Source organism: Hypomesus transpacificus, chromosome 26, assembly GCF_021917145.1.
Source record: "Hypomesus transpacificus isolate Combined female chromosome 26, fHypTra1, whole genome shotgun sequence".
Lineage (NCBI taxonomy): Eukaryota > Metazoa > Chordata > Actinopteri > Osmeriformes > Osmeridae > Hypomesus > Hypomesus transpacificus.
In genome coordinates this window covers 6,964,478-7,032,713 of record NC_061085.1, presented here as the reverse complement: position 1 = coordinate 7,032,713, position 68,236 = coordinate 6,964,478, and the positions used below count along the sequence as shown (strand labels likewise).

Below are 68,236 nucleotides of genomic sequence, written 5' to 3'. Positions count from 1 at the left end.
TCATAAGACTGGGAATCCGCCCCACAGTTAAGACATGAAAAGGGTCCAGGAAAGCAAATGCAGACCGCAGATGATTAAGTCTGTGATAGGATTTGAGATTCTTCTTTAATGATACAAGGTCTCGTAAACACTTAGTTGGTGCTAACCATTCTGCTGGTATTGGGCACGGTGGAACATCATTAGAGTGTTACTGACGAAGCTGAACAGATAAGGGCTTGAAGGAAAAAGCAATTTGTCATCCCCTTTGACCTAGACCCCAAATCAATTTTTTCCAATTTAGCTATTGATAAACGTGGACAGTCTTAATATCAGGATGTGTTCCGTTCCTATTGGGATTACATTAAAAATGCAGGACATGGTGTCTTTAAAAATCCCTGACTGGATGCTGTCCAAATATAATATTGTATCCCTGCAGTAATCACAGGTTTTGCTTCTGGGGATACAGAAAGCGTGAAAACGAACCCAGGATCAATCTCAGCACTTAATAGTTTGTTGGTGGGATGTTGGTGCAGCGAAAGTTCAAGGAGACTTCCGGAATGTCTTTTACCTGACGCAATGCAGCTGGCCAACTTTCCTCTGTGGTATGTCTACAGCGATACTTACATGATCTGTTTCCATAGAAACTGTATGGGCTAAACGATATTGAACGGCAAAGTTCTGAGGCTAAATGGACTGTGATTGAACCATGTCATCGTTTTTATGTGTTACACTTTGATATATAACACTCATGATTAAAATGCAGATAATAAAGTCACTGCCTGATATGCTAGGCAGGTTGTATGGTTATATGTTGCACCTAATGAAACTACAATTAATTCAATAAAATTCCATCTATCTTGCAGTTTCCAGTGTATCATTGATGTCAACCAATAGTCATGTCTTATTGTGCAAAAAGTGGGTGATGTGTTAGTGTGTGGCCGAATATTTTAGTTGATGAAAGCATCTGCTGTGTTTAATACATCCTGCCTGTCTTTGACAAGTGGGGACATCCTCATAGGTGGAGAACCACTTTCGAGCGCCCTCTTTAAAATCAATACTGTACATTCTGATGTAAATTGCCGCACAGGTTTTAAGTTTTCGGTTGAATGAATGAGAGTTCAGCCTGTTTGAGTTATGAGGTAAGTAGGCCCTTTCTAATGGTAGCTCATAATTTCACAGATCAATGAGCATTACCTACAGCTGTAAAAAGGTTGAATTTGTAATGGGGCCAAACTCAATATTCCCCTCCCATTGTTCAGCAAGGACACAGCCTTTTAAATCCTTGGCTTCTTATACGAGTTACCGCTTTTGTTATAGAGAGCTTTTCTGTGTACATTGAACCAGATATGATCCAGCAAGCCATGTGGAGGGAGCGGTGTTTTTGTAACGTTATTACATCTCATGACGTAGGATCATATACTTGTCGTTGGGGCCTAACTCTGGATGCTAACCATGCTGGTGATTGATGAAGCACCAATGCCACAATTCAACAAGGGGAGATAGATGTGAGTTACAAGGCGCTACACCCGCAATCTGTAAACTCAGCATAACATTTTAACCAGTAGCAGAACTGGCTGGATCTATCCCAGAATGATAAATGGTCCGCACGGACACTCACAGATTTTCCCCGTATACAGCTAAAGAGTAAGAAATTCAAAGGCAGGTAATGGAACCCACCCAAGCAACATAATTATGCTTTGACTTCAGTTGGGAGAAATCGTCGTTTCAAACCTTGCTTCGGGTCATTCCTGATCCAACCCGTAGCTTTTTAGACAGTGGCGCAAAAGGGCCCTGATACATAAATACAATTTACAGTGGGCAATTGCATCTTCAAACATTTCCCCAAAAGATATGAAAAAGACTGGGTATTATGAACTGCACTGGCAAGATAAACCAGGATCCAAAGCCGGGAGCAGAAGAATTTGAATGCAGCCTCTTTCTTCCAAGAAATGTTTACTGGTCCAGCAGAGGAAGCATGCATGATGCGTGTGAAATTCAATTAACACATAGCCTCAAAATATCCCTAACAAATACCAGTTAATTATTAGCATAAATAGATGTTGTATATTAATTGATGCAGCTCAGTGGCTTGTAACACATGAACACATTTCAGATTCTAGCCCACAGGTGAGTAGCTCACAGAAAATACACGGTGAAATATGGAGGGACAGAATACAAGGAGAAAATGTCTATTGATTAAAGAGACAGCCATAAAAATCCAGATTTGTATGTATACTATATCTAATGCTGGGCCTGGGAACAGGAGAATCCATCACTATTGGCATATAGCGTTGATGAACCGAGAAAGTGCGGCAGCTATATGGAGGCATTATAAGCAGACTGTCTGGGCCTTTTTAAAGCCACATCACTCAGAGAGTCCCAGAAATTGGTTCGCACACGTCAGCGCTCAACAATGCTTTCCTCCGCTGGACGTTATGCCCCAAAACACCACCAGGTTCACACCTAAAAAAGCACACAGACAGACGGGCATTCACACATCTAGACACACACATACAGTACACTGACATACACACACACACACACGGTATATGTTCAGTATGCACGTACATACAGTAAACTCAATCCTAATCCTTAATAAAAGATCGGTAATTGATCAAAGGTATGTTTTTATTATGTTAGAGCAAGCATTGAGTCTTGTGAGTTGGACCACTAACTCATAATTGCTTAACTAACCTCCTGGCAGACATGCCAGAGACACAGACTCTCCCCTGTCGCCTGGCAATTTAATCCTCAAACCGTGTCAAGCCAGACCGATTAATCCTGTCAGTTTCAAAGGCAAGGGGCACAATTGACCTAAAATTGAGTAAAACCATAATGTATTGAGAAACGAAATGGAAAAAAAGAGAATCTGTTGGTGTCAGTGGCTACAGGCCAGTGGAGACCCAGTTTGATGGATTGTTCGACCCAGACAGCAGATTTTGGCTTTGAAACTACGCTTCCTCACACCCTCTAATGTTTATTTTCAACTTCGTTTTTCATCGTCACAGTAAAACAAAATGACGTTGCAAATTTTTCTTCGCATTCCAGGTAACAATTTCTCTCTGAACAGCTTTGTTCTCCTTAATGGCCAATGTAATCCAACTAAACTCTTCGAGCTTTCAATCTCCACTGTGGTGTGAAGAGTGCATCCATTAACTCAGTACCTCGGTGCTTGAAGCCCCTGACCTATAAAGAGGGAGGCTGAAAAAAATAGGAAGCTGAGCCTTCAGATCTATGTACAGAACACACAAGCAATGGACATGAAGCAGGACATTCAGCAACATTTAGATCGGAACAGTGCTTCGGCTGTATGTGGTGACTCATTATGGTAAGGACTCAAGTGGCTGAGCGGTTAGGGAATTGGGCTAGTAATCAGAAGGTTGCTGGTTCGATTCCTGGCTATACCAAATGATGTTGTGTCCTTGAGCAAGGCATTTAACCCTACTTGCCTCGGGGAATGTCCCTGTACTTACTGTAAGTCGCTCTGGATAAGAGCATCTACTAAATGACTAAATGTAGATTAGTCATTTAGGGAGATATCTTAAACAAATAACTGCACAGGCAAGTCAAAATGTTCATACTTCATAATGAACTCCTTAAGAGGTTTGTTCTTCCGTATAAAGATCTGGAATCCTTTCTCTGGAGGTTTCAAGACACATTTGTCACTGAACATTAGCAGAGAATAGGAGAACTGTACTGAATGTCAGTACTTTGGGGTGCAATCAGGGTTTGGTATTTAAAAGATAAAGGTCAGACAAAAAAACGATTTGGTTCAGCTTTGTCACTGTCTACTCCAGAAAACGGTTGCTTTAAGGGTTAGTGCTGTTTCTGCACGGGAACAGCTCCTGTAGAGAGGGTCTTTCAAATGGTTGGAGAGGTACAGGGAAAGGACACTTTCTTCCCTTCGAGGTGTCTTAAAAGTTTGACAAAACGAACAGAAAAGACACAAAACGGCCTGTCTACTAAGGACTAAAAGTCTGACGGGTGTATTTAAGAGCATCCAATCTGTGTTTAAGTGCACTAAGGTGGAAGTAATGCTTTCAAAGGAAGACAGCGATGTTTATTTTCCCCTCTGACAGACTGTCTGACCAAACCTCCGCCTACGAGTGAACGGCCTGTTGGACAGTCCATCATTAAATGCCCGACAGCTTAATTAGAGGAATCGGAATGAGATCTCTGGAATGCAGCTTGACATTTTTAAGACTCCTTTTTTCCCCCCCCACCGTGATTATGCAAAGAACCTAAGTTATTAGTGGGTCATTAGACAGGATTAAAATATAGCTACGTTTAAAGAGGCCATTCTGCTCACGTAGACACTGAATATTTTTATATATTCCACTTGGGTTTAAGGTGGGGTGTGGTCAAAGTCACCGACATTCATTCCGCTGTCACAGGCATTTGAAGGCACCCAGCTGTACGCGGAACATCGTTCAGCCGCCTTCCCTCCCCGTTTGCATCCGTAAAGGTTGTGTCTCAGGGACATTTGTTCTCCACAGCAAGTCTCATCGGTGCCCACATGCATCACTTCTGCAGCACCACAGTGTGCAATGGCTTTAGTTGTCAAGCCCGAGACTTTCTTCGGGAAACAAGGAAGCGTCGGGAACTCCCAGTCGGCGCTGACGAATGCCTCCGTTTGGCGAGGTATCAGAAGACCTGGGGGCGCTCAGACTTATCACTCTGCCGACTGAAACTATTACTTGAAAAGCTACTGGGTTTGTCTGCAGGCCTTCTCGCTCTCTCCCCCTTTGCCGATTTAAATTTCACATCAACACGGGTCTGGAATTCTTAAATGCAGCACGGCATAAACCAATAAAAAGATCCCTTTGTGGGAAATCTTTTCACTATATGCCAGATAGGCCTCCCATTCCGGTCAAGAGACCCAAGAATACGTCAGGCCCATATGCAACCTAAATCCTTATTTAGATGCAAAATAGTTTAGGGTAATCTTTGGAAATCATACATTAGGTCATTAAAAACAAATTAAGTGAAATCGCCATGCCTGCAGAGTCCCTTTGTGTTAACTTCACAGTTGTAATTGTAGCACTTAAAGACAGTGTGTCTGTGTGTGGTGTCCATGTTCAGGACATCCTCGTTTGAATGAAAAGGGTACAAAAGGAGAGCTTATGGACTCGAATCCAGTCAGTGGCACAGGCTTGTGTGAGGAGGATGTGGATCATCTGAATCAGGGCCGGCCCAAGGCATAAACGAACTAAGCGACTGCGTAGGGTCCGCGTGGCCACCACAGGGCCCCCAAGAGCACATGAAATTACAGTTTAATGTAAAAGAAAAAAAAATAATATATATATTAACAACGCCAAGGGGCCCCCAAATCAATTCTAATTAAGGCCCCGTAAAGGCTTGGGCCGGCCCTGATCTGAATCAAAGTTGGGACTGAGGAGACTGGATCAGCACTTGCAGTTAAGTCGGCCAGGGTTATGCCTGCCTTTTGTTTTTGCAGCAAATCCTTCTAGTCCATAGAGAACACCAAAAAAGCACTTGTTCAACCCTTCAATGTGTCTTCGGCGGCGCTTCGAGCACGTTTTCCCAATTCTCTCGGCCTGCTTGAACCCATATTTAATCTCCATGTCAGCTGCGTCGCTGAAGTGGGTTTTGGATATCCATTAAGCTTTTAATGCTCAGGAAACAATCCTTTCTGTGGCTGCAGCGTTGCATTACCCCTGACCCCCCCCCTGTGTGTTTGATAGCTCTCCTGTTGTGATTCACACGGATAAAAAGCTGTGGACACAACAGGCTCTCAGGAGGGCACTAAAAGGGTCCAAAGGACGCTTTTGAGGTCACAAAGTAAAACGGCGTCCATATTTGTTATGCCAGTCATCGGGATACAGTAGAAGGGAACATTCAGTTTTCTTGGCTTCTTCTCAGAGCTCTTTGTGCTTTTTGTCCCTCTTTTGTAAGGCGGTGATGAAGCAGATTGACGATTCGATTCAGGCTGTCGCCCTCAGCTGTCGGTTCCTTCATGGAGCCTTCAGAGAGGAACTGAAACTTTGGATAATTTCCTTTTCCGTATTTACAAATGGGAACCGCACTTGGGAAGGACAACTTGAATAAGTGTCTGAGGCCTGGGTGAAAATAGCCTCTGTGTTCACTCAATGTAACATGGAGGTGACAGTTTGTCTTCTCCGCCAAACCAAATGTTGAGGAGATGTCGTGCCTCCCATTGATGCACGATTCCTCATTCCTCATTTATTTCAATCTTCATTCTAGTTTCCTGTACATACACATATGTTTAAATGATAACTAATTATGGAGCACACAAGACTGAAAAACAATCAGGGCCTCACAAAGGGCTTGTTGTTGTGGGGGTGTAACTGGGAAGTCAACAGTTGTATCTGCTGTCTACGGAGAAGATATCTGTCACCGACTAAACTGCACTTGACTTTCTGCATTTCCTGTGGCACTCATAGCAGCTGTGGCTCTAGTTGATTGTCAGCCAGGAGGACTATTTTGAGAGACAGAAATTGTGATATTGAGAGAGAGAGAGAGAGAGAGAGAGAGAGAGAGAGAGAGAGAGAGAGAGAGAGAGAGAGCAGATTGGCTTTTTGTCAACCCCAACATCCACATTGATCCACAAGTGTTGGCTTCATTGAAAATCACTCTGGAAAAAAGGAGGAAATGTAAAATGATGTGATTGGTGTTCAAATGATGCAACACTGCGTACTGTATAGCTCTTTACTTCCTTCAGTGTGGTTATGGTGGTTATCAGCTAGGGTTACAGTTGCATCTGAGTCAGCATTTGAAAAATCATATTTAATCCGTTCTACAGAATCTATCAATTAGGCTAAGCATCTGAACAACCATCTTAATATGGCTGGCCGTGTGTGCTGGGAATGGTCACACTGTTGGGTTTGGCTATGGCCCGGGAATCAAACCGGCAACCTTCTGATTAATAGCCCGATTCCCCAACCGCTCAGCCATCTGACGCCCCAGTTGGCTTGCCATCTCATGGGACCCGTCTTTGGCAAACTTGTATTTGTAAAGTCACTCTGGGTCTTGTATCCTTTCATTTGGGTATTTGTATTCGCCAGAAATGTGATGTGGCCCTCCCCCTTGTTCACAGGATCATATCCTGTTAGCTGTTCCAAATTGCAGAACCGAATTCGGAAAATACGCTTTCTTGTCCTCTGCTTCGTTAGCTCTGAACTTCTTCCAAAAAGGAATGTAGGCTAACTGAAGGATCTTGTCCAGATTGGTGTTGTCGTTTATTTCCATCATTAATTAAGGAATTTTAGGCTGATTTCCTGATCTACCAATGTTTTTAGAGTTGTCATTTCATGGTTTTGGTTGTTCTTTGACTAGATATTGTGTTTTTTATGTTGTATTGTCATTATGCGATGACCTGGTGCTGCCCATTTTAACAGGACTTTCTTTATTTTTATTTTTATCTGAATGAGCCTTTTGTGGTTGACTAAAGGTTGAATAAAAAATCCATTCATGGGATATTCTGTACATGTCCATCAAAGAGACACTTGTGAGATATGGGCACACGTCAAAAAATATCTGTCACTGTGATTGCTTATCTACTGGGGCACAGTTCTATCCACTGCTTTTACAATGATTAAAAAGACATGGACTCAATTCCGATCAAATGATACAGTGCCACTGAACATACACATTTTTTCTTCCTCCATTGACTATCCAAACGATGTTGTAGATAAGAAAACATTCCAACCGATGCTGTCTAGACCTTGAAACTAGAGAGGACAAACTTTCAACAATAAGAGAAAAACCACTCTCCTCTTCATTTTGATTCATGACTCTTGCCCTTGAGGAAAACCCCACCTGAACCTAAAAAGTCCTTTAAACCCATCCCAACACCACAGATCAGTCTGGAGTCAGACAGATGGGCAACTAAAAAGCCTTTTCACACAGAGTTCTGTTCAGTATATATATTTGTGTTTGTGTTTTCACAAACACGTAACGCTGATGATTCCTAAAGTTATTAACCATCCAGTGCCTGGACGAGGAGGTGAGTGATAACCCCCGGTGTGCAGCACAGCATGTCCCCTGTGGGACTCTGGGAGATTGGGGATCGGACCATGACTGTCACTGCTGGTTTGCCTCTAACCGATTGGTGAAAACACAGGGCATAGACTGCTTCCTGTCATAGCCATGAAGCTTGCATTGGGTAAACAAAGAGAAATCGAGTCAGGACAATGGCTGGGGGAGAGGGGGAAAGGGAGGCTGGGAGAGAGGGGGTGGAAGGGGGAAGCAGAAGGGGTGGAGGGGGGAGGCAGAGGGGGGAGGCAGAGGGGAAAGGCGATGCTCTCAGACAGGAAAGCATATCTCTCCTAAGTGTTTCTTACAGCTGGTGTTATAATGTGAGATTTGCGTGAAATACACTCTGATACGTTCCTCTGTGGATCGAAGATCATGCTGGGCTTATTTAATAATTTCACAGAGCTGATGACACAGGTAAATTGATTAAAGATATTTGAAGTCTGAGAGAGCACTCAAGACACAGTTTGCGGTACTAAAACTTGGTATTATTCTGCATTTATGAAGGAGAGAGAGTTGAAAAAACCTGTCTAAATCTTCCTGCTGATGGAAAGTAATAAATTGTAATATTTCCTGGCAGTCAGTAGTGTAATACAACGCTATACAACACAATACCACAAGGACAGTGGCAGGAAGTTAGTGCATTATGGGTAGCTGGGTGCATCATGGGTAGCTGGGTGCATCATGGGTAACTGGGTGCAGGTGCATTATGGGTAGCTGGGTGCATCATGGGTAGCTGGGTGCAGGTGCATTATGGGTAGCTGGGTGCATCATGGGTAGCTGGGTGCATCATGGGTAGCTGGGTGCATCATGGGTAGCTGGGTGCAGGTCCATCATGAGTAGCTGGGTGCAGGTGCATCATGGGTAGCTGGGTGCAGGTGCATCATGGGTAGCTGGGTGCAGGTGCATCATGGGTAGCTGGGTGCAGGTCCATCATGAGTAGCTGGGTGCAGGTGCATCATGGGTAGCTGGGTGCAGGTCCATCATGAGTAGCTGGGTGCAGGTGCCTCATGGGTAGCTGGGTGCACCATGGGTAGCTGGGTGCATCATGGGTAGCTGGGTGCAGGTGCATTATGGGTAGCTGAGGGTAATGATTTTTAGAGGATCCCCTCCATTCAAATTCCATCCACGAAAGTGAAATAACAAGGCGAAGATTCAGCTCTGTCCTGCGTTAATGAGATGTCGCATACTCCATGTACATCATGCATATTGTGGTCACATTCTCTCTGCTCTGCATCCATTAATGTGGCCCCGTACTTAGGACCCACACAACATATCCATCTTATTAGTTTACATGCAGTCCAGTGTAAAACTGAAGGAAACTGTTATTAAATCATTTCCTCAGGACACAGTAATTTAACATGGCCCACTGAGCTTAAAGAAAGGCTAATATGTTTATATTTCTTTCTTTTTTTCTTTTTTTCTTCTGGTTGCACACCGCAGTGCGCTACATTACAATGCAGTGAGCTGCGAGGCTTCTATAATTGGTACAGCAACCTATGGACCTTCACTAATTTTCCTAGACTGCAGGGATTGGGCGGGGTCCCTCTACCACACTGCTGCGGTGCGAGAGGGTTTGGTTGCGTGTGGCACTGTGGCTGCTGTCAAGGGCAGGGTAGGGGGACCATGTTGTACTTCCCTGCCCTCCCCTCCGTCTCCCCCTTCCCCCGCAGCTGTGCTCCGCCAGCTCCGGAGACACCCTGGGGAGGGCAAAGGATTCTGGGAGTGCCAGAAAATGAAATATGATTTAAATGTTCCCTCTCAAACAGGCAATATCGTGTTCAAGGCATGTGCATTTCCATGCCCTTAAGATACAGGGGGTTCATTAAACCCAAGCAGTGATGTATTTCGGAGAATTTCAATGTTTATTGTTTGTATATTCTCTCCTGACGTGGGCATTAATATCGCACAGCCCAAGCGTTGTTCTCGCCAGTGAACTTAGCATGTGGAGGAGGTACCATGGACTCGTTTGTCTTTTTTTTCCAGGTCAACAGGAAATAGCCGGTAATGCTTTCAGTGATAGATGAAGATTTCGGTCCGGTTGGTCCAGACGAGACGAGAATCAATGTCTCGAACGTTTACAGGATTGATGTGAGGCTTCGTTTGGGAGGGGGAGGTGGGGGGGAGGGGGGGGGGGAGGGAGGGGGGGGGGGGGAGGGGGGGGCCGTGGCTAAGAGAGCAGTGTCGGAGGGGGTCTGTGAAAAAGATTAGGATTATGAATCTCATCTCGTGTGTTGTGTGAGTCAGATGTGACCAATCAGAGGGGATTAAGGGTCTTACACACTCCAACATCGCAGCCGGTCCCAGAGAAGGGGAATGATTAAACAATCCCTCTGCTTGATGTTCAAATGTATTCTCCCCCTTCATTCCGAAAACCATCGCTTCAGGTGGGAAGGGAAACGATAAAAGCCGTGCCTCTTTCTCATGAGGACCGTGCAGCAGGGATGTCGACTTCAAATCGGATGGAAATCGGGTGCCGCGATAGCTCACCGGATTAGTACACGAGTTCCACGTAGGCTGAGGCCTTACCGCAGCATCCTGGGTTCGAATCTGGCCCGGGCCCCTTGCTGCATCTCTCGCCTGCCTTTCCTGTCACGCTTCACCTCAATAAAGAAAAACACCAAACAATACATCTTAAATATGTTGTTTCATTGTAACTTGTTTAACTACATGCTCTTATGTTTCTTCCCATTGGCACTTATACATTTTTCACAACGTATGCTTCATGTTTTGGCTACCCACAATGTATTTGGGGCTATCTCATTGTTTGTGATCAGTGACCTATGCACTTTTGTAAAGCTCTCTCTTGGAAGTCGCTTCGGATAAAAGCGTCTGCTAAATGAATAAAGGTGAGTGTAAATATGATGGAAAGCTGTCAATTGTGTTGTCAATTGTGTTGTCAGTCTTCCTTTTAATTTCTCCCCAAATGAACGTGGTGTGTTTGATGTCCACAGAAGGCATATCTGTAGCGCTATCGGGCCCCTCTCGTATCAGTGAGTGATCTTCCCGCCATAACCAGATTACATGGGGGTGGCCCCAGAGGTTTCTCCTGTAATTACTTTGCTGATTGGAAAAATAAGAATCCTTATAAGGTCTGTCAATCAAGCATGTTGTGTTTTCAGACAGATTACAGGGGAAATGTCAACCATTCTTCATGCATTCACACTCTGCGAATTCCTCTGAATACCTAAAGGCTGGGTGATTTCCTAATTTCACAAACAAACAATGGAAAGTGTATAGAGCTGAAACAAATGTGCAAGATTTCAGCTTGAGTGATTCCAGTCAGCCCTCATGTTAATGTGTCATTGAACCTATGCGCGCGTGCGTGTGTGTGTGTGCATCCGTGTGTGTGTGCCTTCAAGGTCTGTGTGCAGCCTATTTTCAGTGGTGGCAGTACAGTGGATATTTCGTTCGGATGATGCAATCCCTCAAGCTTTGTGCCCTTCTCCGCACCAGCCTGGTCGAAATGGGACGCTGCCTGACCCTGTGGAAGGGTGACAAAAAAGAGGTCACCCCACAGAAGAAAAATTCCTGATTGACCTCGCACCCGTGGGACACACACACACCCACGCGTGTGCAGGGAGTGTCGGAACACACACACACGCACGGCAGGGCGTCCATCTTTGCTTTTGGCCCTTGCTGCTGTCCTTCCTCGGAGGACATCCAGGAGCGGTGGGATGCTACGTCAGCGGCCGCCTGGGGACCAAGGACAGGCGCTCACCTCACGCCCGGCCTGGGACGCGGCCAGGAGAGGGGTGCGCTTGGTTTGGGCTCCTGGCAGAGGAAACTCGCGTGAGCACGGGGAGACGGCGACGCCGTGAGAGGCGGCCCACCTGAGGGCCGCGACGGGGAGTCGAACTCGCTGATCTTCTTGGTGTGTGGCGACGGCGACGCATTGTCGTTCACCTCGTGTGACTTGTTCTGCCTCTCTCTCTGTCTCTCTCTGTCTTCTTTTGTTGAGTGAATGATGCTCTCTGATATCCACGGTTGCTCATCTTCTTTTTATGCTCTTTCGTCAGGGCCACATGGCTTTTGGTATGCGAAATCTAGCATCGCCCCCTTCAACCCCCCCTCCGGTGTTTTTAATTATACATACGTGTAGATATGCAATATGTATATAGATCATCGCAGAAGGGCTTTTTCTCCCAGAGAAGTTGTACTTGTGGTAGAAGGAGAGCGTGACAACATCGTTAGAAGGGTCCGGAGTACTGGGACCCACTGAGGGAGGCAGTCTGTTTCGCCAGACGCCCGCTTCAAAGACATCACGTTCCCGCGAAAACAAATCGAGTCGGATTGCTTGATGGACGATGATGAAATGAAGCTGCAATGATGTGTGTTTTCAAAATACAGTACTGTGACATCCCATAGAACCAGAATGTCCCCTCGCTGCCTGGCTCACTGTGGGCTGAGAGACCCAGGAAGCCTGGGGAGGCCTTGAGAAGACTGGGTCTGGATCTGGTCCATCTGAATATTGCTCCTTAACCTTAATGACAGCAGAGAGGAAGACCCAACTGTACATACAGTGACAGAGGGGTTTGGCCACGTTGGAAATCTCCTTACTGGAATATCTAGACTGATAGAACAGGGTTGTATTTTACATGTGAATGCAGGCCGTGGTGGTGACGTATATTGAGTTGCTCTCAACATCTGACACGAGTGCAGTCCTTCAAAACTCAGAGGGGAGAAAATTGGAGTTGTGTGGTGTTGCTGTCGAGCTGGCCTACGGGCGGTTTCACTTGTCAGTGGTGGAGCCTGAGAAATAAATGGTCTTCTTTTTTTTCTTTTGAACAAAAAGAAATGTTAAAAACATGGACCTTCTGTGGAGATGTAGCCAATACGAGTCTAGTATTTGTCTTCACTTGTGGTCTCTGTACCTATCCAGGGCCACAGGAGGCTATAGCAACATTTTCTGAGAATTATTGACAAGCACATCCAAGCCATTCATGAACTTTTTAAGAGCCCTGTCAAACCGGTCCCCGATGTTTTGTTCCTCTTACTTTTACCAACAACAAAATAAGTCCACAGTGGATTTCGGATTTGCTTTATGCTGCATATTATTCACGTTGTAGATAAGGTGGAATGTAATTGAATGAATCTCCTTGATGCAGAGGATCTGCCTCGTTCCTCTCCTTCAAACATTCATCAACCAAGAGACTACCTTCAACTTGTCATGGTGAGGAGGACGAATGGGCATTATCCATACATTCGCCAGCTAATATTTACACATGGTGCCATTAGATAAACACTATGCTAATTGCGCTATTCTGCACCTCATAACAGCTCAGCGCGCCCATTAACGCAAGGTAATTAGTTGTAATTTGCATCATTAAATGGAAAACAATGGCATAATCATTTATGAATACTCAATCAGAGGATAATTACGCAGACCCGATCTCCATCTTCAGGGTGGAGAGGAGACGCACAGATTAAAAGAGAGCCTTTGTTATCTGACCGCGGGCCTCGCTGCGCATCGCTCAAACAAACAGTCTAATGGAGTCGTTGGAAGTGACTGTGTTCGTTAATGCCCGCATCGCTTTTTTCTTGTGTGCGCGCATTTGTCAACAGCTCCTCCTTTGTGTCGCCCGCGTGAATACATCTGCGACAATGACGCCGGCGCCGTCTGTTTGTGTGGACTGAGAGAAGTCGATTACGGAGAACAAAGACGTGGAAGGAGGTACGAGGAATGTGTTGGAATGGGATACGGGAGCGCTGCATGTTGGCATTGTCGAGCAGCTAGCCTAGAGACGGCGTTCAATACTGATGGATACAGTCCCATAACACACAGACACAGAGATAACAAAACTTCAAACCAGACAAAAGGAGTCCAGACAGAACTAATACAGGGGCCTGGCTATGCCCATTCCAAAACAGAACGCGACGAAATGGAATGAAAGGTCTAATATAGTCACAGTGTGCGTTTAGACAAAGATAGGAAGAGAAGACCTGGTAAAAGCCTTCTACCTTTGACCCCGATGGTGGGTGTAGTCTGACAGTCCAGTATTAAGGCCGAGGAGCACAGCTTCTGTGGACTCTCACTTCCCAGCTGAGCTTTTAACATGAGCAGTCCAGAGCGGCAGTCGACTGTCCTCTGTGCCAGAGGCCCACAGGGAGGGAGGGAGGGAGACAGAGAGAGGGGGGAGAGGGGAAGGCAGAGAGGGAGACGGAGAGAGGAGGAGATGGGGGGGGGGGGAGAGGCCGAGAGGAGGAGAGAGAGGGAGATCGGGAGGGGAAAGGAGAGAGGGTGGGAAAGGGAGAGGCAGAGAGAAGGAGAGGGAGAAGGAGAGAGAGAAGGAGAGGGGGGTGGGGAGGAAGGGAGTTAGGGAGGGAGAAGGAGAGAGAGGCAGAGAGACGGCGGGGGAAAGAGAGGGAGATGGCGAGAGGGAGAGAGAGGGTGGGCCGCGTTCTGCAGAAGGAGACAGCTCCACAGCTCCCCCCAGTGGAAGGCAGAGTGGGATCCTGCTCAGAGGACACTGGGGAGAAGCGCATGTGGAGGCAGCCTCATTACATAGTCTGTCTCCTTGCAGACTCACTCACGAAAATATCCACTGGTAGGAATGAGTTTTCCATCCTACATTGGACGTCACCGGTCTGCCTCCCCTCACGTCTTAACCGTGCGTGCGTTTGTGTGTGGGTTTGTGCGCGTACAACCCGAACCTAACGACAGCTTTCTTTATTGAGAGACACACGTCAAGGCGGTCTTTTCTTGAGTGCCTTGTGAGCGCATGTGTGCGTCGATGAAGTGGGTGTGTTAGGTTGTGTAGGTGTGTGTGTGTGCGCGTGTGTACGTGTGGGTTGGGGGTGGGCGAGGTCGGTGGTTATGTAGTTATTAGTGTATCATTGGAGAGACAGGGGATTTGTCTCTGTTTGTCTGGTCAAATGAAATGTAATTAGAGAGTAAGAATGGCACAGAGCAAGCAGGAATGGAGGGCCGAGGCCAGCTAATCAACTCTTCAATCAGTCTTTCCGTTAATCAGGGAGGTGAGAGTAGGAGAATGCAAATGAGGTGTATTTGATATGTGGGGTCCCAGTTCGACTTCTGTCATAACAAAAGTTAATTAGGAAACGCATCGCTCTGTCGAGGCCCTCGCGGTCGTGTCTCCTGTCTCTCCTTCCCTCCTAGATCCTGTATCTCTGTCTCTGTGCATCCTATTTGCCTCTCTGCCCAATCCTCTTTCCCATGTTCTCCCTACAGAGAGAACCAATTTGAGAGGAAATCTGTGCGTCGTTTAGAAGTCGACCCGGTTATTGATTAAGCATGCAACGCGAGCGGTTGTTTATACAAATTCGCCCAAGGAAACACTGCGCCGAGCCAAACGCTGGGGAATCTCCATATGCAAATATTTCGACGTTTACAGACTGTTTACCCACAGTGTCTGAGGTATGTTCTGGCATCATCTGTTTGCTTAAGAACACGCACGGAAGCTCACCTGAAGCCCCTCCGCAGTTACCTCTGCTTACTTGTTTCCCCCGCAACAATCGAAAGATGGTCTCAGCCGAGTTGCCACGAGTGGGCAAGCTGTGCGCCTGCCCCTGACTAAGTTAATAAAGCGATGAGTTATTGGTGTGTGGGGTGGGGGTTGGAGGGTGGGGGGGTGCCGGGGGAGGGGGAGGGGGGGGGGGACATGTTGTGCAGCTGTTCTATCCACACTGGCCAGGGTGTGAAACGGCCATAAGCCACCACGGCTGACAAGCGATGGCCATAGTTCAAAGAGAGTGACTGCATAATGGATGGGGGCTGAGGATCTCCAGGTGGGAGGGTGCTCCGTCATTCTGGCCTATCAGGAGAGGGCCTGAGGGCCGTCGGGCACTGTCGAGGTGCGTCCCTGTCATTGACAGGCTCGCACCCAACACTTTGGGTTTGGGAATGTGCGTTTCCAGCTGCGTCGGTTCGCACATTAGCCATGCAAATCCCAGTCTCTCTGGTGTTTTACTACACCTGTTCCTGCTTTTCCTGGCCGGCCGTCGACAGGCGAGGGGCCCACAAATCAAGCGGGGTAGCGGAGAGGGGCGGACAGGTAAGCCCGCTCTGCTGTCTCCGTGACGCCGCCCCCCCCCCCTCCTCCTCCTCCTCCGCTGCTCATGGTTTTGCCATTTGTTCTGTCATCAGTCATTTTTATAACCCTCTATGTCTCCCTCTCTATTTCTCCCCCTCCCTCTCTCGATATCTCCCTCTCTCTCTCTCTTTCCCCTCTCTCTCTCTCTTTCTTTCTCTCTCTCTTTCCCCCTCTCCCCCTCACTCTCTCTCTCCCTCTCTCTCTTTCCCCCTCTCTCTCTCGCTCTCTCCCTTCCTCTCTCTCTCTCTCTCTCCCTCTCTCTCTCTCTCTGTTGAAGGCTCCCCTCACGCCCCCACTGACAGGGACGGCGGTGTCTACCCCTCAGCCTCTGTCTGTCACCTCAGAGGGATGTGCTCAGGGTTCAGTCTGAACTGGGTCAAACAGATCCACCGTTCTTTAAGGGCCCCAGATATCTGCTCTGGGAATTGGTCTCAAAACACCCAGAGAGAGAGAGACAGGGAGAAAGAGAGGGAGAGAGGGAAGGTGAAGAGAGGGGAGAGGCAAAGAGATGGAAGACAGACGGAGATAGATTGAAAGAGAGAAAGGGAAAAAAACAAAAAGAGAGAGGGAGAGAGAGAGAGAGAGAGAGAGGAGAGCAAGGCGGAGGAAGAAAAGAGAAAGCTGAACCCTTCCTGTCAACCCCAGGCCTGTTTCTGCCAAGTGACAACATGTAGGGACTTGTGTGAGGTATGGTAGAGGGGAAGGGAATTCTGAGCAGAGAGAAACCGCTGGTGTTGTCGAGCACCTTGACGAACAGCGAGCTTAAAGTTGACTAAAATTGCTCTTAATTGCAGTAATAATTGAACGCAGATGGTGTGAGTATTGTATGAGCTCTAATTTGTCTTTTCATGACTGTAAATGTGTGATATGTGTTTGTGTCTAACTGTTGTCATACCCGCTGTGTCTCTCTGGGTTTGGTGAATGCCTCTGTTTCCAACTGTTTGCTTTTGGTTTCAGGCGTTTGTATTGCCATGCAGAACCGGTCTGTATGAAGCCGCACAAGTTGAACCCTGTTATAAACGACTTATTCATCTTTCAGGACCCGTGTTGAAGAGGCACTGGCTTGGGGAGAGTCAGTCGATAAACTTCTGCAGTGTAAAAGTAAGCCCCCGTCTGTCCATCGCCGAGTTATTTACCGTGACCTCTCTGCTCTCGCCGCGGTCGTCCTGCTCTCCACCACAGCTGGTTTCCAGAACCTCGCTCGGTCTCCGCCAGGCAGAGCGGGCCGTCTCACAGAGTGTCAGAGAGGCAGCAGCAGTGTGCTCCAGGGGTGGAGAGGAGCATGTGACTCATCGTTGTCATTCTCAGAGCCACAGTGCAGGAGCCGCGATGGTCTCAGTCTGACAAGAAGCCAGGCTCCGATTCTATTCCAAAAATGCCTCGGGGGCACACGGGGGGCAGAGAGATGTTTTTCTGTCTCTGTCTCTCGCTCCATCTTCCCTCTCCCCCCCCCCCCCTTCCTCCTCCTTTCTTTCACTCTCACCTCCCAGTAATTACATTTTATGGAAATGAGCTTGGCAGTGCGCTTTCCTGCCCTTTGTCACTTGTTTCCCCCCCCCAAGTTCCAACTCGTCATGGTAAACGCGGAGGGTGATATCCGTGCTTCATTTCAATCAAACTATAGCCGAGAAATACAGTACCTGATGTCATCTCACAGGAGGAACCAGTTGCCATGGACACATTTTGTCGATTACTGTCAGTTTTCCAGCTGTGATTTATGTGAAGTCATTACCATGAGTAATGTTAGGGCACACGGTTTGGTGTTTGTTTGTGCTCCCCACAGACCAGTGAAAAATGACACACCTGAACGGATGTATAAATAGACGGGGCAGTTTGAAAAGGTGGAGAACTGGACACCAGGACTAATTAGGCTACCAAATCAAGTTCACTCAAATTTAGATTCCAGCATTGCGTGTGTGTATGTGTGTGAGTGCGAATTTACGGGACAATCCTTAACCCTTCGCTGAACTCACAGTCCTATGTAGGTTGTGGTAACGGGCCTTTTCTGGTCTCTGCCGGCTCGCGTGTCGTCAAGGTGTCAGCGTAGAGTTGTGTGACCTCCCTGTAACCCCATCCCTGATGGATTTGCTCTTCCGTCCAGAGGGCCAGATGGTCTTTGGGGAGTTTCTGAAGACGGAATACAGTGAGGAGAACATCCTTTTCTGGCTGGCCTGTGAACAGTACAAGAAAGTCCCATCCATCTCCGAGATGAGATCCACGGCTAACAGGATCTACTCGGAGTTTGTCCAAGTCGACGCACCCAGACAGGTACAGACATTAGCACAGTCAGAACTACAGAAACACCAGCTCACTGTTAGCTTGAAGCACGTCGGCCGGGTTGTGATGGCTCGTTTGACGTACAGGCCGTTAGCAGGCTACATGTTTGAGCCTCACCACCATCAAACCGACAACATACAATGTTCTTTCTCACTACCAGTTGATTTTCTTTCGTTTTTTTTTTTCTATTAGATCAACATCGACTGCGGAACCAGAGAGGACATAACCGAGTCTGTCTCCCATCCGACCAGGGCTTCGTTCGACAGGGCGCAGCGGTTAATCTACCGGCTGATGGCGAAGGACTCCTACCCCCGTTTCCTCAAGTCGGACATCTACCGGACTCTTCTGAAGCAGTCGGAGCGGAGATGAAGACCCCGACAGGAGCTCCTGCTGGAGGAACACTCCTGGTCTGTGGACCCTCACGTCTGCCATCTCCCATTAGGGATACCCAAGCGGAGAAACAGTATACTTTAATGGGATTAAAATGTATTAAATGAGAGCTGAATACATTTTTATTCTATTTAGATTGTGCTTTTTCTTCATAATTGGAAGTGTACTTAAAATGGACGTTTTGTTTCTGTATTCACATACTTATTGACAACTTGAATATATTTCAGCATGTTCAAAGTCACACTTTGCAAGTATACTGTAAGTATTAGTTATTTCTGCTTGGGTACGTATTGCTCAAGGGCAGAGTATTTGACTTCAGAACAAGAGGTTGCAGGTTCAAACCATTCTGTTCGTCGCTTTGGACGAAAGCTAAATGAACAAAATCCTCATATCACTGTTGTTCAGCACACCTGAACTCTGGGTTTCGGCTCTGCAGGCTAGGACAGGGCACGAGCTCCTTTATCAGGCTCAGTTGATAATCAGGGTGGAGCTGTCGCCTTGTTCCAGACAGCAGATACAAACCATGTGATGGATGAATTGGCAGTGCCAGGGTGAATTTAGACCAAACGATACAGTTGTTTATAGCCAGCATCCTCAGTGAACTAAACTAAATGTATTTACTGCCTACTTAACGACTAAAAACGGCGGCGACAAATCGTCCAAATCCAGAATTGATCATTACATTTCGGGGTAATCCTACCGTCTAAGAATATGAGAATCGTCTTATTTTCCTATTCTAGGGTCAGTAGAATGGTGATTCAAAACAACCCAACACACAATTCAACGCAATTTTGTGAGTTGTTGAGAGGTGGCGTGTTGTTCCAAGCCGAGGTCTCCCACAGGCTCTGCTGTTGTGTTTTTTTATTTCCTAACCTGTGTGTTTCTGGTTTCCATCAGTCACTGCAGGACCCTGCTGCATGCTGGGAAGACTCTGCAGGCTGTCTCACACAGCCTCGTTGTTGAGTCACTGAACAATATTCAAATCGCTTTTAGAATATCTTCCAGACACATCTCGTTGTATTTGTTAAGCAATGTGTTCAATACTTTCTTTACTAAGCTTTATTTTCCAACGGACGGCTTCATTGATTGGAAAAAATGATGTGTCATTAAACATTCATACTTTGTAGAACACCGTCGTTTAAAATGCAGGGATGGTCGAACCCTTTGATACCCCGCTGTCAACAAATGCTATGGGGCAAAACAAATAAAAACATTGATATATAGTTGTTTGTTCCCGAGGTTTGAGATACAAATGGGAAATCCTGTTGGTACTATTCCTGGAAAAGCATGAGCTTCTAACAGACTTCCTGCCGTTGCAGTCCCAGTCTCCTGAGACCTGAGACACAGATAAGGACCACAGGGAGCAGTTTCCTCTGTCATCCAGTGTGTGCGCACGGGAGTGTTAGTGTGTGTCTGTGCATGCACGCTGATGGACCTCCAGGGGGGGGAGGGGAGGGAGGGAGGGAGAGAGGGAGGGAGAGAGGGAGGGAGGGAGGGAGGGAGGGAGGGAAGGAGGGAGGGAGGGAGGGAGGGAGGGAGGGAGGGAGGGAGGGAGGGAGGGAGGGAGGGAGGGAGAGAGAGAGGGAGGGAGGGAGGGAGGGAGGGAGGGAGGGAGGGAGGGAGGGAGGGAGGGAGGGAGGGAGGGGGAGAGAGAGAGGGAGGGAGAGAGGGAGGGAGAGAGGGAGGGAGGGAGGGAGGGAGGGAGGGAGGGAGGGAGGGAGGGAGGGAGGGAGGAAGGAAGGAAGGAAGGAAGGAAGGAAGGAAGGAAGGAAGGAAGGAAGGAAGGAAGGAAAGGAGGGGGTAGGGGGGCAGGGAGCACTGCAAGTACCCAGCAGGTAGGACTTCTTTGGGCTTTCACAACTGAGATAATGCTCAGAGACTGAGCTGGGGCGAACAGCAGCAACAACTCCCAGCAGGGGGCGGGGGGGGGGGGGGGCAGATAAGGTGTCTGGAACTCTGTTGAGTGCCCAAAATTGTCCCAGTTTCCAACTGAGGAAACAGGACATTTCTGAGGGAAGATTAACACCTGCAGCAAAGCCTCCGGTGCTCAGATGCATTCCGTAGCTTTAAAGTTTTAGAAACCGTATTTCTTTCCGAACACACAGTCTTCTCCTGGATTTCCCCTTTTTGCATTCCATACATCTCTCCCTTTACACGCCTCATTGATACGGCCACACAAAGCAGATCTCAGACTCTTTGAGTTTGCTCAGTCTAAACCTTTGAGTTTCCAAGCCAGCCCAAACTTCTGAGTTTGCTCATGGACACTTCTTCTGCATGTCCACTAGGGGGCAACAGAGACTTGATTTACAATCACATAAACAAAATACCATGCATTTTTATTCTGTGCTTCTTGAAAACAATTCAGCGCGACAATAAAATAACCAACCGTTAAAGTTCATTTGATATGAAACCACGGAAGGACTTGGGAGATATACAAAGACACATTTTCGCCCAGCCACGTCCAGTGAACTTCTCAACTGGTGTTAGGAATAAAAACAATAATGTATTGATTCAGAAGACTCTTTAATCCAAAGGAATGTACAGGAGAACTTGAACATGCAACCTCAGGATCTGCAGTCAAGTGTCCCTAACCCCTGAGCTATACCGAGGAAGATAGCTGACCGAGTACACCAGACATCCACACTTCCTGTTCTGCTAACTGAGACAGAGAGACATGGGGGGGAGGGGGGGATTTGTCTCTGGGGGATTTCAGACACCAGTCGATGGGAAACTGTCAGTCTGATTTCTCCAGAATTTCCCGAGTCACCTCGATTCCCAGGCCGATTCACTTCCACCCCTCTTCAGCAGGGGCTTCTCTGGGGTTTCACTGAACGCCTCGTAAGATGGACTCTCATGCTGCCTGTGGAGCTGTGACACTGACACTGTCACATCCTGCCGTCATGCTGCCGTCACCCCACTGCCCACGCCGTGGGACAATCATCCCTCTTATTTCCAGTCCTTCGTACCTGCCGTCTGGCCGTCTCGCTCGACAGGGCCTGGTGGCATCACACCAGGCCCTGGAAACCATGGATCCTGTCAAAGTCGGGGCGTGAGTCAGAGGTTGTGCACTCCAACACCGGCAGAACCAGCCCTCTGTTGAGGCTGCGCTGAAAAATCGAGGCCAGACGAGACTTTCCTCATGATGGAAATTTTAGCCGTGTTGAAATCCTTAGTGAGTCCTGTGAGAAGGGGGGAGTGCTGATCACTCTGTCAGACATTGAGTCATTTAGCAGACTATCTTTTCCAGAGCGACTTACAGTAAGTACAGGGACATTCTCCCCGAGGCAAGTAGGGTGAAGTGCCTTGTGTGAAAGAAGTTTTGGGCCTATATGTACAATGAATGTGTTTCAGGAAGAAGCTTGATACAATGTATGTTAATTCAACTCCATTTGGTAGAGATACCACCTGTAGTTTTATAACACCTAACTAGGAGACATGAAGTCTAAGAGACATGAAGTCTGGGTGACCTGATAGGGTTCTTGTCACCTGGGGGGAAGAGACAGTTGGTCTGAAGAAAATGTGGATTCAACTGTATTGTTCTAAGGATTTAACCAATGACAGAAGAGAATTGGTATAGCTTCAGGTCTGTAGGATGGACCAATGGCTTTTGAGAACTGTTGTATCTATAAAATGGTCTGTTGAAGAATGTTCTGGGGGGTTCAGGGCCATCAGCTGAGTAGTGCTGGTGGGCTGGATCATTGTACAAAGCTTCTTAAATCTATCTTAAAACTTCTCTTAAAGCACATTTATTGTACATATGACTAAAATTTCCTCTACACCTTGCCCAAGGACACAACGGCTTGGAGGGAGTTGCGCAGCACGCTGTCCCATTGTGGTCATTGCTATTGTAGGACAGTGTAGGGATTTCATTTGCATCGGTGACAAGTTGGAGGGAGATTGAGTTAGGGGCGATTGAGTTTGGTGTCGCCTGAGGCAACCACATCAAGAAGCCCTTAACGAAGAAATGACGCTCATCCAAAATAATGGAATTATCTCGTGGAGGCCTCGACCCAGATAGATCCTCAGATAGTATTAATAGAGGATACGCTATATTCGATTTAACTGTACTATACCATTGTGGATGAAAGGTCCATTTTTGGGTGTTTACTGCGGTTGTTGTTCGAGCTCTAATAAAAAGCCACGTTGTTTGTTGGAAGGTTTCTTGCCTTTTAGAGGCCCAGTAGTGGACTGCGGTGTCTTCTTCACAGACTAAAGCTAACTGGGTCTTACTCACAGGGCCGGTAATTAATGACCGCTGTTTCATCTGCTCTCGCTCTCACCCTCCTCGTTAGAATTTAATTGCCTCGAAATTCAATTAGGCATCCATCTGAGGAGTTCCTAACGGCAGTCACATGTCGTGCCTCGGCAGGAAGAGAAATGAACGCACTTCCTGGGGACTCCTTCTTCTCCTTCTTCTTCTTCGTCTGTCCCGACTGCGGCTCAAGGAGCCCAGTAGGCCGAGTTGGGTAATCAGTTAGGGTTATCAGGTAATCAGTTTGGGTTATCAGGTAATCAGTTAGGGTTATCAGGTAATCAGTTAGGGTTATCAGGTAATCAGTTAGGGTTATCAGGTAATCAGTTAGGGTTATCAGGTAATCAGTTAGGGTTATCAGGTAATCAGTTATCTCCCTGCATGGCCCGTGGGAAATGCTCAGGGTCACAAAGTCACGCCAAGTCAGCGCTAACGACGATTGAACAGCACGCGGCGCGCGGGCGCACAAACGATTTCCCCGTCGAATGACGGGTGTCGCTCAATGTACAGAGGAAGACTGCAGGTAGGAAGGGTGTCTGTGGGCCACGAACGGTATTAAGGAAAGGAGGATGTGTGATGTGACACAGGGTTTTTTCTTCTTCTTCTGTATCACACACCCAGAGCCACTGGACGTTGTGACTCAGCATCACTTCCGATGTTGAAACCCTCAAGGCCTCAGGACGTGGCCGCGCTGTGGTGAAATCGTCTCAGCAACGCAAACGGCCACTCCCTGATTCTACAAGGCGGTTTGAATGAACACAGAAGATATTCACGTTTGACACATTTTGTAATCACGCATTTGTTTCTGGTGTGCGGATCGAAGGATTCAATCTTTTCCGCCCCCGGTCAAAAAAAAACATATAGGGGAACAAACAACTCTCGTGATTTCAAATGTGTTTCAGATATCTATCAATATCTATTTTTAACTCAGGGAAAAAGCATATCCAGGGGTTCATATTTTAGTACTTGAGGCATTAACAGTGTTCAATGAAATCACAATTTTCTCGTGCTCAAAAAGTTGGCACAGACACCACCTCATTATTTTTGTCCTTCTTGCCTTGTACTCCCACGTGATCTTGTACTCCCACGTGATCTTGTACTCCAACGTGATCGTGTACTCCCTCGTGATTTCCTATTATTGACTACAAACACAGAAGGATCAAGTTTCCTGAAAACACAAAGAAGGCTTTGTCCTTAAAATGTACCTGTGTTGCACCAATGCTGGGGGTACGGACTATCAACACCTGATCCCATTTCTGAGATGTTTAACTTATTACTTAACTCCATAGTACGAGGCAATGACTCAACCCTTGATGATCGTTTGTGATTCACCAAGACACGCCTTCATGAGTTTACTTAAGGGATTTCTTTGTTTGCGCTCATCTAATGGTCACGGAAACTGCACATCTGGGACCGTTTGTGTGTCTGTTTGTGCCTGGCAAGTAAATGTACGGTATGTGAACCACACACCCCTTTTTGAAGAGGCAAAGTCATCCAAAGTGTCAAACAGAGCTGTAGACGGCAGATCAAGAGGTCACGTGTTCAAATCCCCTTCTGAATGTCACTTTGAATAAAAGTGTTTGCCAAATGAGCACACATTACATTACTAACAGACTCTGAAAACTGTAATAGACATGGAAATCAATAGTGAGTGTTTTTTATCAGTAATAAATATATCTGTGTTTAATTATTTTCATGGTCAGCTATGGGTCCTCTACTGGGTGCGCTGCTTGACTGGCAGAAATATGGGAGGGGCCACGTGGTCACATGATTGGAGTCCAACAGCGCGTTGTGAGGACAGTGACAGGACTTGTCATTGTCAAAGCAGGTCTCGTTGAGGGTGGACACAGTGGGGGGTGGGGTCTCCACCCCATCTGATACCTGACCTGGTTCAGCCCTGGTTGTCGAAGACGACCAGACGTTTTCTGGCGTTTGTCATCTTGGTCATCTCCTGTCTAGGACCATGACCAATCAGAAACAGAGGAGGGGGACCCAGAGGGGTTTTGTGGAGAAGCAACATCGTTTATATATACACACAACACACCCACCACTATGAGGGAAGTATGTTATTGTTTGAAGTGTGGGTGTGGGTGGGTGCGTGTGCTTGCATGTGTGCATGGGCATGTGCCCGTGTTAGGGTGTGCCTGTCCCACACCTGTCCCAGCCTTTGACCATTTTTGCTGAGACTACCAGTGACTGAGACTACCCTTGCACTGACCAAGAGAGAGGAAGAGGGGTTGGCCCAGGTGTGACACCAGGAACTAGGATGTCCTAGTGTCAGCGTGCGTGCCAGCATCCCTTTCCCCGGCCTCCTCTTCTCAGGCCTACCCACGGAGCACAAGTTTCATGGTCTCATTGAAAGAGAGAACTGCTGACAGGGGCGTTTGTCTATGGTACAGTGCTGTATGTGCATCCTAGGTTGTCAGTGGTTTCAGATGAACCATCTACACTCCATTTACATTTAGGCATTTAGCAGCTTATCCAGAGCAACTTACAGTAAGTACAGGGACATTCTGCCTGAGGCAAGTAGGGTTATGTGCCTTGCCCAAGGACACAACGTCATGTGCACCGGCCGGGAATCGAACTGGCAACCTTCAGATTACTAGCCCGATGCTCTACCCGCTCAGCCACCTGACTCCCAGTCTCCAGTCTCCATCCAACACCTCGACGTAAAACGCCACATCCCCTAGACGTGATCGAAGCTTTGAATCGCAGCTTCAAGTTCCAATGGGCCCGTCGATGTGTTCATGACTCTGGTATTCAGCGGTCGTGTGCTGTCCTGTCTGAGCGTCACCCCGACACTCCCAACCTGAGAGACTTCTCTGGTCCGGAACAGGTAGGCAGGAGACCACAGTGCATTTGTCTACTCAGGTGAAGTAACATCACCAGAAATGTCAAGATGCCCAAACTGCTATTTTCAAGGATACGGTCGTACGAGTTTAAGGATTTGATTCGGACAAGAAAGACGCTTAGAAGGTAAGTGCGTGTGCGTCAAAGGGGGTTGTGTGTTAAGGAAGTCAGAAGGGGAAAAGCAGTCAAAACGACGACATCTTTGTTTTTTGTTGGTTTGTGGTAATCTAAGGGTGCAAACTGGATTTTCATTTACAGGTTTGATCTTTTCCTCAGTAGAAACAAACAGAAGAAAGATATCCAGTGTATTTTGACCAATATAAACCTTGACTCCAATGTCACAAAAGACAAGTAAGTTAAACCCTCTAATAAAAACATGGTGAAAAATTGATGGTTTATCAAATATGATCGAAATTCGAAAGTCTTTATTAAGTAACTGACTCCCTTTTTTATAGTTTCCAGGGTGACTATGTGGCACAGCCAACACTTGAACAAGTGTTAACCAACAAAAGTAAGAACAAGCAGCATATATTCACAACATCTTCAAAAAAATTCCTTTAGTCAATTTAAAATAAAGACAACCAATGTATCTTTCAATCTTAATAATCTACAATATATGAGGCTTTATTGCATCCACAGTACGTTCATTTTGAATCCTAATTTCCCAGGGTCCTTTGGAGCTTTTAGTTCTTTCCTACGTTCTGAATTCAGTGAGGAAAACATTGAGTTCTGGAAAGAATGTAAGGATTACAGGGAAAGGACGCCCCTTGCTGACCTTCCCTCAAAAGCAGCAGAGATCTGGCTGGCGTTCCTGCATCCTCTGGCTCCTAGAGAGGTGGGTCCCAGAAGCCACGCCTCCCAGTCCACCCTTCATACACCATGAGACCATCACTGTACACACCAATGCTAAACAAACACATCAAACACTAAAGAGCCTAATAGTGTAAACGGATGTTTTCGTGTGTCAAATGCGCTTCAGAACCAACCCCAAGCTACTCGTTTCTGCTCTGTGAAACTGTGTTCGTTTCATCCACAGGTCAACATCGACCACAATGTCCGAGAGAAGATCAAGAGGTCCATAGTGAGTCCTGGTCGCTGCTGTTTCGACGAGGCACTGAGTCAGGTGTACTGGCTGATGGAGAGAGACTCGTTTCCCCGCTTCCTAAAGGCTGAGGACTGCCAAAACGTCAGGCAAAAAAACAAGGATCTCTGGTAGAGGTCAAACTCCAGAAAGGACAATTGTTTTTAATGTATTGAACCTCTCTGCTTTTTAAGTCAGTCTTGTTTCAAGCAAGTTCAGTTTCTTGCTAGGGAAGTACAAGACCAAAATATCAGTTGGAAAGTGCAGCAGGGACGCACAAAAAACACAAAAAAAGACAAAAAAACATTAAAAAATCTACAAATTACTAAGGAAAGCAAAGAATGAAGTACTAAGTGGCTTCACTTCCAATTTCCGAAACAGTGTTAATTTTTCTAATGGGTGTCTCATTAAGTGACTCCAGTAGTGCTCACAGCAGTGGTCTGAATCCCCCCTGGGGATGGATGAAACAGAGGAGGAAGCATGTGAGAAGAGCCGTTCAGCCTGGAGAGGAAGTGACACGTAGGTGGGAGAGGAAGTGACATGTAAGTGAGAGGAAATGACTTGAGAACAAACATATATTAAAGAGGATGTGGTGTTGGAGATTTTTGAAGTGGAGGAGCCTCAAGTTCAGAGACAAAAGAGGGCAGTTTGGACTGGTGTGTCAAAAATAGAGTCGGAGTTTGCTGCCATTTGGATGGCGTGAAGAATTTTGATCAAGGAATGCAAAACGAATGAACTGTTCAGTCTTCTATTAAAAGTACATTTGTGTGAACACCGTGTCTTTGTTGGTCTCTTCTCTCACAAACATGTCAGTTGCTATTCTCGCACACTTCTAAGACTGTCGCAGGTTTCAAGAACAAGAAAAACATTCCATAAATCAGAACTGCATCATGACGTGGGCGGGAGGTTAAATTTGTCCTGTCCTATGACTGCGTGTGGTGAAAAAGAGTGGTTTCTGCCACCCAGCTGTAAGCAGCTCAGCTCTGGTCACATGTCTGCTGTCGTCTGCTAATTAAAAGCTGAGACCAGCTCTGTTCCAGGGATGGTGTCACCAAGTTGGAAAACATCAGTCTCGTCACCTTTGACCCCTTTTCTAAAAATGGTTCCAGTCCTCAAGGTTGTGGCTTAAAAAGGCAGTGTAATGGGTCTAAACATAGCTCTGGTTCTGACCTGAAGTGCTGTCCAGAAGATTGGAGCCAGCAAACTCCTGATGTGTATCTAATCACTATGAATGTCTACCCTTGTTAGGAAGATAATCTCATCATCGAGGAACAAACGTTTTGTTTGCCGGCAACTCCCCGTCACACACTGCACTTGTCTCTCTCCCAGTTTTCCTCTCTGAAGGAGAAGTGAGTCTCAAGTCCAGAGGCCAACCAGATTGTAACGATGAGAAACATGAAAACTAGCAGGCTGAATAGCTTCGCCCGCGCAAACGACATTGATTCATTTCATTGGTACTAGCAAATTTGGGTCGTGGTAGATGTAGTTGTTCACCAGTGCTTCTTGCTGTGTTTCTGAAGATGAAGATAGATCAGTAAGACCAGCTAAGATCTGATGCTGGGCAGTCACAGAGACATGACCAGTGGTTATTCTGTTGTTTTTTTTACAAACAACACTCCTGTGTGGAGTGCCAGAGTCGGTTCTCAGAGAAAGGCTTCTCCTCTTCTCTTCCCTCCTCTTCTCTGCCTTCCTCTTCTCTTCTCCTCTCTTCTCCTCTCTTCTCCTCTCGTATCCTCTCTTCTCTCCTTCTCTCAACTCCTCTTGTCTCCTCTCTTCTCCTCTCCTATCCTCTCTTCTCTCCTTCTCTCAACTCCTGTCCCCTCTCCTCTCCTCTCCTCTCGTCTTCTCTCCTCTCCTGTCTCCTGTCTTCCACTCCGCTCCTTCCCTTGGCATCACAGAGAACAGCAACATGTCACAGTAACCCTTGCAAGCAATCTGCCCCTGTTTTCCTCGGGGCCCCCACCAAACGGTTACCCCGGCAACCGAAAGGGAAGTGAGTAATGCGTTTTTTCTTTTTTTGGGTGCGAGCGCACAACTTGCCCAAGATCCTCTCTTCTTCCGGAAAGGTCTACCAACGGCTGTTATGCTGCGTATGGTGCGGCCCTGATGGGGCGGTGACCTGGATGGTTAGGAGTGTAACCGGGGGGGACAGTGTCTGCTGCTGCTGCTGCTGGTGACGCTTGACTGCTCAATACCATCTTAGGCTGAAACCAGGAGGGGTGCGTCACGGCTGAACAGAAGTGACGGCTCACCTGCCGTAACGGTCACACAGTGCTGGAGAGAAGTGCTCGCTGGTGTCGTCTGTTTGCGGGGTCAATGAGTGGATGACTGGGCTACAGTCTTGAGAAGATACCAGGAGAAAGCTCACATGCAGACGTGCCGATTGTTAAGTCAGTGTTACAGTAATGATCAATACAACAACCACCAGACTTAAACATGATGTCACGTTTTCTCGAATCCATCAACCCTCTTTCTCTTCTTCAGGGAAAGAGGTAGTCCGAGTCGGCGACATTGACAACTCCACAAAAGGGTTAAACAGGTACAAAACACACAACCCGAGAAGGTGACCATTTGCTTATCTCTCTCACTGTTGCTGTAATTTGCATCTAAGCAGCCAACTATAGCCATGAGAACAGAGCAGGCTTTGATCCAGGCTGGAGGGATCCGTGCTGATAGGCAGGTCTTGTGGAGGCAGAGAGGGACAGAGAGGGAGGGCCGAACGACAGGAGCGAGAGAGGGAGAGAATCAACTGCGAACATAAAGATAGAGGGGAGCAGGCTGAAGGGGGTCCAAGAAGCTGCAGAAGGGACGATTAGGAGAGGGTGTTTGTTTGGAGGAGACGGAGCGAGAGAAGGAGGGGGCGGGGGGGGCGGCGACTTGGAAGGAGGTGGTGGGGGGGGGGGTGATCCCTACGTTGCGATGCGGTGTTGACCAGTGATGTCTCACATCGGAGCCGTGGCAACGGGAGTCCTGCTTATAAAGCCTTGTCGTCGGGGAAACCCTGGCAGAGTCTGCGACAGGAGTCCCAGAATGTGGACTTGAGACATGCGTAGCATAACGAGGGTACCCCCGACATTGGCCTTCACCATGGACAGAGATGACGCCAAGACAAACAAGAACCTGTAAGTTTTGGAAATCTTCTTTTTTTGTTTTTGGCAAAAGCTAGTAATCACCCCAAGAAATGGCTGCTCCGAACCCAATCACGTTGTTGCCGTTGTTTTTGTTATAATTGTACCATGAATATGGCATCATTTTTCGTACCATGAATTGTTATGCTTTGCATTAGCTTACCGTGATATATATTATGTTTCATTTTTTGTTTACTTGGGTTATTGTTCTGTTTGTCACTTGCTTATTGGGTTATTAGTCAAGGCTTTGCTTTCTTGTGACTGAATTCTTGACATACTTTAATTCAGCCAACATCTTAGATTTGTACTGCAACAACAAATAGCCTTGTTTCAATGGTTTGATAAAACTGTTATTTTCTCCTCGTAGTGGAAAGAACTTTATGTGTCGTCTGCAGTGTATGTTCTCCCATTCATCAACCTCTGAGAGGTAAAGATATTTGAGTTTTTTTGCAAACATTTCACTGTGAGAATACCACGAGTTCTCTCATTTCCATCTAAGGAATTATCTGAGGATTGAAATTATCTGAAGATTTCTTGTAAGCTCTGGCATGACACACAAAGTCTAATGTTTGATATTTGCATAGACTGATCTGGGTATACTGTGTTTTCAGTAAGGCACATTCAGTGTATCCATGTCACAAAGTTCACAAATTCTTTTTCTCACCAAAATCAGATTTTGCTGAAGTACTAAAAAAAACACATTCTTTCACAGCAGGCTAAGTTTAGAAGATACCCAACAATGGTCACAGTCACTGGAGAGGCTGTTGGAATCTAAATGTAAGTTTAGTTCTTTTCACAGCTCAACTTAAATCATTTAAGATTAAAGTAAATAAGTCAATAAAGCCTCATCTCCTTGTTTCCACAACCTCCATACTTCAGTTCCTCCTGTGACACTGCTTGTCTTCTCAGATGGACTGGCGACCTTCAGGACTTTTCTCAAGTCTGAATTCAGCGACGAAAACATTGAGTTCTGGCTGACGTGCGAGGAGTACAAGAAAATCAAATCCTCATTCAAAATGTCTTCCAAGGCCAAGAAAATCTACGAACAGTTCATCAAGGCGGAATCTCCCAAAGAGGTGAGCTTGAGGACAAAGTCTTCCACCGGTGCCTTACACAATTGGACCTCCACTCAATGAACGTGCCTGTGTGTTTAGCTCGGACAACTTGTATCGTGAGTGCAACGTTGACATCTGTCCCCAAACCCTGTTCCAGATCAACATCGACCACCACACTCGAGAGCAGATCAAGAGAAGTGTGAAGACTCCCGCGCTGTGCTGCTTCGACGACGCTCAGAAGATCGTCTACGGCCTAATGGAGAGAGACTCGTACCCGCGGTTCCTGCGCTCGGACATTTACAGAAGCCTCCTGGAGTCCCTCGCCGACGACGCCGTCAAGGGATGAGAGCAGAGAGAGGAACGGAACGAACACGAAAACTCTAACTGGAACGCTTGGGCTTTGTGGGGAAGGGAGGGCCCATGGATGGCTGGCCTGGCCTGGGGGAACGCGGAGAGGGGGAGGAGAGGGCCCATGGATGGCTGGCCTGGCCTGGGGGAACGTGGAGAAGGGGAGGAGAGGGCCCAGGGATGGCTGGCCTGGCCTGGGGAACGCGGAGAGGGGAAGGGAGGGGCCCATGGATGGCTGGCCTGGCCTGGGGGAACGTGGAGAAGGGGAGGAGAGGGCCCAGGGATGGCTGGCCTGGCCTGGGGGAACGCGAAGAGGGGGAGGAGAGGGCCCAGGGATGGCTGGCCTGGCCTGGGGGAACGCGGAGAGGGGGAGGAGAGGGCCCATGGATGGCTTTGTGTGGGGAAAGTGGAGAAACCTGTGTCCTTACCTGTCCAGCACCACGGTCCCCACAACCAGAAAGGACCACAACCTCAGAGCGTCTGCTGGCAGGCCAGCGGAGAAAGGAGAACATTGTTGTGCTGTAATTCCTCCTCTAGTGTGTTTGTACAGGGTGATAAGTTTCGATGCAAAGCGAAACATGGTTGACTGGTCATGAATCATCAGAGCATTGAGGCGGCCATGACACAATGTCAGTTAACACACTGTCTCCTCTGGAGGATGTGTTTCCTGGCTCAGATAAGGACACAGGATGTTAGTGGAAATGGCTACAATCTATATGTGTGTGTGTGTGTGCTAGCATGTGTGTGTTTGTGTGTGCGTGTGTGCGTGAAAGAGACAGTGAGACACAGAGAGAGAGAGCCTGAGAGAGAGAAAAAACAGCACACATAAGTATAGCTATCAAGGTCGGGCCACTGGATGGATATGTTTCCTTTTTTTCCCTTTTGTACGGACTTCACCGTGGGGTTAGATGAATGAGAGAGCGCAGCTGGAGCGCACAGTGGCACGGGTAGCACAGTACAACAGCTTTTCCATGGAGTGTTATTCACACCCTCGAGACATACGACGTGTTCCACTGATAGCTAGCCGTTGTGAGACGTAAATTACATGTTTTGGGTGCAAGTCTTGAGAATAGAACAGTGCCAGTGTTTCACTTTGTATGCTTACCTTGCCATTTTGCTTTTTGGATTATTTGTTTCGAAAGACACTTTCCTGTTACTCACAGAACATGCACAATTTAAATGGGTTATCTAGCAGCGTTGATCTGATCTGTTTTAAATTGTATTTATTTATTATCACAGCCACTGTTGGAATGCTGACTTTTGCAGTGGAAATATTGTCATGATTAGGAATTAAATTATTCAATCATTTGGAGACACGGTGCCTCTTTTCCACGTCTCCTCCACTGACAGGTTCACAGTCCGGGAGCTTGCAAGATAGAGGTTCACACCAGTTAGAGACCCACTGTGTTTATTTACTATACCAGAAAACGTGTTCTTTCTCCCACATAGTTTCCACCCAAAGGGGTCATAAGGTCAACATACAGAGGCCAATCTAAACCACCGACGTTCATTAGACGTGGCCAGAATGCCAGTGTGTCTGGACGTCTCAGGGTGAGTTACAGTATATGACAAAAACGTCTGCATCTCCTGTCTGACCAAACAGGATCTCTTGTGACTGAGACAGATGTGCGGACTTGCAGGTCAGAGCGTTACCAACAGGGAAACCCAAGGTTCGAAACAGGAAGGTCTGCGTTTGGGTTTCTGACGAAATGGGTGATTTCTACAATTAGTAAGAAGTACTTTAAACAAAAGGATATGTCCACATTTCTATTCTGCGATGACAAAGCAATTCAACAAACTACTCTTTGACGGTGAATGTGTTGGAAAAAGGTTCAAAAGGTTGTTGCCACAGAGCTCGTTATAACATCCTCTGGCCTTCTCTTCACGCTCAGCCACAGCAACAAGCAGTTCAGCGTACTGGACTGAAATGTACTGGTTCAATCGTTTTTTCTTCAGGGAAATAGTTAGGTTCAATTAGCTCGCTGTTATTGCCCAAACACCGTGAGAAACTTGCTCAGATCAGTAGCATCTCACAGAATGACATTGTCAACAACATTTTACCCGATGCGTATCCTGTAATCATAGACACTGACAAGCTCAAAAACCTCAAGACATTTACTGAACAACGTGTCTATCGCCACACAGTATCCTGTCTCTACCAAGAACATGAAGGTATTAATCAAGCGGTCTGATATGAAATGCATGCTGAAGCCTGAAATTCAAGTTATTTGCGTCACCGTGGCCAGCGCAACTGCTGACTCGACCTGTGACAGCCTGTTTCCATTCATGCATTTCCTCATGCAAATGAACGGCACATCTAGATAAAGCAACTCAATGTGCAAAGGTACGTCTAAATAAACTATCACAATGTGCTTTGGTGATTCAGTTATCCGGTTCTGTCTTGATGAGTCATGGAAAAATTATTGACATACTCTTCAGGAGATAAGCTTTGACAAAGGACAATAGAAGAATCATGGTTGACATATTTAAAGTATGCATTACGCATTATGAAAAAATGACTATATGAACTAGTACATTACAGTAATGACAGTGAATGGACTTGATCATGCAACATTAGCATTCATTAAGTACTGTACAACATTCATCCAGACATATCAATCTTTAGAAAACAGGCAGACACCTCAAAGGCAAATATCGCCTTGTTCTGGGTTGTCCTTTCGAAGGTTGAGTGTAGCACTCGGAGACCCTACATTGTTACAGCAAAATGTGTTTATTGTCATCAGTTTCAGAGTGTATCAACCCTTAGTGGTGCAGTACACCTGTGTCCGTCTCTAGGTTGTGGTTCTGCAGTGGTTCAACCGCCTTTCACGCCAGAGAAGTGTGTCTATGTGTGTGCGGTCTCGTTGAACTACCCTTTGGAAGGCCACAAGTCCCCACAAGGAGAGCAAAACTAACTCATGATTCAGGGTTGGGGTTTGGAGCTAGGCTGGGTGAAAAGAGAATTTTGAATGAACCTGAATTTTGAATCCCAAAGAGATTAACCATAGCATACAAAGTTTTCTGTGTGTGTGTGTGTGTGGTGGTGTTGGGGGGGATTATGATGTGCAGACTCAGTGTAAGTAGCAGTCTGGTCAAAAGTAAATGTGGAACAGGGCCAACTTTCCACCAAGGAAGACTGTACTCCCCAAAAGCTTTACGTACAAGGGATTTCCCAGGAGTCTGGAGTGCTTCAATCACATTGTGAATTCATTCCTAGTCGCAAACTTCAAAAACAGAACGATCTTATCGATCTGCTTTCAGAAGTCCCATTGCCCTGTGCAAAGCACAGCTGCCAGGTATTTGATCCCAGTTGGTACATCAGGCCTCATTTAAAAACGTGCTATTACTTTGCTCCAGTCTATTACAATTCAGGTATATAGAGCTCACTGCAGTAAATCAGCTTAGTTTATGGCCAGCATTCTGAGACTCGACCAGTCATGTCTGTCCACTGCAGTGTATTAAGTTTGCAACCAAACTTCTGTATTTGTCGTTTTTTTTATTCGATTGAGAGGACATTCTGGGCTTTCTAACGATGTCACACGTGTGAACGACCTCAGGAACAGCCAGGTCATTGTAGTCAGCTCATTAAGTTACAGATGCATACCTAAAACAACATAGAATTTGTTTAGTAGCAAAACCCAAACGAAGGTGAGAACAGTCACTGAATCGAAAAACACCACAACTCTCAGTTTTAACCCTTGTGACCCAATGACCCAAAGGTTCACAACAACCCATCGTTGTGCTTTGACAACTTTACCCAATACAAAAACAAATGCAAAGCCAATAAAAAAAAATGTTTTAACCTTCGCGCGGGGGTAAGACAGCCTGACGGTTAAAAAAGAAAATGCTTCACTTGGTTTTTGTATGCGGTAAAGTTGTCGCAATACGACGGTGGGTCACAATGACTGATGGGTCACAATGACCCGAAGATAACACAAGGGTTAAGATATATTTTCTGCATGTTCTGCCTTTATTTGTTTTATAGTGACGGTAGAGAGATACGGGAAATGTAGGGGAGAGAGAGAGAGGTGGGATAACATCAGCAAAGGCCTTGGGCCAGATTGAATCCCAGGTTGCTGCGGTAGGCCTACGTGGTACACTGCACTCCTTGCTAAACCAGAACGTGTGAACCAGATTAACCAATCTTAACAGACTCAGTGATCTCTTGAAACACATGGTTTATTCATAGACCATCAGAAATGGTTGGTAGATGAAAAGGAATGCAAGAAAACGTGTTTAATAGAACATAACATTCCAGGTTCCTCTCTCATGGCTAAACGGATGACGCTGAACGTTATTCAAGCTTGCGTTCATGTTTACACAATAACAAGCTGTTCTGAAGGGACACATGCCCTCAGGCTGGCAAAGTATGCATGCAGGTTGACAGCTGAGTTGTCATGTCGACAGGTACATGAGTGTTCCATTCCTACCCTGTTTCAACGAGCATAAATGGTCTCATAAGGCTCAAAGTGCCACTTAAAAATACTTTTTTTTTTACTCGCAGGTGCTTTTGGGTTCCACAAAAAGCCCAAACAAAGTCCTATTGTAATGTGAGAGGTAGTTTTGATGTGTCCCTGGAGTATGTGAATTGTATTAAGGAGCATTTGAACCCTACTAGGTTCACACCTAGTGGCTTCAAAGACAAGCAAAAGTTTCCAATAATCCAAATCCTGGAGTGTCTTTGTGGGATTAAAGGTTTGACTTTCTCTTGGGAGGAAGAGTGCCTGGACTCCCACAGCCAGTGTTCAATCAAGACAGAGTGACTCAAATAGTAAATGTTTATACAAACACACCAGAAATTGTGATACTCCGCCCCTATCGCCCTCGGGCCCTAACAGTGAGAACATGACGAGTCCAATGTTCCAAGGTGACAGCCAATCGTCTTTGAGATCTGTCCCTGTGGGCCCGCCTTAGCTCCGTTGTTGCTCGGAGGGAGTGTATAAAGTTCTGGGATAGCCACAGGGAGCTAGACATTTCTAATCGGACTCTAGGGACTGTGGAAATATGAAAAAGAGTATGGGGTCAGAAGGTAACAAGGTCTGCATTGACTGTCTGAAAACAGAGCAGTCTATTGAGAACAGTGGAATGAGGTGAGTTTGCTCTCGACGCTTGGCAGGTAGTCCCAGTGAGATCCCGGGCTGACCGAGGTGCCACAGCAAACATTAACTTGAGTTAATTACACGTGAACTGTTCTCTTCACAGCAAGAAAAGCTGGAGGGCGAGACTGCGTTACATCTTGAAGAACCGTTCGTTTGCTTCACGATCCACAGCCAGAAAAAAACAGACTTTCAGGTAAGGCAACAGGGGCAGTCGCACCACTGTGACAGGTGTAAATATATGCAATATTGTGAAACCAAATATTGAGTATGTTTATTCACTGTTTTGCAACTTTTTTTTCCCTCTCTCAGACCAACAGTTGATGAAGTGAACCAGTGGGCGCAGTCATTTGACAAACTACTGACTCATAAATGTAAGGATCACTCGCTGTTACACATCATTACGCACGTGTTGGGCGTGTTAACGTGACCTTAATGAATCATTGACCTTTGAACTTGAATCGGCACATGTGGGTTGCGTCATGGCTGAGTTCCAATGACAGGTGCATTGTGAGCTTCACACATTCTCTCTCTATTGCAGATGGCAATGTGGCCTTCCAGATATTCTTGAAATCCGAATATTGTGAGGAAAACTTGGAGTTCTGGATGGCCTGCGAAGAATTCCGAAAAGTGACATCTTCGGCTAAACTCGCGTTGAGGGCCCAGAGCATCTATGAGGAGTTTATCAAAACTGAAGCTCCAAAAGAGGTAAATACATTTATAAAGATGCAATACTATCACTTGATATCCTAGAGAAATGCATTAGAGAAGCAAGTCTGCTCATATTCGGTGCTCACACAATTTGGTTTTCTTATAAAGTAGAACAGAATAGAACATAGTAGAGTGGAATAGAGTACTGCGGAGTATTCTATTGGGAAAGTTGCACTGTCACAGATGCATTGACAAGGACAATGCAAAACATACATACTCTGAGACGTAGAGAAAACAAGACATTACAAAAAAGATCTTTTAACAACTTGTTTGGATTGCAGATCAACCTGGATTTCCACACCAAGGAGGAGATCACCCATGCCCTCCCCCTGCCCACCCCGACCTGCTTCCTGGCAGCCCAGAAGAGAGTTTATAGCCTGATGGAAAACAACTCCTATCCTCGTTTTATCAACTCGGAGCTCTATAAGGAGCTGTGTGCTGCAGCGAGAAGGAGGAGGCCGGCAGACAGTTGTTTTAGTTAGGATGAACGTTCACACAGAGCACTGAGTGCTACTTGCACTGGTCAAAGCCATGCAGTATTAGAAGGGGCACATCAAACTGTGTGCATAGTAAACAAGCACTTTCTTCAACCAGTCAGAGAGGTTTACTGCAGGTGTTTTGGTTTTGATTTTTACTTTCAAATATTATGCCAACACTGGTGTAGCAGGAGAAGTGACTACTGAATACAGTGCAGTGCATAATGTATGTATATAATAGAAAATGTTTATTTGATATGTTTTAAATGCAGCTGGACTGCAGAATTCTACCTTTTACATGAACTCTGCTTGTAATTTATTTTTGTCAGATGTAATAAATGCAAAATGTAATAAAACAATAGTGTGAAATTCACTAGCAAAGACAGTTCGAAAGTACATTTGAAAGACAGTAATGAACAGTACATTTGAAATATTCATACAATGTCCATGAACCAGCGAAAACAACAGGTTTTCCCCGCGTGCTTCACCTTCCTTACCAAATATGGATTTTCTATTCATAAACATAGAATACATTTCCCTCAGCACTCCGCGATAAAGCCAGTAACCAGGCCTATCACTGCTATCATACGTTTGTTTGTGCGCCCGATGAGACCTTCACCCGGTCGCTTCCAGTAACGACGATCTTTTACTATGTTCTTTCACGCACCGAAAAAGAACGCCACGACTGACGCAGTGTCCTCCACCTGTTATCCAGGGTCTTTTCCGTAACAGCGCTGTTTCCAAAGCGTGCGCTCATCGTTAGAAGGCTGACACTGCACAGACACACGCATCGCTCCTGTATGGCTGACAGCTCCTGACCACCAGTTATTTCCCAGACACGCTCGAGCCGTCTGACGAAAGCGTTGGCTAAAACCGAAAAACAACAGTGTTTCTTGCATGTGTACACTTGGATTGATTTGGGGGAAGCACTGGGGAAAACAAGCTGGATTTCTGTGTAGGGTTCACATTGCTGTGCAGTGGACCAAACATCTGGCATTGGGAGTTTGAAATGTTTTACCGTTTATAGTTCCTTCTTTCCAAAAATGTACTACATGATAACTACAATGACTATTATAGCCATGACACAGCCATGTTTTCACATATCAACCCTTCCAGTGTTCTAGTAGAACCAGCATGTGAGCAGCTACGTTTGAGTCTGGCAGGAGTGTAGTGGATCTGGTTCCAAGCGGTGCTTGGATGCGTGTGTAAACACTCGGGGTAAAAATAGCCCCCGAGTGTCACACTCTGGGTTCTGTGAACGTCAAGTCTGAGCGAGTACATCAAGTTCACCTCGAGTCTAAGAGCGTAGGCCTCACCTCCCTCATCGTCTGCTTTGATGAAAATAAATACTTAGAAAAGCTGGGTAACCATGGTTTCTTAGCATCTCGAACATCCTCAACATCAGGTTATTCCTACAGTAACTGGAATATCTTGACTGATTACACTACATGCCATGACTAATCACGCGCACACACTTTTCATTTTCACACTGTGCAGCCAAACACTTTTCATTTCTAATATTGTGTTTATTTGGGGGCAATGTACTTACTCAATTTAACCAGTAGATGGCACTAGGATCCCACTGACTACAACTACAAACACAAAGAAACACTGACAGACGTTCCAACTTGTAATGACAGCTGACCAAACGTATGAGACAATAGTGCAGGATTCAACTGAACACTAACATACATGATGTATGTTATAAAGGATAACATTTAAAGGCGGATCTGATGAAACATTGAGACATTTTATTATGAAAATAAGACAAGATTGATTTGAACACGCGTCTGTTCATGCGAGGGGGAACAGAGGTGATGTGAACAGTTCCTTTGACTGTTCTGTCCACGGAGCTGATGTCCGATGGGTCACGGGTTACCATGGAGAAAACCAGCAGAAGTGTTTTTTGTTTCGTTTTTTAGGAACATGACAATAGATTAAAGAGATGTGGTTGGGATATGTCCGTGCCGTCTGTGGTTATTTTGCCTCCTGTGCCTTCTTGGCACCCTGCTTTTCCTTTGCCTGGGGAAAAAACAAATTGAAACCTGTTTGCTCAGCTATTAAACCAGTCCCACTGCATGAATGAGGCCCTCTAGTGTGGGCTGTGTGACATGACATTTTACACAGGTCCAAACACTGATCCCATTGTTTATTTACTTGCCCCTTAAAATTGCCCGAATTCATTATTAAACTGTCAACTCCCCACCTCCATCAGAGACACTGTCTCCCCACCTTCAAGAAATGGCTCAAGACGCACTTGTTCCAGGAGTACAACGGTACTTAGGAATGCTTGGCTGGACCTGATGCTAGTTTCCTCCAGGATCACAATGGCTCTTATTGAGAGACTTTTTGCTCTTGTTGGTTAGTTGTAACAGATTTAAATTACTGTACTCGCTGTGAAATATTTTAAATGTTAATTGCTTTTCTACAGGTACACTCTTGCACTTTTTGAGGTTCATGTTGTTTAATTGTAACTTGTTTAACTACATGCTCTTATGGTTCTTCCCTTTGGCACTTATTTGTTTTTTCACAATGTATGCTTCATGTTTTGGCTACCCGCAATGTTTGAGGCTTTCTCGTTGTTATGATCAGTGACCTATGCACTTCTGTAAAGCTGTCTCTTGAAAGTGGCTTTGGATAAAAGCGTCTGCTAAATGAATAAATGTCAATGTCAATGCAAACTAGGGTCACTAAAATTCAAACTAAAGACAACTTTTGCACACAGAAGTAATCAAATACAAAGTTTGTTGAATGTTCACCTTTTCCACCAATGGGATAAGCTGTTGATACTGTGCAAGGGTCTTCAGTAGCTCCATGATGAAGGGCAGGTAGTTGTGCTTCCGTCTGATGTTTTCAATCTAAATATCCAGTGGAGATAAAAGCATCTGTTGAGGACTGATGACCTCATGACTGATGACCTCATGACTGATGACCTCATGACTGATGACCTCATGACTGCTGGTGGATGCAGGCCCACGACGGCGAGGACTCACCTTGTATCTTTTCAACTTCTGGTTCTCCTCTTCGATGAGGAGCTGATACTTGGCGATCTCTGATTGGATGGAGCTGAGGAGGGTGCTGCTCTGGTCTGTGTCCATTGGCTCCTCCTGGAGAGGAAGAGAAATACACTGATTTACATATTTATTTATTTTGGGGGGGGGGGTTTCTTGCGCCCCATGGGAAGCTTCTCCAGGTGTGGTTCTCACCTCTGTCAGCTGGGTCTGCAGCTCTGTGATCTTCCTCTCGTATATCATCTTCCTGTCCGACACGATGGCCATCAGGTTGAAGCGGATCTCTCCTTCACTGTACCTGCAGGTTGGGGAGTGGGACACGTTCAATGTCTGGGCTCTTGAAGGTCAGACAATGTCTGTGTCGTGGCGATCGTTGACCGGACATTGAGGGCGTGCCCATCACTGGTATTAGGAACGGAAACTAAGCGCATACTTCTGTATTCTTTTTTCGATAACCGGCCGAACTGCGTTGATCCAGTCGTCCTGATTGCACACGCCTGCGGATGGAAAGACAGAAAGGCAAGTCGTTACATAAAAGACTGCCGTGGTCAATTGAAATGGCTCTGCCACTTTAATCTTCTAATCTTTTAGGGAACAAAGTTCCTAAACTGTGCCAGGAGCTTATGTGTCGCACCGAGGTCGATGGGTCCCTCACGCAGTCCGTCCAGCTCGTAGAGTCGACCGTTGACCGGCACGTAGCTCACAAAGTGAAACGCGTCCTCGTCCTTCGCTGATGACTTGGCGTCAAACTCAAACATCTGCTGTCTGCGGAACAGAAGACCAATGTTGAGGTGTACTGCCCAGGGCAGCAACAGGGCAGTCGCGGGCCGTGTGATCCAAACTGAGTTACTGTGGTTTCTGGTCCAATGTTTTGACCGACATGTAGATCTTGCTTTGTCAAGTGGTTGAGGTTTATGAATCAGTTGGTCAAGTCAACTGAAATGAAACCCTATGAAGCCTTTTTTTTTTTTTTTTCTCAGTTCCGCTCAAAGAACAGTGACTGCCTTTCTGCTTCAAAGGGCCGTGTACTATCATATGAACGACTTCAAAGTGTGAGGCAGAATTCTCTTGTGCATGCTGCAGTACATAGTGCTGAAAGTGTACTACAGCTTACCTGGCAAAACTGTTGTGAACTTGCCGAATCACTTCAGAGTTACTAAGGGCCAGACCTTTCATCTGGGAAAAAAAGATTGTTTGGAGACACACAAAACAGTTAAGAACATGTCAAATGTATCATTTAATTTTCCACCTATCTATATTAAAATGTGTAATGACCTCTCTAATTTAAGAAACACTACAATTTCCTGAAAATACGTTATAGAAAAAACTAAATTAAAGGGTTGTCCATAATCAGGTTTGACCACCACAAGGACGAACAAGGACGAACAAGGACTTACAGCGGCATCAAAACTGAGGGAGAACTCTCTGAACTCTGTCAGCGTCTCTCCTAGAAGCATGTCGGGGTGGGTGCAGTTGAGCAGCACACTGACTATGGCCTGAGTTGCACACGCGTTGTTAATGACCTGGAACGACACAGAACAATCTGAATGTAAGCACGCACATGCATCGACATTTATTAACTGCACGCACTGTACTCTTACACTCACACAAGTGCAGATTGTGAGCCTGTACCTGTTTGGCAAAGAAAATGTTGTCCAGCCTCGAATCCTGAACAATTGATCCTGCTGGCTCCTCACCGGGCTGCCACTTGAAGAGGAAGATTAATCCATGAACAGGTCTAGAAAAGAAAAATTATAAATAATGCAAAAATGTTCCAACTTAAAGAGATAAAATGACAAAAAAATCAAGGCTTACTTTAAATTTTCAAAGTTCTCTGGCTCCATACTCCATATCTCTTCTACCTGGGCTCCTTTGCACCCTGTTTGAAAGTGAGAGCATTAGGCTGCATCCCGTACACAGCTACAAGGTAACGGTAGCTAATGCATCACACCATCAGACACCTACTGCACTAAGCATGACTTGGCAAGCTACCAGAAGCAACGTAGGTTAAACGTAGGCACGTGGACATGGCGATAAGATGCTATATATTTACGTTATAACGCTGTTCATTCAAATACATTTATTGAAAACAGGAATACTAGTAAATGATGCACAAGCATGACTTGCAGTCGCAAGTATCAAATTATTAGCTGCCAGTTAGCTGAATTTAGCTCGCTCATTAGACAATTGTGTTTGGAAAGCCTCAGTGGATAGCCATAAATATATGGCTTGCAAACCTATTTAGGCCGTGGTCTAAACCATTTTATAGCTAACAATATGTGTTAATCTATCAGGTGCACCTTTGAATTTTGTCTAGACAACTCAAGTGACAGTGAGTGTACAGTTGTGCTAGCTAGCCAGCCTGCAGCTCATGAGTTAGCCGACTAGCTAAGGTATGAGCTGGCAAATCTTAAAGTAGGTATGTTACTAGTACTACTAGCCGGCTGGATGAGCTTGCACACGGACAGTAGCTGGTAATTAGGCAAAGGTCTAGCCATAGTGCTTCACAGTGCACAGTATATTGAAGACCTATATACCGTTTACTGGACCGCTAGCTAACGTAGGTATGATGACTCACCAAAGCCTTTGATCAATTCTGTGAACACTCCTGGATCACTCTCCATAAGACACCATTCTCCTGCGCTTCCAGCCATAGTCGGGTTATGACAGAATAAAAATAAATGGATGCATGCAACGGAGAGTACTGTAGTTAGCTGAATATTTTCAGCAGAAGACAATGAAACTGTGCTAGCTGGCTATCTTCCTGGGCTGACTGCGTGCGATGCGTGTGAGAAATATTCTCATTGCGTGAATTGCGTGGCCGCAGTTGCCTGAGTAGACTTGCCAGGTTGGTTTTAACCCCCTTTGTAGGTGTCTCAGCACTCTGAAGCGCTTACCTAACTACAGGGTAAATAAATGTAAAGGTTTGAAATCATGAAGGCAATTTCCTTTTTTACACATGGACAAGGACTGAATGTTATGTTGGTGTAATGCAGTAGTATTACTTGGTGGCTACTACCTCTGCATGTAATTAAGAAGCAAATTGAGTTGAATATACCTGAATATTATTTAATGAAACATGGTCATTCCCAACACCCCATATTAAATATGCATAATCCTCATATTGTAAAGATGGGATCTTTATTTTCACTGTACATTCCTGAAAGGAGAGGTAGCTTAAATGATGCGTATTACACGTTCACAACATACAATACATAGAACAGAGTCTAGACAACTCCCAACAAATATATACAGGATGAAACAATACTTAAATCGGTTAGTCATTTGCTCGATTCAAACAAGCCACTGCCGGAGCCCTCCACATTTGTCCCTGCACAGCAAGGAGCACACTGTTCAATCAGTGGCATCAGTTTTCCCTGTTGATGAAGCTGTTTGGTGTCCGATCCTCCCCCAATACAGTTTCCATTAATAAAGACCCTCGGCACCTGAAATAAAAGTCAAAATCACAACATTACCACGGGTGCACTTACAAGACAGGACTTTGACTTGTTCATCATGACCATATGGTCCTGGTTTGAAGTTGATGCATCACTACTTGCCAGCAACACCACTCATTATGTAGCCCAGTACACATATTAAACAGACAGACCATTTAGATTTGCTGATGTATTAAGACCATAACATACTTGGTAAAAAAAAGTAACATACCGTTCTGGCACCTGTCATATGTGTTAAGGCCTCTTGAAGTCTTCTCCCGTCATTGTGCTCGTCCAGCTCAATCACTTTGTAAGTTACGCCTATTTCGTTAAATACGTTCTTGGCCATTTTGCAGAATGGGCAAGTGGTCTTCGAGAATATGACCACGCAGTTATGAGACACCACATCCTGGAGGATAAACAAATTATAATTATCATCACCACCACAACACACTCTCTTATAGCGGTGGAGTTTAAGACCGGACAGAACTCACATTTTTTGTAGTAGCAATAGCAATAAATACAAAGTAATTAACAATATGCATTAGTCGATGTTTAATGGAGCATCCAAAGAGATGGATCAGGATTAAATAATAAATAAATACAAATTGTTCTCCTGGACTAAATTCACCTGGACAAATTGTGAACACGCAGAGCTTGGCAATCCACTAGACGAGGTTGATGTGAAGTTTCCCATCCTGTTAAAACGTTTGAAAAAAAGAAAAAAAACGTGTCATGAGTTTTAAAGGATGGTTGGTTGATTTGATACCGTGCTAATTAGCGGCAAATCACAAAATACAATAATATGCTTAGCTAGAGGTTTAATTAACCTTAGATGTTTAATAGCTTGATAGGAAGAGACGAATAACATTAAAATCGTTAAAACTACAAATAGAGACATGCATATTTTATATTTTCCCGGCATTGCTGTTCTATCTTAACGAGTAGTCCTAGTACAGCTCCAGCAAGCTAGCTAAATATTAGCAGAGATGTTAACTTTAGCAAGCTAGCTCGTGCTTAATCTGATCCACTGCTTTATTGTACAGTAGCTAGCTCGCAGCTAATACGGAGGTGGCAAAGGATTAGCGAAATGCAAACATCTAATTATCTGCTAATAAAAAACTCCGTCCCCCCAAGCCCAAGTAAACAACTAGAGCTACAACATGACATGACACTTGATTGCTAGTGTACAGTAGAGTTAGCGTTAGTAACTACGTAGAGCTAGTTACTGTACTAGCAGCGGTAGCAATCTTCCTAGAGTGCGAAATTTCTGTATCCCAATTATAGTAGTCCTACATTAACGCCAATGATAGTCAACCTTGAAGCCAATAAACTTGTACGCCTAAAATAAATAACTACACATACGATTTCAAACAGCTGGGCTAGCTAGTGCTACAGTGGCTATGTGGTTGATGTAACTAGATCTAAAGTACTGTATATGTGACCTTCGACAACTGCTCCATGCTAATCTGGATAGGGATCCTCCTTGCGCAAACATAATAAAAAAGGTACCGAGAAATAAAAAAGTATCCAGTGGTCGGCACAAATTCAACATGCGGTTACCAGGCACACGTTAATTAACAAATACTTATCGAGGATAATGGTGTAGCGAGCTACCACTACCAGCTTGCCTGCTCCCTATGTTTACAATTTTGATGAAGTTGTAAGTGCGCTGCTCACCTGCAGTGAATTAACTCTGGAAGTGTGTTCTTGCCGTTGCGTGTACGTGAATATATTTCTAACGTAATGAGATTACCTCATGATTGAAGTATTTTGTGTACACCGATCTACTGTAGGCTACCTAGTTCAAATTACAGTAAAGCTTTTGCCATACTTTTATGCAGAAGTTCTTCTCGTGTGTTTTCATTGGTTAATGTGGTTCAAAAATCTATCAATTCAGAGGAGGATATCGTCTAAATTCTGTAGATTAAAGATAGATTATGTATTTTAGGTATAACCTACTTTTTCGAAAATCACCAATGACTTGAGTTTTGGTTGTTCTGTTGTTTTTCTTCATAACATGCACCGATTTGTGGACCCAACTTTGTGCATGCTGTTGTTTAAACACAAGAGGGCGTGCCTGCTCAAAGGATATTCGATCGACAGCTGCAAAGACGCATTTACTGGAATAGCCATTGTGTCACTTTAAACAATCACTGAATCAAATTGCATATCGCACGTCACACGCCATTCATTTAATATGTCAGTTCTTATTCAATTAAAAGAAAAAACAATGTTTTTCTTATTCAGCCATTAATGGATAGATGGTCAAAGCCATTTTAAATGGCCATAGTTCCTTTAGGTTTTCTAAGTGGTGGGTTGAAATAAGATTAAGTCTTCATTGATCAACACATTTCCCAGACCTTGATCAAGTGCTGTGAAGATTCTGCTTAGTAGGCAGCGGCTAACGTGCCCCATCATTTATTACTAGTCAATTTCTCAATAAGCTTAAAATAAAATCCATAGGTCTGACCACACAGAGTAGGCATGTGTGATTTGTCTTCCTTAATTAGCTTTAGTTCACTTCACTTTGAGTTTCACAAGTTTTATTTTGGGTGGTGTGCAACTGGCTGACCTTAAGGCTGAGAGAGACCCTCCATGTGCAAAACAACAGATATTATAGCAGCAATATATTCCTCAGTACAATTTATGAGACCATCACTATTTATCATGGCCATGGACAGCAAATTGCCTAACTCATCCAGAGCCCCCTGGAAATGTAATTCCCCCACCCCCTCAAGTGCTTATAGGAGCGAGCAGAGTGCACACGCATTTCGCCTTTGCTCAAGCTCCAGCCTATCGTAGCATGGCAATAAGCTCTGTTGATTTAATATCCGTTTTCCGCCTGCCTTTGCCCAGGCTGAATAATCAGCCCACAAGATGATGCTGCATTGCCAGAGGCCCTCATGAATCTCACTGCCCAATCATTGTTAACCATTGAGCTCGGAGCACAGCCCCTGATCACACTCATGCAACAGGCTGATTGAAGCCGTCACAAGCTACGGAAAGGAGAGGTTCATGTTGAAGGTGTCTGCTTTTGTAGAAAAGCAGCCATGTTTCCTCCATGTGGATGGCATGCATTGTTTTTGTTTTCCTTCTTTGTTTTTATCAGTGATGGAATGGAGGAAAAACAAAGACAACGTGATGAAACGGATGAAACAGTCGCTCTTCAATAATGTTCTCACACAGACGAGCTGTCAGGGAGCCATTGCAAAGCAACGTTTTATTAATAAGACAAGTCCAAATGAGAAAACATTTATTTCGGAATATTTAGTTCGGTACCCATCTTCTGTCCTAGCCCTTGTATCATCTCTTCTGGGGGATCTGGCAGGGCTGGTTTTAGCTAACCTCGTTATCAATGGGGACGTTTGTTTTCAGGAAGGCTCGATGTAGGGCCTACCAAGTTAGTATTTTGTTGATGGCTGTTCCTCGTTGTTTAGGGTTTTTTTCCTCAGGGGTAAGTGGCACCGTTGATGCAAATTGGATTGGTTAGATGTCAGTTGGTGTTCAAAACTCCAAATTTGAGGTCTCACAATGATTTTGACAGTGTGGAGTGCGGCGAGGAGCGGGGTGTGATGGTGGAAACCAGCCTGTGACTGGCTTCTCTCCTTGTTATTCATGAAGGTGGGTGAACGTTTGTCTGCTGGAGGAAGGGCGGGAACTGGCTGTTTCGGTAGTTTGAGGTCTCTGAAGAGATTTCACAGCTCCTTGAGCACAGTAATCCCTGAGCACTGCGTACAAGATGGCAAATAAAACGCTACCAAGGTGTGTCCTTCTCATGAATTGGACATGCTTTTGCCGAGGGGAAAAAAAGCTTATTTGACTTTTATGAGGTCAATGGTGCCATTTTTATTGTTTTATTATTCACATGTTTTAGATTATAGATAGGATGTAATATCACATTTAAATATTTAATGGGTCATACACCCTCGGATAAACAGTATATTTTTTCGTGTCATTTAGGTTTCTCTTATGGGTATAATCAAATCTAGTGTATTTCTATAGCCATTTTTACAAGCAATGTCACAGAGGGCTTCACATACGCCCATAGAACTGCCCCTCAACCAACCTAAATCAGTACTCACTCACCTTTTAGTAGACTTTCATGTGTTTTCCAGAGTTAAATCTGAAGAGGGCAAAGTTGTGTCATTGCATAAGGGTCCAAATGACATGTATTTAACCTTTTATTTAGACTACTGTATGTTACCTACTGAAGGATCAGTGTTTTCACAGCTTTTCTCCCCTTGACGCTTGCTTTTGGCCTGGCGCACAAAGAATCGTACCATGACGCTGATCTAATGGATGAAGTCACAAGGTATCCTTCCGTGTTTTCGATTATTGCACCGTTCCACAGTGGCGCAGCGATGCGTTGTGAAGTCCAGTCCACAGACTATAAATCCTAATTTCTCACAAGGTGCCTCGGCCATTTCTGGCCTAACCCCAAGGAAGGAAAAAGCTGCCAAGCTGAAAGTAAATACATAGCTTTGCCTGGGTGGCTTGAAGCAGTCAAAGATTACGTCCTGCAGGTGATTCTTCCTCTGAATTCTTATCGTTTTAGAGGATCCTCCAACCATTGCAGTTTTATCAGTTAGACTCAGAAACCTCAGCAGAGCTCCAAAGGGTCTCTGTTCCTTTATCGCTGGCATGAATTCCGTTGACCTTGCAGCAACTTAAATTCTTTATCCAAACCAAAATAATCTTCTTCACAGGAAAGCACATCAGCGGAAAGATGACTAGTAGCAGGTCCCTGGGATATCGCAGACCAACCATTGCACTTCTCCAAGACAAACACCAGACTAAAAAAGTCCTTTCCCCTCATGGAGCAGAGCAAATGCAAGGAATATTTATAAAGAAAGATATTTACTTGAATACCACTTTTATTGGATTGAAAGGTGTGTGTATTATTAAAGACAGTGCAGCTTCAAAGGATGGATTTGGAGTGTTTTTACAAGACGTAGGAATCCCATTTTTGCCAAGAATATATTTATGGTGCCTCCATACACATAGAAAATGATCTCAAAGTCACGTGTTGGTTTTTCTCTTGGCTTTAGTGTAAGCCTGTCACAAGGTCTACTACCACCTTTTAGTTTTTTTTCTTTCTCTCTCTTCAATTCTCTTCCTCCGCCACAGATCCAAGAGCTTTGTCACTCACTCCATTGCCTTTTCCTCCACCATCCCCACTTGTCCCCCCTCCCTCAACCACCATTCCATCCTTCTCTTCCCTGGCTCCCTCCTTCGTCCTCCTCCTTTTCCTCCCTCCTCCACCATCCCTTTCTCCCCTCTCTTCTGTCTCTCCACCCATTTCTTCCCCATCTCCATCTTTCCCTGGAATTTTCTGTCTCTGTCACCGACCAACATGTCGTGTTCCCTCTCTTTCTCACTCTATTTCTCTCCTCCTCCTCCTCCTCCTCTTGTTGCTCTAATATCCCTCCCTCACTTTATTCTCTCTCTCCCAGTGCACAACTCTAGGAATCAACGACTGGTTTCCATGGAAATGGAACCGCTCCAGGTACTCAGTCCTTTGCCTGTGGATCCCTCTACCTGCCTCTCTCCAGTCAAAGTAGCGTGCGCTTACCTGCGGGATGCTGCTTAAGGTTTTCACGATCACTATTGTCAAAAACATCAAACTGCCACCTGATGCTGTCAACTGCCACACTTCCAACCATCCCTCTGTCGTGTTTTTGAATAGAAATACAGCATTATACATGCGGTATACAACATCGATATCATACTGACTCAGACAAGGGATCTCTCTCTCCCTTCCCCTCTTTCTGGTTTCCCCTCGTTCTCTTTTACTGTCTGCATCTGTCCTTAGCACAGTCCTGGTTTCTCTCACCATCTCTCTGTTTGTCTCTCTCTCCCTCTCTCTCTCTCTCTCTCTCTCTCTCTCTCTCTCTCTCTCTCTCTCTCTCTCTCTCTCTCTCTCTCTCTCTCTCTCTCTCTCTCTCTTCCTCTCTCTCTTTCAAACGCTTAGCTCAGAAGATTGATCCGGTTTATTTATAGGATGACAGATGGGCTAATTATAATAAACTAAGAAGGATGGCGTTCCTTTTGCAAACAGTTGACTTTATTATCTGCTGGAATGGGAACGGCAAACAGTAGCTTCTACATCACCTCAGACGCTTGACCTTGTGGAACAAAGGTTGCTGTGCATGATAATTAGTTTCTCAGTGGACAGCTAGTCTGTATGTGTGTGTGTGTGTGTGTGTGTGTGTTTGTGTGTGTGCGTGTGTGTGTGCATGCACGTGCATGAGTGTGTGGAGAGGGGAGGGGGCAAACTTCATCTCATTCATCAGCTCTCTGGATGCAAGTTCCAGGCAAATTAATCAAATGTTGTAATTGCAAGAGTGTTTCAGGAAGGTCTTGGTTATCCTGGGGTCCAAAAAAAGCAGGAAGAGAATGAAGATAGAGAGATAAAGAGCTGATGAGGTACATAACTGGAGACTCTCATGCAGGAAGGAGATACCAGCCTCTTAGGAGATCAAATGAGGCATTTGTCTGTCAAGAGGAAAATTAAGTTATTGAATCCGTCAATTTGAAATGACGCTTCAGTAGGTCAATTAACTAACTCACAGCATGTGAATCAGCCATCAAGTATTTAGTTGGCAGCCAGACCGGAGGTCTCGATAATATTGATGTTTCTTCATGAGATTTCATTTATGAATGGAATTACATATCCTCACACACACACACACACACACACGCAGACACACACGCACCCACACTCACACACATCTACATCTACACATTTACATAGAGAAGAAAAATTAATTCAAAATCTTGAAATGAATCCCCATGTGTGTGCATTGTTGACCACAATGCCTACTTCCCACAGTCAAAGACTATGTGACGACTACGTCCGCTGTATTAAATATGAATATATTAGCTTTTAAGTCACACTCGCAATGTTATTCTAACCTCTATAGCTGTCAGCAGAGGAGTCATCTCCCCTGATAGTTTCGCTGGAGTTTGACATGAACTTCTTGTCTGCCTGAGCATTCTCCATGCAGGGCTGATGGTTACAGATTTCCCTCGTGAGTTCTTAATAAAGGTTGGAGGCCTGGGCGAGGCCTTGGAAGAACTCCCAGATTGCATCTGCAGATGCAAGCTTGTGTTCTGTCAGACGGGTGAGATTGATACCCCGGCCATTCAGAGGGTAATATCGGCCAAGTCGGGAACAAGTGAACCATGAATCCGTCTAGCGGCTCGTAGTTGTGGAGCTGTGTTGGAAGTGTGTGGCGCACCAGTTGGGCTTCCACTATCCTCCACCAAATAGGAGACGGGTGCAACATTAGCTGCTGTGTGCTGGTTGGCTGGAGGGGTGTGGGTCATCCCAGAAGTACTTCGTGTTTAGAGTTTCTATTAGATGTTTGCTCCGGCATACAGCATTTATTTTTATCCGGCGGGTGTTTAAATAGCCCCAGCATGGCTCAGACTCTGCTCAGCTACATGGTCGATGCTGTATTATCCTCCAGCAGAGGTTGTGGATTTTTAATGCTGTAGCCTATTCATAATGATATTTTTGTACTTTTTTACATGCGTTCTTGGCGATTTCAGGTATAATTTGATTATTATACAAACGTTTTTTTTGTAGAGGTGACCCAATTTTCCCCTTTTCTCACAGACCTACTTAATCATCTTAATCAAATTTAGCATAACAGCCTAGTTTCATTTCGAGGCAGACAACAACAATAAACAATGGGAAACCAAATGTTCATCATTGTTTTGATTTATCTGGGTCAGAGAAAGAACATTGCCATTGTTGAAAATGTCATTTTGTTTATGAAAAATGCCGGTGTTTTGCCCTGCTAGCTTTGATTAGGAAAGTGTCACATGCATGTCTCATATTAGTGCCCACGATATAGGCCTACAGTAAGAATTATTTGATGCTGGGATATACAGAACAATTACAATTACATGGGGAGTGCATTTCAAGGCAGGGACGTTCTTCTCTTATTCTCTTAATTGTTTAAAATGTCAGACAGCTGTCTCCTTCCGTTTGGCTGCGATATCAAGACAGCATCTTTCCATTTTTGATTTGAGTGATTTGTGCGCGTGCTTTTCAAGGCGGGAAAGCCTACTGAATAATTGCAATTACAATCAAACAAACAAACAAAACATTCCTTTATTTTAAACAGTGGGCTAGGGCTGCGTGGAATGTATTTTTACAAATAAATGGAGTAAACATTTGTTAAGAAACAACCGCAGTAGCACTAGAGACCCATTATCAGACGTTTCACAACACACCAGAACGCAATCAAGGTCACGTCTAATGGTGCCCTGTAATTTCAGGTAAGATCTGGTGTTATTGATAGCACTGCTGCCATGCAGTGAATGTAAACTATTCTGCACTTGGAAAAGCATATATTGAATGTTTTTGCGCTGCTGTCGTGCAGATAGTTTGGGATGTTAGCTAGCGTTAGTGTATACACAGTCTACTGGTTAAATTATATAGGCCGAGTCTACAGAATGACGTGAGTTTGTTGATGTCCTAAAACCAATAATATTTTGTTTTGTTTATTTATTTAATTTCGTCGAAGTTATACACAAGCACACACTAGTAGGCTATTATTTTACCAATATCCAATGTACCGATGTAACATTCATTTATTTCTAATTAAGGCAGGTTTGATATCCTCCATAGTTTTCAGGTCAAGCGTTGTAGACCCAGGTGTTGAAAATGTGTGGTGTCAGTCACCTTACATTTGATGTTCATCATTGATCCATGCTTTCAACAACATTCTGCTAGTTACCTGCAATATTCCTTACATTGCCCTAGCTGACAAGAGCACTATGAAGGCCTATTTCGTCCTGAATAAACTAGATTCATAGAGAATATACTAAGGTCTGTGCTAGACCTTTCCAAGTGCTGTGGGTTTTGTTGTGCATTCAGAGAAATATTAGAGTTCCATATGGACACATATTTCTATATTTCGATTCATTTTTCTTGTATCTGAAGGTTGAAGGCCTCACATTGTGGACACTAGGATAATACATTACAGCAGATATGCCATAAAGGATTGTGCTAATTGTGGCTAATCTGGGGGTGATGGTAATCGCTGCTGTGTTTGACTATGATAACACAGGCTTCGCTTTTTCATGCTGATTTCATGCTTCCATCCTCTTTATCACCCACTGCCTTTAATTGGGGAAGAAACACCATTCGGTTCTATAACTCCATGGGGGGGTTTATGAGTGAACATTATCATGTTCAATAACGTTCCTCTTACTCTTATTAAGCTTCAATGGGCATGCCCTTCACCTCAGTATTCTTTTAAAGATATCCACACAGTCCTCTGTTGTAGTTGTACATCATGCCCACAGTACCTCATTTAACCCTATACCCAGTCATTACTATGACAATCACACCGTGTGACCAAAGCATTAGCACATGACCTCAATTCTCAGTTGCATCATGGCCATAATGCCTTTTTAAACCCTATTCTGCAGTCGCCACAGTGACACTGCGTTAACCAAAGCCGCAGGCCAGTCCTCGCGTGTCATTTCCCCGACTCTCTGCAGAGCAGCACAGGTTGTTGTTGTTGTAGAGCCCTTTTGTAAACTCTCCTCTGCTTGTCCTTGTGTATAGGTCTACAGAGCAGACTCCCAGCACAGTCTCCTCTGCATCGCAAGCTTCCCAAGGCGCCGGCCATTCTAGAGGCTTGTCAACAGTTCCAACATGCTCGCTCATTTTCACCGCGCAGCACGTCTCGAGGCTGAATTTCACGTTTGTTTACATGATGTGATGAAGACCCCTGCCAGGCCGAGGGGGACACCATTCCTGCTGTCGCCTTGGCCTTAATCAGTCGCAGGCCAGGAAATAATCATAATAAGGGAATTTATATGAAAACTGGAGGGTTCACGTTTGTAAAGTTCGGCTTCGTTCAGGGTGTGTTGGCTATTTGCATATTTAGTATGAATAATAACTTTCTTTGTATGGACAATAGTGGGATATCTATCTTTATGTTATGATGGCATGGTTTCTTTGGATCTTTTAGTTGGAGGGTAAGTTGTGTAACTTGTGTTGAAGGTCATGGCCGTGAAGCAGTGTGAAGCATCAGAGTCTAACAAGCAAACATTATGGTCCTGTGACCAGCAGTCTTCTTGTAGCTGTCATCGATAAAACTGAAACTAATTAGAATGGAGACTGAAGAGGGCTCAGGAATATGTGGCTCGATTCAAATTGTCTGTTTTAGACGTGAAGCGGGAAGCAGAGCTTATATCTGCTCCAATTTCAGCGCTGTCACTTTTATTTAGGCTTCCATTCCCTTTATCTTGATTCCTTTATTTTGCTTTAATGGAACTTGGACATAACAAGTTAGTCTTCAACATCAGTCACTTAAATTAAGAAAGTGTGTCCCCGTGTGTGTGTGTGTGTGTTGGTGGGGTATTCAGCAACATTTGAAAGCCCGTAGATAAAGGAGAGACAAACCATATAAAACAAGAGTGTAATTACCACCCCCCCTTTGAGTCCTTTGTTCCGAGGCAGTTCAAATAACATCACACCACGTCACACCTAATCCAATCATTGTAATTACAACGACAATTTCATTACTCTATCGCCTAGCATTCCTTCCTTCAATTGTGTTCTCTTTTTCCTCACAAGGTTACGACGGTGTGCATGTTGACTTTTTTTTCTCTTCTTCTTCTTCCCCCTTCTTCCTCGCGAGCCAAGGTCAGGCTCTACACGGAGTCTGTCTCGTAGAGAGATTTGGAGCGCTGTTGTGGCCATCTGCAGAGCGCCTTGTCACAATTCCTTCCCTCTGTCATAGATCTGGCCTCCCACAGATGCCTGCCGCCGTCCCCTCTCTCTCCCACACAGCAATCAGAGAGACCCCTACAAGGTCTTCTGGGGTGGGGGGGGGCGGGGGGGTGGGGTGGGGGGGGGGGGCGGGGGGGTGGGGGGGGGGGGGCGGGGGGGTGGGGGGGGGGCGGGGGGGGTGGGGGGGGCTTGTAGTGGGAGGGGGTGGGGGGCGGCAATCTGACAGCTACAGCCATGAAAAGAAAGAGGCGGAGAAAGAAGTGGGTTTAAAAGTCTAAGTGTGTGTGTGTGTGTGTGCGTGCGGTCGAAGGGACTTCCGCATGATCATATATTCGACGGTTGTTAGAATGTTGCAGCCTTCGCGAGTGATCCCAGTGTCGGTGGCCAATCACCACGTGCAAATGACTCCTCGCTCTGTGTCACTAATGTTTTAGGCATGCTCCCTTGATTCGTTATTTTCATGCAGAGTGGCATGTTATGACACTCTATTAAAAACACATTATTTTAATCTGGCCTTGCAGCTCCTGTATCTGAAATTGACCTGCACTTTTAATCCCTCTCTATTCTCTCTTCATTGAAATGGAAAAACTATTATCTGCTACTATAGGCCTGTTTCACATGAACCTCATTGGCTCCACAGTCCTGCCTGGGGAGGCAAGCAAGCCGTCCTTGACGTCTGTAAACATCCACCAGGATACAAAGAGCTCCACGTGGCCTTGTATTTTACCAACACGTAATACAATAACCCTACCAATGCACTCTCGCCATGCGACTTGTTCTCGTTTGTCCACCGCTGATGGTGCAGAGGTAAACACAGCGCTGAAACGTGAGCCCTGGTTGCCATGGAGTTACAGTCCTCCACTCCTATGTTCTGACAGGAAGTGAGCCCATCTTAGGAGACCTCATTAGAATCCTCCATATTGATTTGTGGGGATTAATGCTTTTTTGAAGAAGCTTTTTATTCCATCTTCCTTCTGACGGGTAGTGATGCTATTTTCCCCCCTGGTTCACTCCCTCAGGGTCACGAAGGGCCAGATAAAGACCTGAAAACATGCTCTGCCCTCAGTACCAACGCTCCACATAGCAGTGATCAAACAATGCTCCAGTAGCTAGCCGTAGAGTAGATACGCAGAGATCGATGTGTAGTCTGTGTCACATCTGAGGACGGAAATTCCTCCTCTGTGGGTTTTTATAATGATCCTGCCGTCCTGCTTTGATAAGTTGTTAAAATGGACAAAATGGCCGCTTGACCGCTGAGCCACCTGAGTCCTCAGAGGGGCTCTGAGTCCTGACAGCAGAGGAAGTGTTTATCTAAGGGCCCGACAGCCCTCCTGTAACGGACATTCTGGATGGTCACTGTCAAATTAGATTTATAAATAGATTTTGGCTCGATTGCTGGCAGCGCCCCATTGGTTGGTCCTCCAGACCTGGCTGGAATCTGCCATCTGTTTATGGATGTTAGTGAGGTCTGTCCCTGCTGACAGGCCAGAGAGAAGGCAAAGCCAGGGATCATTCTGGAAGTACAAAGCAGCTAAATCTATATGTGATACAAACAGAACTATTGACTTTAGTTATGGTTAACAAGGAAAAACAATTGGTAAAGAAAATACAACTTTGCTTAAATGATGTCGTTAAAAGAACATTAATTCACTGAACTTGCTTGAAAATCATGCATATGTTTTTCGACAAATATTCCAAAACCTTTCTATACATTTCGGTTTAGCGGAGTCTCAAATGTTCTTGTGTCTGCCCTTTTGTCCGTCTACTTTGCATTCGTTGCTCTCAACTTCATTTGCGATTCATGGTAGTACATTGAAGCCCTCTGAAAGGCATTACTCAGGTTCACTGCTGCGCTGCACCCAAAGGTCAGGATGTTTATCTCCTTCTCAAGTGTATTTGAGCTGTCTGGTTCCAGTGTGGCTGTGTGGCTGTGTGGCTGTGTGGAGCCGAGCAGAGCAGAGCAGAGGGCTGGGCCGGTCTGCACCCTCACTTCATCACAGCAGACATCTCCATCCATCCCCCCAGCTCACCAATACCACGTTAGCAGGAGCACAGGTTTCAATACTGATCAGTCACAGCCTCTTTTCGCTTCATTCATCATCCGTTCTTTTCCCTCCTATTTCTCTCTTTCCCCCACTCGTTTCCCGCCGTTCGTTTCCCTCTCCCCTCCATCTATCTTCCTTCACGCTCCACTTCTTTCTGTTTTCCTACAATCTCTTCCTCCATGTCCTTCTCGCTGGTCTCTGTTTCCTCTGGCTCGCCCTCCACACACACACACACATTACACACACACACATTACACACACACACATTACACACACACACACATTACACACACACACTTTCACTTCCCTGTGCCCGGTCTTATTTTTGGAGCTAAAAGTGTTACTGGATGCAGGTGATCTGGCTCTGTAATTGCCTGGGCCATGCATGACTGCAGCCAGACCTTGCTCTCCTTCTCCTACCATGAGTCACAGCTTCATTATTATTAATTAAGGTGGATGAATACTTAAGAGGAGCAGAGTATATCAGGAATGGTGCAGCTCAGGAATAATTGAACAAAAAAGGAATTTTGTGTTTTCTTTTGAGTCAGGTTCACAGACTTGGCTGATTTGAATTGATTTTGTGACTCCTCACAGATCACACAGTGAAACTCCCTGGACGTTTATCTTAAGGAAGACACTGGACAGTATGTCTCAAATGATGGTGTCTTATAGGCTGATGTTACGATATATTTTTGCATCTACACCAAACTCAGATCTCTTGAGAGTGAAGTGTTTACTGTTGGACCAAGGGGTGAAGATTTGGTCACACAGATAAGCAGATGTTAGTCTTATCTCCATGCCTTGCGTTTCATGCTAATCCTCCCTCTGGTTGTTTTGAATGATTAGCCTGTCTGCGTTGTAAACATTGACCCTTGTAAAGCCCCACAAACAAGATTACCCAAACGAATAGCTGGTTGAAACGACACTTAGATATGTGCAGCGGAGTGTGCGGATAAAAGCCAAACAGCTGGAATCTCCTCTCCGTGAACTTAATTAGATTACCTTTTTCTGGCGCGGGACACTCTGCCATCATCCAATTAAAGGAGCTTTTTTTGGGGGGTTATCAGACTGACCCTGAGCAGTGAAGTGTGTGCACATTTACAGTCTCTTGCGAAATGACATGCAGTTCAGGTCCATCTGGAGTAAACACTAACTGCCTTTCAGACTTCTGAGTGTCTCTTTTTAATTAAAATCGAATCACTTTCATGATTAATTTCACATCGCTTTCACCCGTGCAAAGTTCCTAAGCCGATCTGTAGCACTGCATCTCATTTAGAGAAAAGGAAAAGTCAGATGCGATTCGTATAGGGTAGTGTTGTTGTGGTCGATTTCATATCACAAACCACACAAACGGATGAATTCAATACATTTAATTGTTGATTAATCATTGCACATTGGTTTAGTGCAGACTGATATTCACTCAATGTAAAGCTTTAGAAAATACAATCTCAGTCATTTCTGACTGTTGTGATTCTGAGCTCTTTCACGTTGGTTGTAAATCAAAGTATATGACCGACTCCTGAAAGACCATCCTGAAACTCTTTTTTTTGTGATAATTCTGTAAAGTAAACATTGAGACAGGGCAGCAATACTGGTCCACATCATATATATATATTCATACATTTTTAGGTAGTGTGCTTTGACTGTAATACATTTACATTAACTTTTGAAGATCTTCATTTTATGAATCAGATAAAGATATTTAGATAGAATTGGCCAGACTGTTGGCATCAACTAACTGTTGCCAGGAGACCTGTCACATTCTAGCTTGAAGCTCTTTGAATTGGCACCACAGCTGGCATACACGCCATCGTTCCTGTTAGGACATGATTTTTTTTTTGTGTATTTTCTTTTGTGCATGCGTCATATTGCACGTACATGAACATTACTGTCCCTTTAGAAAGAGTTAAACAGCTTTACAATACATAACATCTCTCCCAAATTAAAAAAATAGTTGGAATCCACTGTACACAATACCAAAAACACTGTGCTCTTGCGCCCAAGTGTGTTTAGTGTCGAGTGCCCTTCCCAGGTCCACGCTTAGCCTCCGCCCCCGTTTGGCGCACCATCGTCACGGTCTCTCTCCGTGAAAACGCCGGTGTCTGTACCGGCCGTTCCTCTCCTTGGCCAGGTTGATGCAGGCGTTGTGTTTGTTGCTCTGCAGGTGGTTCCAGTACTTCACCAGCTCGTTGGGCTGGAACTGGTGCGACGTGATCAGGTGGCTGTACTTGCAGCTGGAGTACGACACCCGCCAGTGGTTGAACAGGAACTCGTTGGGCGGCGGCGTGGGGTCCACGCGCAGCTTGGCCAGGCAGATGCCCACGTACACGTCCTCCAGGTGAAGCCGGCGGATCCCCAGCGACGCCTGGTAGATGAGCTCCGCCATGTCCCCGGAGAACACGTACCCCGTCCCCGAGCAGAAGATGGGGTAGCGCTCGCTGGGGTACAGCTCCAGGGGCATGTACCACTTGCTGTCCTTGTTGCGGTTGGGCGCGTAGCCCCGCATCAGGTAGCCCGTGAAGTACAGCTGCCGGGGGGGCAACTCCGGTTTCAGGAGCTTCTGGACGAGATACTCGGTGTTGACGAACATGTCGCTGTCCGTCTTCATGACGTAGCGGGCGCGCGGGCAGTGGCTGGCCACCCAGTTCATGCCCATCAGGGTTTTGATGGTGAGGTTGTAGTAGGTGTCCTGGTAATCCTGCTGGATGATGTCGTGGTGCAGGCGGCTCTCCTCTTCGATGGTGCTCTGGGTGTAGCTGTCTGAGGCCCGGCCCAGCCCCAGGAGGAAGAGGCGCACGAAGCCCAGGCCCGGCGCCACGCTCTCGTTCCCCCACGTCTGCCGGATGGCGTTGCGGGCGCCGGCCTGGCCCGGCTCGGCGGCGATGAGGAGGACGAGGAACGGTGGGCCGTCTCGGCACTTCAGCGGCTCGTTGAGGATGTAGCGGTACGGCCGCGCCTTCAGCCGCCCTCCCACGCCCATCTCTCGCTGCAAACTGTTGTTGGCGCTCATGGAGTTCTCCAGACCCATCTCGCCCCCGCCCGCCGCCTCGGCCTGCTGGGAGCTGAGGTTGAGCAAGGGCTTGGGCACCGCGTAGCCCGGATCCCTCCACAGGCTGCGGAGGGAGGCGCTCTGGTTGGCCTCGGCCCGGGGGCTGCGCAGACCCCTGACGGTGTAGGCGAGGGGGTTGTCCCTGGGGCCCGCCCGCCCCGGGAGCCAGTCCTGGTGGCTGAAGAAGAGGAAGAGGGTAAAGAGGAGCGCCAGGGACAGGAGCCCGGCCACGTGCGTCCGGAACAGCGAGCGCTTCACCGTCCAGGTCATCTTGATGGGACAGCAGTGGCGCCGTCTCCACTGCATGGTGGGGCTCTGGGTAGCAGGGTGCTGATGCTGCTCAGGAAGGGCCGGCCACGACGGTCACATCCGATCACGTCAAACATGTGCTTGTCAACAGCCAAAGGGGTTCTCGGAGCTGACACACGGCCGGATGCGAGCCCCCCTTGGTGGAGCTGGGACAGTGCGTGGGCCCCCTGCTGGAGCTTGAACAATGATCAATCGTGGGCCCCCTGGTGGAGCTGGGATAAATCGTGGGCCCCCTGGTGGAGCTGGGATAAATTGTGGGCCCCCTGGTGGAGCTGGGGCCCCTTGTTGGAACTGGGACAAATCGTGGGCCCCCTGCAGGAGCTGGAACAATGCGTGGGGCCTCCTGGTGGAGCAAGAACCCACGCGTGGGCCCCCTGGTGCAGCTGCGCAGGTCAGAGGAGAGTTTCTCGAGGCCCTTGGCAGAGCTAGGAGAGGGATGAGTCTCTGGCCATAGTGTCTGCTTCCAGGCTCTTCTCTGGTTCTGCACTCAACTCCAGTCTCATGCTCTGGGGCTGGCTTTCTTCAAAACAGCCGAGTAGTTCAGTTCTCAGTGGATTGTATGTCTTATCTGTGGGGGGAAAGAGAACAGGAAAAAAAGGCTTGGCAAATATTCAGGACTCATTGCAATCTCTGGCGTCGAGCCATGTGTCAATTGTTGGAGTTCGAGAGATTTGAAATGATCGACCTGAAGAGGAGTGAAGTGTTTGTAGAAATCATTCATGTTCGTTTTTAAGCATGTTTTGTTTAGTTTTCTATGGACAAGTCATTTCGAAACTCTTAATGATGCAATATTTGGCCTCTCTTTGCAGCGTGTCTTCTAGTGAAGGATATCATTACTGCGGTTCAAACAGAAGAGAGAACAGCAGTACTTCAATGAAACACAACATCAAATAGGAAGATGTATAATAATTCTTTTGCCAACACGTTTACAATACGGTGTGGTATTTAGAGATTCCCGTTGGTTGAACTATTTTCAAATCCTCCAGCGTAGACAAGCACGCCTGTGCACTATTTGATGTTGAATGTAAACCGAGGATAAAACATAATAAGAACAAAACAAACGAAGTATGTATCTAAAAAAAGCAATCCTGTTTATGGAAGCTCTCAAACTGGGAGATAGTGGGTTGAGGAGGGTGGCAGGTGGAAAGGGAAGGTGCAAAGTGTACATTAGGCCTAGGTGGAGGGTAGTGGAGGTGGAGGGTGATGGTGGAGGGTAGTGGAGGGTGATGGTGGAGGGTAGTGGAGGTGGAGGGTAGTGGAGGGTGATGGTGGAGGGTGGAGGGTAGTGGAGGGTGGTGGAGGGTGATGGTGGAGGGTGGTGGAGGTGGAGGGTGATGGTGGAGGGTGGTGAAGGTGGAGGGTGGTGGAGGTGGAGGGTGATGGAGGTGGAGGGTGGTGGAGGGTGATGGAGGGTGGTGGAGGTGGAGGTGGAGGGTGAACGTGTGAAAGCCCCTGCATGTGGACACCCGGGCCAGATGCCCGGGGTGGAAATGTAAATTGCAGGTTTGCACAACATGGCGCTGGCTAACAATTCCAGGAGGTGCTGGTTCCAGCCCGTGCCACCTGCCCCCCCCCCCTTTCCCCCTCTCCCCTGCTGCGCCTTCTCAGCAAAGGAGGAGATGCATCTGTCAAAATGAATTTTCAGGGTCCAGCAAACAGTGCTGCTGGGGCCTCGGCCGGCCTCTGGCGATAACAGCCTTCACCCGCCATTCACCTTCCACCTCCGGCTTATCAACGCAGCGCCTGCTCCCTTCAGAGGCCCCCCTTGGCAGCTTCATTTCCTGTACACAGACCCACGCCCACACAAACTCTCATGCGTGCACACACACACACACATACATGTGCACACACACACATACACATGCCATCCTTCTCTCTGTTTTACTCTGCCTTCTTCTCTGGGCGTGAACACACTCGCATTGTGAGAGGAGGTGCTGCACACACACTTTCACAATACTGAACGTGCTGGCTGGAAACAAGCAGGTTTCATCCGCCCAGAGTGAGAACACAAATGTGTTCCCTTTTTTATTATCGGTTGGGGATTTTTTGCGGCGTGACACACAACGCCGTGTGCCATTTTCACTGTTGATGCCAAGGCAGATCGAGAGAGGGAGCGAACTGCTCTCGATCTCTGTCCAATTTTCATTTTCTGGGAGTGTTTGCTCATTCGTCACGACAACTGGATAGGAGCACGCTAACCTTTTCAGCAGAATGTGCTTACCCGGCGCAGGCAATTACAGCAGAATGAGAGAGGCCAAGGCCGGGTTTGCTTTAAAGGTTAACACACTTTACATCAGAGCAAATCCAAAGCTTGAAAGGTTTCTGTTGTCCATATATGAGGATCTAATTATCAGAATTCCAGCGCCAGTACACAACCACACACACACACACACCACACACACACAAACACATTTTCCGGGGGTTGGAAGTGTTTGTGGGGGGTGGCTTGTTGACTGGATGCTATTTGGTGGAACCACACTGTTGTTGACTGGATGTTATGTGGTGGAACTACACTGTTATTGACTGGATGCTATGTGGTTGGAACCACACTGTTTGTTGCCTCATGAAATGACAGTTCCGCAGCCGTGGCGGAATCCCTCTCGACGAACGTGTCCCTTCATTAATTCGGTTCCTTGCCTCCCATCAATGTCAGTTCCTCACCAAACCAATTAGCGACTGGAACGCTAATTGATGCCCCTGTGGCCCCTTAGCGGTCAGAGGTTACATGATCAAAGACTCCGGGGTGTGACATGTACTGCAGCTAGTATCATCAGTAGTCGGATTCTTTTTACTGTGAAATCCAGATGAACTATAGTCAAGCCCCAGCGAATGGTGTTGAAAGTGCCAAGCCGATCCTCATTACAACATATGTTGAGTGAATTACCTAAAACACTCTTGTTTTGTTTTTATAGTATCGTCACAGTATTCTCATATTCCATAGTGTCTCAAACTAGATAAAACATAGACCTGAATGATTTAAAGAAATGCAATCTTGTGAATAGCACAAGAAGATGTGTCTAAAATGTCTGGCAGGCCAAACATAAGCTACAGTAGCACTTTCTCTCTGCTGCCATATTCAGAGAGAGCCTCCACTCAAGATGTAGCCTGTGTTTACGCAAGCTCACATTTTGTCTGCTCTCGCAGGCAGGCTTACGGTTCAGAGAAACAGCTTATGACCTGTTTGGAGTGCAAAAGTATTTAGTAAACGAAATCCTTTCTCCGTCCTCCGCCTGTCAACAAGATGAGTCACGTCAGGACAAAGGTCGAAAAACACAAGAACCAAGTAGGAGACCTGAGATCGGAGAAGTTGTTGAAGACCTCCTGTCGACGGTCTCAACAAAGGGGCCACGAGACGGGACGGCGTTCCTCGCCTCTTTATACAACAGTTCTGGTTGACCTCTGTCACCTCGGAAACGCCCACACGTCGTCGACAGCGAGATGTGCAAAGCACAGGGGTGGAGGATTTGGTAGATCAAGAGATTGCAGGTTCAAAAACCCCCCGTAGGTTGCTTTGGATAAAGGTAAATCAAAGAAATACGTAAACGTAGCTAACGTATTTCATAACGTGTAAACACAGGCAGAGCTGTAAAAATGCTTCTGTCTTTGAAAGGTGTACAGTGACACCAGCACTGGAACTTGGCCGAACTCGAAGCTGATAAGTCACCTCGCCAAACATGCCTTGGTCCCTAAGAATAGCTTTGATGATTTCACTCTTTCCCTCTCTCTCCATCTCATGGCCATCTACGCCTCTCAGAACTCCACACCGGCCCAAGTCAGGGGGTCAGTTGGCTGAGCAGTTAGGGAATCAGGCTAACAATTAGAAGGTTGCTGGTTCGATTCCCGGCCGTGCCAAATGACATTGTGTCCCTGGGCAAGGCACTTCACCCTACTTGCCTCGGGGGAATGTCCCTGTACTTACTGTAAGTCACTCTGGATAAGAGCGTCTGCTAAATTACTAAATGCAAGTCTGCCTCTCTTCACTTCTGTGCCTGTGCTGCCGTCACACGAAACCCGTCTGAGGAATGATTTTGGTTTTATGAAAGCTTAGCTTGTCGGTCCCTAAACCCAACACTCCAAAATCATCTTCAAGGCTTTGGTTTTAATCTGTTGTGCTTATAAATAAACCTTCTGCCAGTTTTTATTTTTTTCCCCCTGTAAAGCTGCACGCCGGAAGCAGGAAGTATCCTGAGTGGGCCTGCTTGCACTGAAAACAGAAGACCCTTCAGCGTTTCCTCTAGGATTCTTTTTAGCAGTGGGAGCAGGTCTGTCCAAACCCCACCCCCAAAAACAAAGTTCTAACCCCTATATTTCGGAGCAGGTTAATGTCATAGCATAATAGCTAATGTAATGTTGCACATATTTTCAACCTATTTCCCCTAAAGCAATAAGGTTAGGCTACTTAAAGACACCTTTCACTCAAAGTATGTTCTAAATGGCATAAATACTGCCAATTAATAATTGACGTAACAACTTATTGTAAATGGTCAGTAGCCTAGCCTATCGATTAAGGTACTTGAAAGCATGTACACTGTCAGCTTCATTTGATCTTGATAGGCTAAGCATTCTGTAGCAAATAAGACCACTATTTATTAATTAAAACAACTTCAGCATAATAATGCACCTAAAATACAAACGGAGCAAGGGCATCAATTGCCATTAAATCAACAAACATGTGCAATTTAGCTAGCAGGGGAAGAACACAAACAACGAAAATCACCAGTTAACTTAATTTAAATTTGCAAGAACTATAGACTAACACAATAACGGGCTTAAATGAACTGACAACATAAGTTATACGACTTGCAGTTCTCAAGGACGCACACACGTGTCCGTGCTATTCTCCGACATGCACTCTAACAATCACTGCTGATAGACGGCCTTTTGTACAGCCCTATTTCTGATACCCTGGCGGCAGAAATGTACTGTGACGGGCCGCCACGCCAAGATCAACAGAGTAAACACTGCCCTTTATTAGAGTAGTACTCAGCATTATTCGAGCCCGTACCGTATTTTCCTCTTTAGCCAGTTCCTACTTTTTGCTATTCAGCTCGTCTGAAGCATGGGAAGTGTTGAGGGCATTCAGCCGGCGGTTACAATACATCCTCGGAACTCGCTGTAAACACACACCTGGGTCGTCCTCCCCTCTCCGGACAATCTCCCCCATTCTCAGTGTTTTCTGTAGCTCTCTGTTAAAGGCCGGCTTGTCCAGTGTATCTGTGTGGATAATCTAGAAGGTTGTGGGTGGGAAGGGGGCTGGGCTGGGGGGGGGGACTGGCTAACCAGGCTGTTTGTTCGCTTCTTCATCCCAGCACTGGGGAGATCTCGGGGGGGGGGGGGGGGGGTTGGGGGGGCAGGCCACCCGAGCTCTCGGCCACGTCAGCCCGCCTCACTGTTCTTCCACGGCTCGTGTGTTTCAACCTCGCCTTTCTAAGCGATCGAACCTCTCGGATCGTTCTCGCCGCGTGCCTCTGTGAATTCTCCTCGCCTGTGATCCCGGTCACCGTGTGCTATATAAGGGTGCCTTGCTGGCTGGTGTGTCTGTAGGTAACACCCCCCCCCCCCCCTTTATGATACATACTGCTGTGCGTAACCCATGAGAAGGTATTAAAGTTGAACCGTCCCGGGTGGAGACTCACCGGCTGACAGGGAGAGGCAAACGGGTGCGTTCGAAATGTCCACCTCAGCATTTAGCCTTCCCCCCCGAGCGTCTTGGCGAAAGTGCAAACTACTTCAGAGTGATGGACGGGTGGAAGCAGATGAAAGCGCCGCTCGCTGATCCGCTTGATCAATCTAATTCACCCACCTCGACGAGGACAGCATTTGATCGGGCCGATACTGTTTTGAACACGTCCAAGATTCCCCCCCCGGTAAAGCAGGAGACAGGCAAGCCTTGGCTGTGCAGTACAGGATGGATGGATGGGGGGGGGGGGGGGGTGATGGAGGGAGGGATGGGGGAGATGTAGGGGGGGGGGGAAGAAGGAGGGAATGAATGAATGATGAGAGTAAGGGAGGGGAGCGCTAAAGCTGACGACTCGCACAGTGCATACCTCCTTGGCGTCTGGCGGGGCGGACTGTGCAAACGCTGGTGCCGTCTGTCGGCACACCATCACCGCCTCCGAGATCTGGGCTAATGTCCTGGTCCACCCTCCCTCCCCTGCCACCCGCCAACCCCCTCCCCCCTCCCCCCTTCTTGTCTAATCACACAGCACACATTTCCCTCACTTTGGCTCCGGGTAGATCTCGGTTGGCGTGCCCTCCTCCCATCTGGGGTCCACAGCAGTCATGTCCGACTCAGTTTGCTTTGGCCTTCAGGTTTGGGTTTTGCTCTTCACCTCCTCCTCTTCCCCTCCTCTCCTGACGATCTCTGTTGAAGCACTACTAACCCCTCTCTTTCTTTCTTCTCTCTCTCTCTCTCTCTCTCTCTCTCTCTCTCTCTCTCTCTCTCTCTCTCTCTCTCTCTCTCTCTCTCTCTCTCTCTCTCACTGTCTCTCTCTCTCACTGTCTCTGCCCCGTCGCCCGCCCCTACTGTCCGCGCGTCTCTTTTAATCCCGAAGGGAAATGAGGAAGCTTCACGGTGTGCGTGGCGATCCCTGGTTGCGGGCACATCTGTTGTCGGGCTGGACGTGGATCTCTGGAGCGTGCAGACAGGAGCAGCACTGGTGCATCCACTAGCCCCTGATGTTGCTAGGCAAGCTGATGAGAGGAGGGAAAAAGGCAAGCCCCCCCTGACAGAAAGAAAAAATGGAGAAAATTAAAAAACAAATAATGGAAAAAGCCATCAGCTCATGTTTTCTGTGACTGGCGGCAGCACCGTTTAATCCCGACTTCCTGAGGAATGAAAAAAAAAAAAACACCCTTCGTTCTTTCCCCCCTCCTCTCTCTCTCTCTCTCTCTCTCTCTCTCTCTCTCTCTCTCTCTCTCTCTTTCTCTCTCTCCCTCTCTTTCTCTCTTTCTCTGCTCGCTGCCTCTCTGCTCGCTTCGGCTGGGCTCTGTTGTTCTCCTGGGGAGAGAAGCAGCTGCTGAAATGTGGAGGCAGGCTGACAGGAACCGCTATACTGACGGAGCTCTCTGACGTCACCGCATACTTAGCAGGGGAGCCCACGTGAGCTCTTTTTAGTTTCGCTCCCCTCCCTCCCCTCTTGTCGCCCCTCCCCCAGCCCCCTCTCCCTCTCTCCGGCACGAAAACACGGTTTAACCGTGTGTGCGCTGGTGTGGGAAGAGAGGGTGTCTGTGGCAGAGACGTGGACCAGTCAGCAGGGCTGCGTCCTCAGTCTGGTTCACTGGTCTATTGTGTTCCTCTTGCTCGGGGGGAGAACGAATCGTATCAAATGAAAATCATTCGTTTACACTGGCACACGTCAATGACCCATGTAGGGTGAAACTACAACAATGTGTGTGATAGATTTCCTGATTTTATATTGGTGTGTGTGTGTTCTCGTCCCCTCACATGTCCTGCAGTCAGCTCCACCTCACGGAAGTGTGTGTGTGTAGGGTCGACATCAATACCACCCCCAACAGAGTGCTGAAACACAACCCCCATCTCATTAATATTACCAGAGTTTATTAATACGTTACACGGGAACACTGCAGCACCGAATCACTTCTTTCTCACCACTGCACACACACGCGCGCACAATACAAACCAACATACACACACCATACAAACAAAGCAACATATACACGCACACTACAAAGAAACACACCCAACAAACGGACACACAAACACGCACACACACATCACCCTGTCCTTCTAGATCTTTCCGTACGACCCCTCCGTGACTTCCCATTAGAGCGGATACAGGGCAAATTGTAATGTATGTAAAGTTACTTCAACCCCTTCAGTGCAATAACACCAAGCCTCCTGCGGCGGCTGAATATTGCACAGGATCACCGCCTATGCTATATAGGAA

General features: G+C 46.2%; 7 protein-coding genes across 18 annotated transcripts; 4 read left to right on the top strand and 3 right to left on the bottom strand.

Annotated features, from left to right (window-relative positions):
- The first annotated feature begins 16,623 nt into the window (after positions 1–16,623).
- LOC124487318 (regulator of G-protein signaling 21-like) lies at positions 16,624–19,939 on the top strand. 2 transcript variants are annotated; one of them, XM_047049550.1, is made up of 4 exons: positions 16,624–16,864; positions 17,089–17,150; positions 18,151–18,317; positions 18,578–19,939. In XM_047049550.1, exons 1-4 carry the CDS (start codon positions 16,860–16,862, stop codon positions 18,821–18,823), a joined length of 480 nt encoding a protein of 159 aa, XP_046905506.1. In that variant the 5' UTR covers positions 16,624–16,859; the 3' UTR covers positions 18,824–19,939. The 2 variants fall into 2 exon arrangements, with proteins under 2 accessions (XP_046905506.1, XP_046905507.1); XM_047049551.1 differs by having other exon boundaries at positions 18,519–19,939.
- A 5,734-nt stretch (positions 19,940–25,673) lies between these two features.
- On the top strand, positions 25,674–27,671 carry si:ch211-117l17.6 (regulator of G-protein signaling 21). 2 transcript variants are annotated; one of them, XM_047049621.1, is made up of 5 exons: positions 25,674–25,944; positions 26,095–26,169; positions 26,274–26,329; positions 26,487–26,653; positions 26,855–27,671. In XM_047049621.1, exons 1-5 carry the CDS (start codon positions 25,868–25,870, stop codon positions 27,032–27,034), a joined length of 555 nt encoding a protein of 184 aa, XP_046905577.1. In that variant the 5' UTR covers positions 25,674–25,867; the 3' UTR covers positions 27,035–27,671. The 2 variants fall into 2 exon arrangements, with proteins under 2 accessions (XP_046905577.1, XP_046905576.1); XM_047049620.1 differs by having other exon boundaries at positions 25,701–25,944; positions 26,077–26,169.
- A 2,106-nt stretch (positions 27,672–29,777) lies between these two features.
- Positions 29,778–32,742, top strand: LOC124487310 (regulator of G-protein signaling 13-like). Its single transcript, XM_047049537.1, has 5 exons — positions 29,778–30,021; positions 30,395–30,454; positions 30,740–30,804; positions 30,937–31,103; positions 31,240–32,742. Exons 1-5 carry the CDS (start codon positions 29,945–29,947, stop codon positions 31,426–31,428), a joined length of 558 nt encoding a protein of 185 aa, XP_046905493.1. The 5' UTR covers positions 29,778–29,944; the 3' UTR covers positions 31,429–32,742.
- A 3,598-nt stretch (positions 32,743–36,340) lies between these two features.
- Positions 36,341–38,094, top strand: rgs2 (regulator of G protein signaling 2). The gene is made up of 5 exons (XM_047049536.1): positions 36,341–36,520; positions 36,633–36,722; positions 36,839–36,900; positions 37,068–37,234; positions 37,519–38,094. The coding sequence occupies exons 1-5, from the start codon at positions 36,435–36,437 to the stop codon at positions 37,717–37,719; spliced, it is 606 nt and encodes a 201-aa protein (XP_046905492.1). The 5' UTR covers positions 36,341–36,434; the 3' UTR covers positions 37,720–38,094.
- Positions 38,095–39,444: 1,350 nt separating this feature from the next.
- On the bottom strand, positions 39,445–43,546 carry uchl5 (ubiquitin carboxyl-terminal hydrolase L5). Of its 2 annotated transcripts, none has more exons than XM_047049533.1 (11): positions 43,303–43,546; positions 42,540–42,603; positions 42,357–42,462; positions 42,122–42,247; positions 41,839–41,900; positions 41,359–41,489; positions 41,158–41,221; positions 40,920–41,022; positions 40,707–40,841; positions 40,473–40,571; positions 39,445–39,735 (listed from the first exon to the last, which is right to left on the bottom strand). In XM_047049533.1, exons 1-11 carry the CDS (start codon positions 43,376–43,378, stop codon positions 39,691–39,693), a joined length of 1,011 nt encoding a protein of 336 aa, XP_046905489.1. In that variant the 5' UTR covers positions 43,379–43,546; the 3' UTR covers positions 39,445–39,690. The 2 variants fall into 2 exon arrangements, with proteins under 2 accessions (XP_046905489.1, XP_046905490.1); XM_047049534.1 differs by having other exon boundaries at positions 40,707–40,820.
- A 300-nt stretch (positions 43,547–43,846) lies between these two features.
- Positions 43,847–46,210, bottom strand: glrx2 (glutaredoxin 2). 4 transcript variants are annotated; one of them, XM_047049594.1, is made up of 4 exons: positions 46,124–46,210; positions 44,793–44,859; positions 44,394–44,570; positions 43,847–44,170 (listed from the first exon to the last, which is right to left on the bottom strand). In XM_047049594.1, exons 2-4 carry the CDS (start codon positions 44,856–44,858, stop codon positions 44,006–44,008), a joined length of 408 nt encoding a protein of 135 aa, XP_046905550.1. In that variant the 5' UTR covers position 44,859; positions 46,124–46,210; the 3' UTR covers positions 43,847–44,005. The 4 variants fall into 4 exon arrangements, with proteins under 4 accessions (XP_046905550.1, XP_046905549.1, XP_046905548.1 ...); XM_047049593.1 differs by lacking the exon at positions 46,124–46,210 and adding an exon at positions 45,842–45,964; XM_047049592.1 differs by lacking the exon at positions 46,124–46,210 and adding an exon at positions 45,607–45,835.
- A 12,113-nt stretch (positions 46,211–58,323) lies between these two features.
- b3galt2 (UDP-Gal:betaGlcNAc beta 1,3-galactosyltransferase, polypeptide 2) lies at positions 58,324–67,234 on the bottom strand. Of its 6 annotated transcripts, none has more exons than XM_047049707.1 (3): positions 66,374–67,234; positions 65,332–66,220; positions 58,324–60,894 (listed from the first exon to the last, which is right to left on the bottom strand). In XM_047049707.1, the coding sequence occupies exon 3, from the start codon at positions 60,321–60,323 to the stop codon at positions 59,040–59,042; it is 1,284 nt and encodes a 427-aa protein (XP_046905663.1). In that variant the 5' UTR covers positions 60,324–60,894; positions 65,332–66,220; positions 66,374–67,234; the 3' UTR covers positions 58,324–59,039. The 6 variants fall into 6 exon arrangements, with proteins under 6 accessions (XP_046905663.1, XP_046905665.1, XP_046905666.1 ...); XM_047049709.1 differs by having other exon boundaries at positions 65,454–66,220; XM_047049710.1 differs by having other exon boundaries at positions 65,963–66,220.
- Between the last annotated feature and the right edge of the window lie 1,002 nt (positions 67,235–68,236).

Bases quoted from the DNA above. Each gene is read 5' to 3' on its own strand.
- LOC124487318 (XM_047049550.1), top strand. The intron at 17,151-18,150 runs GTAAGCCCCCGT...TCTTCCGTCCAG, and splicing joins TAAACTTCTGCAGTGTAAAA to AGGGCCAGATGGTCTTTGGG. The intron at 18,318-18,577 runs GTACAGACATTA...CCATCCGACCAG, and splicing joins AAGTCGACGCACCCAGACAG to GGCTTCGTTCGACAGGGCGC.
- si:ch211-117l17.6 (XM_047049620.1), top strand. From the start codon at position 25,868: ATGCCCAAACTGCTATTTTCAAGGATACGGTCGTACGAGTTTAAGGAT. The intron at 25,945-26,076 runs GTAAGTGCGTGT...TTTCATTTACAG, and splicing joins ACAAGAAAGACGCTTAGAAG to GTTTGATCTTTTCCTCAGTA. The intron at 26,654-26,854 runs GTGGGTCCCAGA...TTTCATCCACAG, and splicing joins ATCCTCTGGCTCCTAGAGAG to GTCAACATCGACCACAATGT.
- LOC124487310 (XM_047049537.1), top strand. From the start codon at position 29,945: ATGCGTAGCATAACGAGGGTACCCCCGACATTGGCCTTCACCATGGAC. The intron at 30,022-30,394 runs GTAAGTTTTGGA...TTCTCCTCGTAG, and splicing joins GCCAAGACAAACAAGAACCT to TGGAAAGAACTTTATGTGTC. The intron at 30,805-30,936 runs GTAAGTTTAGTT...TTGTCTTCTCAG, and splicing joins GAGGCTGTTGGAATCTAAAT to ATGGACTGGCGACCTTCAGG.
- rgs2 (XM_047049536.1), top strand. From the start codon at position 36,435: ATGAAAAAGAGTATGGGGTCAGAAGGTAACAAGGTCTGCATTGACTGT. The intron at 36,723-36,838 runs GTAAGGCAACAG...TCCCTCTCTCAG, and splicing joins AGAAAAAAACAGACTTTCAG to ACCAACAGTTGATGAAGTGA. The intron at 36,901-37,067 runs GTAAGGATCACT...TCTCTATTGCAG, and splicing joins CAAACTACTGACTCATAAAT to ATGGCAATGTGGCCTTCCAG.
- uchl5 (XM_047049533.1), bottom strand. From the start codon at position 43,378: ATGGCTGGAAGCGCAGGAGAATGGTGTCTTATGGAGAGTGATCCAGGA. The intron at 41,023-41,157 runs GTATGCGCTTAG...CCCAACCTGCAG, and splicing joins ATCGAAAAAAGAATACAGAA to GTACAGTGAAGGAGAGATCC. The intron at 40,842-40,919 runs GTGAGAACCACA...TATGTAAATCAG, and splicing joins TGCAGACCCAGCTGACAGAG to TGTATTTCTCTTCCTCTCCA.
- glrx2 (XM_047049592.1), bottom strand. From the start codon at position 45,716: ATGTTGAATTTGTGCCGACCACTGGATACTTTTTTATTTCTCGGTACC. The intron at 44,860-45,606 runs GTCACATATACA...ACGTTTTAACAG, and splicing joins GCATGGAGCAGTTGTCGAAG to GATGGGAAACTTCACATCAA. The intron at 44,171-44,393 runs GTATGTTACTTT...CTTTTATTTCAG, and splicing joins ATATGACAGGTGCCAGAACG to GTGCCGAGGGTCTTTATTAA.
- b3galt2 (XM_047049707.1), bottom strand. From the start codon at position 60,323: ATGCAGTGGAGACGGCGCCACTGCTGTCCCATCAAGATGACCTGGACG.